This window comes from Peromyscus leucopus, chromosome 22, assembly GCF_004664715.2.
Source record: "Peromyscus leucopus breed LL Stock chromosome 22, UCI_PerLeu_2.1, whole genome shotgun sequence".
In the NCBI taxonomy this organism is placed as follows: domain Eukaryota; kingdom Metazoa; phylum Chordata; class Mammalia; order Rodentia; family Cricetidae; genus Peromyscus; species Peromyscus leucopus.
In genome coordinates, this window is record NC_051081.1 from 36,277,900 (window position 1) to 36,349,411 (window position 71,512).

Consider the following 71,512-nt stretch of genomic DNA (forward strand, 5'->3'; position numbering starts at 1 on the left):
CACAGTTATTCTGAGAGGAGCCGGCAAGGTCACAATGAGGGACCCCATCACAGTACCAAGGAGAGGCTCAGGGGTAAGGAGAAGCCCAGACATAGCCTGTCTATAAAGACTTCAAGACTTATAAACTCCTAGGGACTTATGCCTCCTAGGGACCACACCAAAAAATAATCCAGAAGCTGGACAAGTGTGGAGACACGAAGTTAGTAGATAAGGAGAGACCTGCCCGTTAATTACAGCCTGCACATCTTCACCTAGCCGCCCTTTCTGCTCAGCCACTGCCTGCACCCTCAGCAATGAAAGAGCTTTCTGGAGGGGACTGAGAATGGGTCTGTAATTTAAGATCAATAAAGGGGCAATAATCGAACTCTTTGCATCCCTAAGATCACTTGTGGGGTGGGTGGGAGTAGGTGTGCAAACTGCCGGAACTCAAGGGTTGGGGTTCAGGAGGACCCCTTACTTAAACCTTCAGACTCCGCCCACTTGCTCCAACCCTGCGGCCCGATGGCCTCCCTAAACCTCCTGTCGCCATGGGGCGGGGTCTCAAAAGCATCAGAAGAGGCGTGGTCACGTGACTTTCCCCGCTGCAGCCCCCTCTGAATCTGCTAGGCGGAAGTAGATGTTCAGAACAGGGCTAGTCGCCGCCGAGACCACATCCGGGAGAGGCGAGGAGAGCGGAAGTGGCGTTGGTCTGGCCGGAGCCCTTGGGTGAAATTGTTAGGCGTGGAGGGGGAGTGATGTCTTCCAGACTCGGTGCAGTCACCGCCGTGAGTTTCTTGGTGTGACCATTATACTTTAGAGATAGAACTGTCGAGCCGCGAACACCAGGGCCCTTGCTTTTGTCCCGAACTCGGAGTTGGTTTTATCAGAGCCCATCGTAGGCCCCACCCTTTTATATCAGAGCCACTTGCCCACCGTTTCTCCCCCATTTTTAGTTCTGCCTGTTCCCCGTGTCCTCGGACTCACTTCCTCGGCAGATCGTAATTAGTTATCTTCCTTCAGCATCCCCAGTGCCTCCCGTTTCCTTTTCTTATTTTTTTCCCGTCTCCGTTTTCGATCCCTCCTCTAGGATAGGGCTTTGAGAATGGGCAAAAATGAAAGCCCCGATATTGTCAGCCCGCCTTCACACTGTGGAAATATAGCATGGCACATGTTTCCTAGGAAGTGTCACCCACCTTCCTTCCATTTGAAGTAGTTGCCCGCGAGAGCTTCCCGTCTAGGCACAAGGGGGAGTCATCTCTCGGTGGATGAGGTTCAGAGGTCCCTGGCACTCACTCGTGTGCTTGTGATTTGCTAGACCCCGGGACCCACAGCCTTTAAGCCACAGAGGAGCACCAGGATCGTGGGAGCTAAGAAGTAAGTGAGGTTTTCTGGGGACATTTTTGAAATTGTGTAGACAGTGCTGAGAAAGATGTTTTGTGTCTGCACTTTGGAGCATCACAGCCGCCAGCCAGGTATGGTTTTGGGGCACTTGAGATGTGGCTAGTGCAACTGAAAAACTGAATTATAAATTTTATTTAATTTTAATTGACTTAAATTTCAGTAGCCATCTGTAGCTAGTGGCTCCTGGATTGGACAGTGCAGGTATAAACCTAGTGTGGGGGAGGAAAACCTGGCTTGCAGTAAAAATGCACATTATAGTAAAAATGGAATATGTGATTCATTCAGTTAGTGGTAGTCCTGCAACCCCCCTCCTCCACATCAGATGTGTGCTCATAATTAATTTGATGAACTTGGGAGGGAAAATAAAAACAGCTGTAAGGAACCTTTATATTTTCAAGCTACTTAATTGTGGCACTGATTTATTATTTTGTGTAGTGAATGTGCTAAGTTTTTCTATGGCTAATACAAAAGGAAAGATCCCTGTTCGCCTTGGACCTCCCTGATGAATTCCTTCATTTAGACAACATTTCTTAAATGTCCGCTCTGTGGCAGCTGTGTAGTAGTTTGGGCATACAAGCATGGGAAACGGCATACAAGCTAGGTAAGCATAGCAACACAGTCTAGTGTAATAGGAAAAAATCAGTTCTGAGGTAGGGTCTCACTATCTGGAAACTCACTGTGAAGCCTAGGCTGGCCTCTAACTTGCAACAGTCCTGCATCTGCCTCCTGAGTGAGTACATGCCCGTGACACAACACACGTGTTTTTTGTTTGAGACAGGGTTTCACTCTGTGGCTCATGCTGATTAGAACTGACTATGTAGCCCAGAATAGGCCACTGGTAGACTGAGGTTTGAAAGTCAAAGAATAATGTTATTAGCTAGCTAGGAGACTCAACCCTTCTGTCCCAAGAGAAGAGCGTTTGAACAGGTAAAAGAAGTTGATACTAACTAGTTCTGTATCATTGGCGTGGAGGATGGCAGGGGGTGGAGGGTATTTTAGGGACATCCTTTAGAGAAGTTAGCAGGAGCCAGGTCATGGGGCATTATGGCATGCTAAGGTGTTGGAATTGTAATTATCATGAGGGGAAAGGTCACTTTTGAAGAGATGGATTGAAAGGTGAGTGGAGACTGGTACCAAGACAATTATAATAACCTAAGAAAGAAAATAAAGCATGGTGCATGATGGTAACCATATTAGGGATGTGTATGATGATTGGAGGGGAGAGGTAAGGGTGCGGAACATAGGGTGTCTCCAGGTTTCTGTCTTTGGCGACGGTTGGCTTTGGATTCATAAACCAGACCATTTTTGAACAAGTAACATTAGCAAAATGAATGGATTTGGACTTCATTTGAAGAGTTGATCTAAAGTACAGACTTGAGAATTATCTACTGTAAAAGAAATTGGAAACTTATTTTCCTCCACGAGATGAGTGTATTCATAAGCTCGTCTAGGGATTATGGTAAAAGCAGTGTTTCTTAGTGTGTACCTTGGATTGCCTGGAGAAACTTAACTAATATGAAGGTAAATGGGCCGCCCGCCCATCTCTTAACCGGGATTGGACTCATCAGGAGCACTTAAAAACCTTTTCCGAGTTATGCATTTATTTGATGTGTTTATTGTTTTGCTCACATGGATGTCACCTGTGGAGGTCAGGTCATAGGATCTCCTGGAGCTGGAGTCATGGATGATTGTGAATCACCATGTCGGTACTGGGAATCAAATCTGGGTCCTCTGCACAAAAGTGTTCTTAACCACTGAGCCCTGTCTCCAGCCCCGGCCATACTCAATCTGACTTAATTATCTTCTTAGAGATTGCAGAGTTTGGGGGCTGACGGTCTGCAGTGAGACCTGAAGAGAGGGTGAAAGCATGGGGATACCAGTCTTTAAGATGAATAGACTAGGAAGGATTGCAGACGATGCTGAGGTGAACCAGAATGCTTTTAAAAAATGAAAGCTAAATATTTGCACCTAAAAGAATAGGCTAGAGGCTCTTAAAAATGCTTACTCTAAAAAGAGTTGAAAATAGGCTAACTTGATCATTTGTGTGATTAGGAGCTGAGACTTGTTACACCAGTGATAAATTCTAAAGTTGCTAATCATGATAGGCGTTGCATCATGACAAAGCATTTTCTTGTTTAGGGTTGTCATTTGTGAAAGTTTGAGATTAGTATTGTTTTTAATAAATAAAACTGTCTTGGGTTGGTAGACGGCACAAAATACTTTAGACATGTTTCTACTAAGTATTTTAAAAAATAAGACAGTAACCTAGGAGAGAGAGTTTCTTAGCCATCTTGACTTAATCCACCATATATTAATCATGCTGATCCTGTGAACTACTGATTTTTCCATGCTTATGCTTATTCATGAGATAGAAGTCGGAGCTTTCTTGTCCTCTGTTGATAGTAAAACAATTCTCCACAAGACTTTTCTAACAGGAATCACCTGGGACTTGTCTCTTAATGGTCTGTTGGTGATGTGAAGTCTTTATTGAATAGAGATTGCTCCTGTTGTTTGGAATGCTGTTTTACTCCTAGAGGTCTGTCAGTTCCCATTATTAAGATATAATTGACATACAGTAGATGCATTTGCTTCATGTGTACACTATGAACAATTTTGATAAGAATTGATAAGAACAAATCTATAAAACAGCAATCACAAGGACAGACATTTCTGTCTATCCCCCAGTTTTTCTATGTTTATGTTTAATTTTATGTGTGTGTTTTGCTTGCTCATATGTCTGTACTATGTGTGTGTCTGGTGCCTGCCAAGGCCAGAAGAGGGCATCAGATTCCTGGAACTGGAGTTACAGAAGGTTGTGAGCTGCCATGTGGGTGCAGGAATTGAACCTGGGTCCTCTGCAAGAGCAGCCATTGCTCTTAACTGCTAAGACACCTCCCCAATCCCTCCAAAGTTTTTTTGTTTCCTTTTTGTTTTTTTTCTTTTTTGAGACAGGTTTTTTTTTTTTTCTATGTAGTCTTGGTTGTCCTGGAACTCACTCTGTAAACCAGGCTGGCCTCGAACTCACAGAGATCCACCTGCCTCTGCCTCCCAAGCTCTTGGTGTTAAAGGTGTGTGCCACCACTGCCCAGGTTTTTTTTTTTTCTTTTACAATACAATTCAGTTCTATATATCAGCCAAGGATTCCCTTGTTCTCCCCCTCCCGCTCCCCCCCTTTTTTAAGATTTATTTTTATTATTTTAAATTATGTTTATGCATTTGTATCTGTGTAGTGTTAGGCATGTGAGTGTTGTGTCCACAGAGGCCAGAGGGGTTGGATCACCTGGAGCTGGAGTTACAGGCAGTTGTGAGCCTCCCAGTTTGTGTGCTGGGAACTGAACTTGGGGCCTCTAGAAGAGCAACAAATGCTTTTAACTGCTGAGCCATCTTTCCAGCCCCTCCCCAAAGTTTCCTGTGTTCTTTTACAGTCTGTTCCTCCCTTCACTCCTGTCCCTAGGCCAGTGGTTCGCAACCTGTGGGTCATGGCCCTTTTGGGGGTCACATATCAGTTGTCCTACATATAAGATATTTATTTATTTTAAAGATTTATTTATTCATATATTTCATGTATATGAGTGCTCTGTCTACATGCACACCAGAAGGAATCTGATCCCATTACAGATGGTTGTGAACCACTATGTGGTTGCTGGGAATTGAACTCAGGACCTCTGGAAGAGCAGCCAGTGCTCTTCACCGCTGAGCCATCTCTCCAGCCCCATATCAGATATTTATATTGCGATTCGTAACAGTAGCAAAATTACAGTGATGAAATAGCAATGAAAATAATGTTATGGTTGGGGTCAGCACAACGTGAGGAGCTCTAGTTAAGGATCGCAGCCTTAGGAAGGTTGAGAACCCCTGCTCTAGACACTAATAACTAACTGTACAGTGGTTTCCATGTTCTGCAATCACATAAGTCACGTCTCACTCCCCTTGTCTTTGAAAAATGCTATTTCTTAACAGAACACTAATTTTGATGTGTGAATAGTTATTCATTGCCAAGTAGAATTCCACTACAGGTACATCACCATTTGTGTAGCCATCTACCTTTATGGAAATTTGGGTTGTTGGGTTATTTTTCATGTGAGGAATTACAGTCAAGTTGTATGAGATTCATGTGTCAACCTTGTGTAGACAAGTGTTTTCATTTCACTTGGTAAATATCTAAAATAGCATTTACCATCCTGTGTTGATTGGGTCATATGACAGCATTGTGTTTCACTTTTGTTATTTAAAAATTGTTTCCATACCACATATTTTGACCATACTTCCCTCCCTGACTCCTACCAGACCCTTCCCACTTCCGTCCCACCCGACTTCATGTTCTCTCTTTCTCTTCCCCTCTCTAAACGAAATAAGAAAATAGGAAAAACAACAAAAAGAATATGATCTGGCTTCCAAAGTAGTGTGTGTGTGTGTGTGTGTGTGTGTGTGTGTGTGTGTGTGTATGTGTGTGTACGTGTGTGTGAGTGTGTGTGTGTGTGTGTGTGTGTGTGTGTGTGTGTGTGTACATATTTGCTAATAGTTGCATGGGGTGCTCCTGTGGTTAACTTTTATTATAAGTAACACCGAGCATCTTGCTCAGTATCTTTACTGACCACTTTATCTTTTTCTGTAAAGAATCCATTTATGTTCTTCATTGTTAGTTTTTTTTTTTTTTTTTTCCCCTTTTGGTATCCCTCCCATTTTGGGTGCTAGAGATCAAACTCAGACCTGAAGCATGCTAGGTAAGTGTTCCATCCACTGTACTACATCCTAGGCCTAATTAAAAAAAAAAATCAAGATGTCTTATTTCTGATTTGTAGTGTATTTCTTCTCGGTTGTGGTTTGTTCTTTTCTTTTTTTTTTTTTAAGACAGGGTCTCACTATGTAGCCCTTGCTATCTTAGAACTCAAGATATAGACCAGGCTGGCTTCAAATTCACAGAGATCTGTCTGCCTCTGCCTCCCAAGTGCTATGATTAAAGGCGTGTGCCACCCACTATGCCTGGCTTTTTCATATTCCCAGTGGTGTTTTTTGAAGAACAAAAGTTTAAAATTCATCATTAAAAATTATTCCGTGTTTTGGGGTGGTAAGAAGGCTCAGCAGGTGTCTTACCTGTCAGCACCAAGCCTGACAACCTGAGTTCCAACCCCAGGACCTACGTGGAAGAAAGAGAATGGGCTCCTGAAAGGTGACCTCTGACCTTCAAAACACACAAGCCTCCCCCCAAATAAATACAAAATATAATTTTTAAAAATTGGAGAAAGACTTAAAAATTAATTTTTGGACTACAAAATTTACTTTTAAAATAAAATAAAATAATAAAAGATAAAAACTAAAACATTAGAATGGGACAAAAAAAAAGAGCCCAAGAGAAGGCACAAGAAACAGACCCACTCGTTTACACACTCAGGAATCCCATAAAAACACTAAACAGGAAGCCGTAATGTATACACAGAGGACCTGGGGTGGACTCCTGCAGACCTTGCGCATGCTGCTTCTGTCTGTGTGAGTTCGTATGAACTTTGCTCCTGTTATTCAGAGGGTCTTGTTTTCTTAGTGTCCATCATCCCCTCTGGTTCTTAGATTCTTTCTGCCTCCTCTTCAAGGTTCCCTGAGCCCTGAGAGGAGGGATTCATGGAGCCATCTCCTTTAGGGCTGAGTGTTCCAAGGTCTCTCACTCTGCATAAGGTCTGGCTGTGGATCTCTGCATCTGTTCCCGTCTGTGCAGGAGGAAGCTTCTCTGGTGATGGCTGAGCAAGGCACTGATCTATGAGTCTAGCTGAATGTCATTAGGAGTCATCATTTTATTCTTTCTCCTTTTTTTTTAGAACAGCAGTATTTGGTTTTCCCCTAGGTCCCTGGGCTCCGGTCTCAGGTCCTTGGTCACCTAAGCAGTGTCGGGTATGGGTTCCATCTTGTGGAATAGGCCTTAGGTCAGATCAGCCACTGGATGGTCACTCCCACAGCTTTGTGCCCCCTTTGTAGTACTGGCATACCTTACAGACAGGACCCATCGTCAGTCGGAGAAAGGTTTGTGGCTGGGTTAGTGTTTATGTTTCTCTTTGGACAGTGTGCAGAGAACCGTCCTGTACCACAGATGCTAGAACAGAGGGGTGAGGCTCTAGGTAGGCACCAGCTCAACTTCTCCATGTTCAATACATTGTGGAGGTCTTGTCTTCAGCGATGGGGCCTTGCCTTCAGCTTGTAGAGAGTAATCGATAGTCGTGGCAACAGCCTGGATTTTTGGGGGATTCCCATGGGATCTCTTTGGCCAACAACTCAATTATATGTAACTCAGTCACGTGACTAGAAGCTTCATTTGGTGACATGGCCAGTTGGGACTGTGTCTCTCCTATTATTTGGCAATTTCGGTTATATGGCCTTCATATATGAATATATTTTAGGAAGCTTTTACTGTATTGGGTTTCCAGACTATCCCTCAAATGGTTCTTAAAATTAGTTGTCTCTCCCTGTATTCCCTCCCTGGTCCCCCTCCTCCCCATTTGATCCCCCCATTCAAGCTTCTTGATTCCACCCATCATAACTAACTTTACTTTCCTAGCAAGATCTGTCTGTCCTCTCTAGTCCCTTACTCAATACCTAACCTCTGTGGTTCTACAGTTTGTAACTTGCTTATCATTGACTTAACGGCTAATGTCCACATATAAATGAATACTTACCATATTTCTCATTCTGGGTCTGGGATACCTCACTGAGGATGACATTTTTCTAGTTCCATTCATTTACCTGTGAATTTCATTACTTCATTTTTTTTTTTTTTTTTTTTTTTTTTTAGTGGCTGAGTAATACTCCATTGTGTAAATGTACCATTCTTTATCCATTCTTCTGTTGAGGGAAGTCTAGATTGTTTCCAATTTCTGGCAGTTGTGAATAGAGCAGCAATGAGCATGGTTGAGCAAGTATCTCTGGGGTAGGATGAAGCATCCTTTGGGTATATGCCCAAGAGTGGTATTCCTGGATCTTGAGGTAGATTGATTCCCATCTTCCTGAGGTACTGCCACACTGATTTCCACAGTGGCTGTACAAGTTTGCATTCCCACCAGCAATGGATGAGTGTTCCTCTTAGCCCACATCCTCGCCAGCATGGCCTGTCAGTTGTTTTATTCACCAGACATTCTGACAGGTGTAAGATGGAGTCAGAGTCATTTTGATTTGATTTTCTCTGATGGCTCAGGATGTGGAACCTTTCTTTAAATGTTTCTCAGCTATTTGAGGTCCTCTTTGGAGAGTTCTCTGTTTAGATATGTACCCCATTTTTAAATTGGATTACTTGGTTTTTGATGTCTAGTTTCTTGAATTCTTTATATATTTTGGTTAATAGCCTCTATCAGAGGTGTTGTTGTAAAAATCTTTCCCATTCTTTAGGCTGCTGCTTTGTCCAAATGACAGTGATCTTTGCTGTTCCAAATGACAGTGTCCTTTGCTGTGGCAAATGACAGTGTCCTTTGCTGTTCCAAATGACAGTGTCCTTTGCTGTGGCAGACCTTTTCAGATTCATGAGGTCCCAGTTACTAACTGTTGTTCTTAGTGCCTGCACTATCGATGTTCTGTTCAGGAAGTTGTCTCTTGTGTCAGTGAGTTCAAGGCTATTCTCCACTTTCTCTTCTGTTAGGTTCAGTGTACCTGGTTTTATGTTGGGGTCTTTGCTCCATTTGGAGTTGAGTTTTGTGCAGGGTGATAAATATGGAATCTAGTTGGACTGTTCTACATGCAGCCATCCAGTTTGACCAGCACCATTTGTTGAAGATGCCGTCTGTTTTCCCAGTGTGTATTTCTTGCATCTTCATCAAAAATCAGGTGTCCAAAGGTGTGTGGATTTGTGTTTGGGTCTTCAGTTAGATTCCATTAATCAACATGTCTGTTTTTTTGTTATCATGCTGTTTTTCTTACTATAGTTCTATAGACTTGAAATTGGGGATGCTGATACCTCCAGCAGTTCTTTTATTATTCAGGATTGTTTTACTATTCTAGTTCGTGTGTGTGTGTGTGTGTGTGTGTGTGTGTGTGTGTGTGTGTGTGTGTGTTTCCATATGAAGCTGAAAATTGTGCTTTCAAAATTTTTGAAGAATTGTATTAGAATTTTGAATCTGTAGATTGCTTTTGGTAGGGTGGCCATTTTTTCTCTGTTAATCCTGCTGATCCATGAGCATGGGAGATCTTTCCATCTGCTGATACCTTCTTTAATATCTTAAAAGTTTTTATCATGCAAGTCTTTCACTTGTGTGGTTAGAGTTACCCCAAGATATTTTATATTATTTGAGGCTATTGTGAAAGGTGTTGTTTCAGTCTGTTCGACATTTGTATATAGGATGACTACTGATTTTTGTGATTTAATTTGTATCTAGCTACTGTGCTGAAAGTGTTTATCAGCTGGAGGAGCTTCCTGGTAGAAGACTTAGGTTCACTGATGTATACTATCATATCATCTGCAAATAAAAGTAGTTTGACTTCTTCCTTTCCAGTTTGTATCTTCTTGCTCTCCTTCAGTTGTCTTATTGCTCTAGCTGAGACTTCAAGTACTATATTGAATAAGTATGGAGAGAGTGGACAGCCTTGTCTTGTTGCTGATTTTAGTGAAATTACTTTGAGTTTCTGTCCATTTAAGTTGATGTTGGCTCTAGAGTTGCTGTAAACTGCCTTATTGTGCTGAGGTATGTCTCTTGTATCCCTCATCTCTCCAGGACTTTTATCACGAAGGGTGTTGTATTTTGTGAAAGGCCTTTCCTGCATTTCATGAGATGATCATGTGGTTTTTGTCTTTCAGTTTGTTTATATGGTGGATTACATTTATTAATTTATGTATGTCGAATGTCCTTTGGATTTTTTCCTTTGATGAGTATGTGGTATCCTTCTTTATCTCTTCTGAGTAGTTTTAGTTTGAAGTCTGTTTGTCAGATATTAAAATAGCTACCTCAGCTTGCTTCTTAGGTCCATTTGCTTGTAATATCCTTTTCTATCATTTGATTCTGAGGTGATGTCTGTCCTTGATCTTAAGGTGTGTTTCTTGGATGCAGCAGAAAGATGGATCCTGTTTTCTTATCCATTCTGTTAGTCTGTGTCTTTTTATTGGGGAATTGAGACCATTGATGTTGACAGATATCAATGAGCAGTGTTTTTGATTCCTGTTGTTTTGTTGTGGGGTGTGTGTGTGTGTGTGTGTGTGTGTGTGTGTGTGTGTGAGAGAGAGAGAGAGAGAGAGAGAGAGAGAGAGAGAGAGAGAGAGAGAGAGAGAGAGAGAGAGTGTGTGTTTTCCTTCTTTTGATTTGCTTGTTTGGGATTATTCCTTAAGGTTGGAGTTTTCCTTCTAGCACCTACTGTAAGGCTTGATTTGTAGACAGATATTGCTTAAATTTGGTTTTATCATGGAATGTCTTATTTCCTCCATCTATTGTGTTTGAAAGTTGCTGGATATAATAGTCTAGACTGATATCTGTGGTCTCTTAGAGTCTGTAGAACATCTGCCTATGCCCTTCTGGCTTTTAGAGTCTCCACTGAGAAGTCAGTTGTTATTCTAATAGGTCTGCTTTTATATGTCTTTTTTCTCTTGCAGATTTTGATATTCTTTCTTTATATGTTTAGTGTTTTGATTGTTATGTGCCGGGGAGACTTACTTTTCTGGTCCAGTCTGCTTGGTGTTCTGTATGCTTTTTTTATTTTTTATTTATTTTTTTGGTTTTTCGAGACAGGGTTTCTCTGTGTAGCTTTGCGCCTTTCCTGGATCTCACTCTGTAGACCAGGCTGGCCTCGAACTCACAGAGATCTGCCTGCCTCTTGCCTCCTGAGTGCTGGGATTAAAGGCGTGTGCCACCACCGCCCAGCTCTGTATGCTTCTTATACCTTGATAGGGAAATTTTCTTTTATGATTTTGTTGAAAATATTTTCTGTGCCTTTGACTTAGGTTTCTTCTCCTCCTTCTGTTCCTGTTATTCTTCAATTTAGTGTTTTGATAGTGTCCTGGATTTCCTGGATGTTTTGTGGCAGCATGTCTTTAAATTTAACATTTTCTTTGACTGAGGTATCCATTTATACTGTCATATCTTCAGTGCCTGAGATTCTCTCTTCCACATCTTGTGTTCTGTTGGTGAAGCTTGCCTCCGAGTTTCCTGTTTGAGTTCCTGAATTTTTAATTTCCAGATTTTCCACAGTCTAGATTTTGTTATTGATTCTGTTTCCACTTTCAGGTCTTGAACTGGCTTTCACAGGCACATTGCATTCTCAAGTATATCCTACACAGAGGAACACACCCATACATACAAAATTGAAAATAAATAAAATTATAAGAATCTTTACATTTCCTATGGTATTAGGAGTTTGGCTAAGGCTCTACATTAAAAGTTGAATTCAGCCGGGCGGTGGTGGCGCACGCCTTTAATTCCAGCACTCGGGAGGCAGAGTCAGGTGGATCTCTGTGAGTTCGAGGCCAGCCTGGGCTACCAAGTGAGTTCCAGGAAAGGCGCAAAGCTACACAGAGAAACCCTGTCTCGAAAAAACAAAAAAAAAAAAAATGTTGAATTCATTGTTTCCTCTAGGTATTATAACTCATGTACATCCTTTCCCAGTCTATTTAGATCTGCTCCTTTGCTTAAACGTAGAAACCTCCCAAACACGTAGATTCCTTCCATCACCTGCCATGTTGTAGCCTTTGGATGTATTGTCTATGTATAGTCTTCAGAAAACTTACCAAACAATGTTAACATTTTGCTTTAAATGATTTTTTTAAATGTTACCCAAGCTATTTGTACAAGCACACATTCTCTCCCTCTCTGAGATGGTTTTGCTTATTAGTCTACCCGGCCTTGAACTTTGCATCCTCCTGCTTCAGTCTTCCTAGTGATGGGAACACAAGATGTGAACCATCATGCCTGTCTGTTGCAGTCTTCGTTCTTTTTTTCCCCAGACAGGGTCTCACTCTGTAGCCCACGGTGGACTTGAACTTGAGGCAATTCTCCTGTCACCCATAAGTACTGGGGTTATAGGTGTGAGATACCACGTCTGGCTGTCTGCTGCCTCTTCCTTCTCCCTTACCAACTCTTCTTCACTTCATTGGCGTCTGTCACCTCTCCTGACAGGAGAGTGGACTTCATTGGCAGCCTTCCCCCATTCCAAAGCACCAAACTCAGCTCTTTATTTTTTGTCCCACCTTGAGGCAGCCGATACAGTAAACAACATCCCCCAAAGTTTCGTGTGCAGCATTGCTGACTCCCACTGGTCCAGGACCACTCTCCTTTGATGTCTGTTCATGTTTCTGTGAATTGATGAACTGACAACATGGCAGATGTTGTCCTTCCTCTTTTACTGCTGGGATAAAAATGAAGCTCCGGGAGCAAGGACTAGGACTGGGCATGGCCCCTGCAGCCTGACGCCTGAAGTGGGAAGTGCCATTCCAGACCCAGGAGGCAGCTCAGGCCAGCAGTTAACCACAAGATAGCCTTGGAAGAAATAACCACTGTGTGTGTGTGTGTGTGTGTGTGTGTGTGTGTGTGTGTGTGTAGGGGGGGGGGTCGTGGTGGTGGTATTGGGGAATGTCAGGAGGAATTTAATGCTTCTTTTTAATTAATTAACTGGCTCTAATTTTTTAATGATATGTAATTTGTGCCTCACCCCCTTCTCAGAACCCAGAGTTCTCCAGACTGCTGAATGAAGCAGGCAAGCATAGGTGGTAGTTTGGCAACCTGGGACTCCACTTGGTTTGGACTATGCACACACCCCTCTGCTAACAATGTGCTTGAAATCTGAGACATTTACCCACACGTACAACACAGTGTCAGCTTCTCTCCAAATAATGCACCTATCCTGCACTGAGATGCATGCATACCCTCTCTGAACTATAGAATAAGTTCCTCCTCCCCTTAACAATCATCAAACATAGACAGAGTCTATTGAAAAGTATTCTCAGTACATATGCCTGAACTGGTTTAGGGTAGGTGCACAATAAGGTAAACTTTGTCTTCAAAGTGAACTTTTAGGGAAATCTATTTGCTATCTTACACATATTTATAATTTGGCTTGGATATGATTAAAATCAAATGTATTATGGGATGGGGCATGCAAACTAGAGAAATAGTTATATAACTTAATCTGTCAATCAAAGTAGAGGCATCCAAACTATCTCCCTTAGCAACCCAATTCCCCCTTCTCTTGAACCCCATAAAAGAAATCCCAAACAGTAACTGGAGCCTTTGAGGACCTCCATTCCTGTGGCTCATTGTCAGTCCTGATCTAATCTGTCCCATCAGTTTGCCTTGAATAAAGTTTGTGTTTCTTTGCAAATCCGTGTGAGCCCCTTATTTCAGTCTGGTGAATGAGAGGCCAAGAACCTGGAAACACCGGCCTAGACTGCAGCTGCCGCTAACAAAGCCAAGGTTACAAATGTATGGCAGCATTTCTAACTCCCTTCACGTTCATTAATAAATCTTGTGTTTAAGAATAATCATTATTGGGGTTGGGAATTTAGCTCAGTGGTAGAGCGCTTGCCTAGCAAGCACAAGGCCCTGGGTTCGGTCCTCAGCTCTGAAAAAAAAAAAAAAGAATAATCATTTTTAGGCTGGCCTGGTGGCACAGGCCTTTAATTCCAGCACATAGGAGGCAGAGGTGGGTAGATTTCTGTGAGTTCAAACTTGGCCTGGTCTTTATAATGAGTTCCAAGACAACCAGAACTATGTAGAGAAATTACCATCTCAAAAACCAACCAACTAAAAGTGAAAATAAAAGAATCATTTTTAAAAGTTTGCAAGCATGCAAGAACAGCCTGGGCTACAGAATGAATATGAGGTCAGCCTGTGCTACATGAGGCTCTGACAAAAAAAAAAAAAAGAAAAGAAAAGTTTGCAAATACTTGTGACAGTGCTTTCATAGCTCCCAAACTGAAAACAATCCACATGTCCCTCCATGGCTGAATAAATAAGCTGTGAGAGTGGATCCCCCCAGTGGAATAGTGAAATGTCGTTGAGTTATTATTTTTAACCATTGAACACACATAGCCCAGGACAACTTCCAGGAGTCAGTTCTCGCCTCCTGCCATGTGGGTCCCAGAGACTGAACTCAGGTTTTCAGGCTTGGCCAGCAGGTGCCTTTACCTGCTGGAGCCATCTTGCTGGTCCTTGATAATACTTTATGGGGAAAAAATGATCTATGTACACACGTGTGTGAGTGTCTGCTGTATATGTACCGGTGCCTGTGGAGACTCAAAGAGGGCATTGGCTCTCCTGAAGCTGGAGTCACAGGAGGTTGTCAGCTGCCCTTTGTAGGATCTGAACTCAAGTCCTCTGGAAGAGCAGTAAATGCTTTTGACCACTGGGCCATCTCTCCTACACCTTAATAATGTGTTTTCAGCTGCTTCAAAGATAGCACATTTTAGAGGTGGGGGGTGAAGGCATTAAACTGGACATCACCTCTCTTGCCTTAATGTTACATTTCATGCTGGACTGCATAAATGACCTGGTAGGCTTGTCAGCTGTGTATGAAAAAAAAAATCAATAAATGAAAATAAGGTGATGATGGCTGCTGTATCCCCTCATGTTCCTATGGTGAAGGAATCAACACTTCTCTAAATCCAGCCTTCCCCACAGGAACTCATCACTACCATCTATAATTAAGTCCTTCAGGCCATTGCTAATACAATTGAGGAGGGATTATATAACAAAAAAAAATCTTTTTGCAATACTGAGAATTGAACTCAGGGCCTTCCACACACTAGGCAAGTGCTCTGCCACTGAGCTATATCCCCAGCCCTAAAAATGATAATCGGCAAATAATAATAGGGGCTCAGAGTCTGGCCTAGTAGTAGAGTGTATGCTTAGCATAAGCAAAGTTCTGGGTTTAATCCCCAGGGCCACCCCCCACAAAGTATTTTTAAAAGCCCTTGTGGTATGGCAGAAATGGGAATCTAATCATATTTAACATCTAACTCTTTGCCACATCGTTGAGTGGAAACATCCCCACAGCTGCACTGGGACTGACCACACCTCCTGTGTTGTTCCCAGAGTGCTTCTAGGTGAACATAACACTCTTAATGCCAACCCCAAGCCCAAACGAACTGTTATGTAGGACAATTAGGCCATTCCAAGACTGTGACAGCCCAATGGCCTGTATCCGCTTACGAAGATTACAAACCCTGTAACCATGAAAAGACTCTAAGGAAAATGTCCCTACCATATAAGCTAAATAACCAGAGTGGTCATCAAAAAAGAATTTCTTCACAGTTGGCTGATGAAGTGAATAGGAGAGACTAGCCCTGGGGACATTCAAAAAGTTTAAATTTCCTAACACAGGATTTATGGGTAACAGACTAATGAGTAGCATATGGATAATAAATACCCTTCCTTCTCCTTTGGGCCAGAAGGAAGGGATCTGGGACATTGCTAACATTTCATGCTGTTTCTGAATTTATACCACATAGAAAATTGGCTGTGTAAAGTAGACATGGGGAGTCACCACGTTTTGTTTTCTTGATTAAACCTAGATGTTTGCAGTGTGTCTTCCTCCTGGGCCCTCGAGATTCTTGTAGATGTATTTGTTGGCTTCACATTCATTTGATGTCTGCTGTCCAGACCGGCAGTGCTTCCACACAGTTGTCCTGACAGATGATTCAACAAATTAATTGGGCTAATCAACACTACATTGAAAACCAGCTCTCATAGGCAAAAACATATCTAAGGTAGAATCAACCACACGTTTATAGAACCCTGTCTTTACAGCTTTTAGTGATTTTGGTGATTAATGTTAGGGGGCTGGAAAGATGGCTCAGCAGTTAAGAACACTGCTCCTGCAGAGGACCTGAGTTCTATTCCCAGCACCCACACCAAGTCACTCATAGCTGCCTATAACTCCAGTTCTGTGGCATCTGACACCCTCTTCCAGCCTCTGTGGGCTTCTACACATATGTGTTGCACATATACACATTCAGATGCACATACACATAATTAAAAATACAAAAACAAAATCTTGTCTTGTTGGTTGCCAGCCTTAGCCTTCAATGGCTGAGCCATCTCTCCAGCACAAAGAGAAAACTCTAAAAGCCAAAATAAATATTCAGATCAACTTGAAAGACCCACTGCTCTGTAATACAGTGATAAGTAGCCATCAAACAAGTTTTGGAGCTGTCCACTCGGTGAGTAATCACCAGAAGTGAGTATGTTTTTCAAAGCTCATGCTTAAAATCCAGACTCTGTTAGCTACACGTGGCCCTAAATGCCAGCCAATCAACAATGGCCTCATCCAAGGAAAGCCCTTTTACAGATGATGATAAATGCTTATGCCTCTAAATCTAACAATACTTGAACTCCAAACCTTATGTATGATTAACAGTGTGTTGTGCAAGAAGAGATTGCAAGAGACCTGTGTAATTTTCCTTTCCCACAGATAGCAATAGTTCAGTTCTTCTTTCAGGTACTAAATAGGGGTCTTGTCATCCTTAGACCATATATCACCGAGTACCAGGCTGGGCAGTGTGATGAAGTGCTCTGCAGCACATCAGTGTTTTCTGCTTGTGCTCTGGGGGAGGGATTTGATATATTCAGGAGGCCTCACATGAGGACTGCGGTCTGTGCAAGACTTTGACCAGAGTGTTTCCAGGCTTTGTGCCTGGTTTCAGCCAAAGGGGAAATGTTTCCATTCCATGGCTGTGAACAGCAAACACGAACAGAAGAGGGAATTGTCGTTTGAAAGTGTACCAAACGGCTTCAACACAAAAGGTAAGAGGAAAAACCCAAGTAATAAAATCCAGCTGTGCTGGCCGATCTTGCTCCAAGGATACAAATCTTCGCAGCATGTTCCCATCTGATATGTCGTTTAATGCTATAATCCTGAAGCCTTCTAGAGGCAAAGCGAAGTATGATTTCCTGGTACATGACACAACTGGAAACCAAATGTGTCAGTAAGACATCAAGCCCTGGGTATCAATATTCCTCAAATCACAGAGATCATTAGCATCAGAATTACCATAAGTGGTGGAGGGGGATTGACCAATGGAATAGTCACTCAGAAAGCTGAGGCAGGAGGATTGCTCCAAATTCCTGAAATTCAAGAATAAATCGGGGAAGGAAGTCATGAGGTCTCACATTCCCTGAGGATCTGTAGGCAATGAATGATTGCTGGGGGAGGGAGCGGGGAGAGAGATGTCTTCGTGGTGTGGCCACAGGTGAGTTACTCGTGCTTTTATGATCAACCCCATTACACTCATTGGGACACACACACTAAAGATAAGAAAGAAGCTGGGTAGTAGTGGTGCACACCTTTAATCCCAGCACTCAGGAGACAGAGGCAGGTGGATCTCAGAGTTCAAGGCCAACCTGGTCTACAGAGTGGGTTTCAGGACTGCTGGGGCCAAAAAAACCAGTCAATCAATTAATCCATACAAACAAGAAAGAAAAGAGGAGGAGGAAGAGTAGTTGGCCAGAGGAAAAGGATCACCAGGAATGGGAGGGTAACAGGAATGAATATGGCCAAATACATTATATACAGCTATAAACTGTCATAATGAAGCCTATTATATATAATAAAAACATTAAAAAAGAATAGGAATTGCCTAAGCAACCACTAAAAATACATTTCTATGCCCTCCCTGCTTTTAAGAAATCTGCATGTTAATGAGTTCCTCAAACATTCATCAACATTCTAGAGATTGAGAGGGACAGATATCTACCACACACCCTGGTAAGTGGTAGAATCCAGTCCTCCTGAACAAGTTCCCTCTCCTTCCACATAACCTGTTGAACATGGGTAGATCCACTACAGGTTCCTGTTGGTGACTGCTCTGAGTGGTTTGTAAGGTAATCCATCAACATCGTATCAAGCTCTTTAATGTGGTTCATGATACAGGAAGATCAAATAGAGATGCTGTCTGTCTGGCTTGTGTGCAAAGCTAAGCAGGGTTTCAGAGTTGCTCAACAAAAACTTCTACTTTAAAATTTTTTGCTTCAAGATGACACTGTCTACTTTCCCATTAAACAGAACGCAATCATTTTCTAAAGTGTGTTGAAACATGCTGTCAAGAGCAATTTGGGCCACATGAAAACTACGAAGTTCACCTAACTTTCCTATATAGGATTGAATTGGTAAGTGTTAGACCAGGGGGCACTTTGAAACTTGACTATGGAGCTGAGATGGCTCAGCAGTTAAGAGCACTGACTGATCTTGCAAAGGAAACAGGTTCAGTTCCCAGCCCCCACATGTGCTATTGGATGTCTTGCTGTATGCTGTGAATATGTATGGCTCCCACTGGATAATAAATAAAGCTGTTTTGGCCTATGGCAAGAGAGCTTACAGCCAGGTGGGAAATCCAAGCGGAGATACAGAGAGAAGGGCCGAGTTGAGAGACGCTAGTCACCACCAAAGGAGCAACAAGATGCCAGCAGACAGGTAACACCATAGCCTTGGGGCAACATATAGACTAATAGAAATGGGTTGAGTTAAGTTATAAGAGCTAGCTAACAAGAAGCCTGACCCATAGGCCATACAGTTTGTAATTAATATAAGCCTCTGAGTGATTATTTTATTAGTGGATGTGGGACTGCGGGTGGGAGAGATTCAGTTGGACCTCAGGGCCGGACCTCAGGACAAGAGAAACATCTGGCTACACACATGGGCTCACAACTGTGTGTAACTCTAATTCCAGGGTATCCAACACCCTCTCCTGGATTCTATGAGCATTGTATGCACATATACATAGACATACATATATCCACATACAGGTGAAAGCTGACTATGCCTGGTCTGAATAAGCAAATTTGTAACTTCAGCCAATCTGTGCAAAGAAGGATAATCAGATACTCAGTATCTGTCCATTCTTTTTTGGTTGTTTGTTTCCAAGACAGTTTCTCTGTGTAGTCTCAGCTGTCCTGGAACTCAATACATAGACCAGTCTGGCCTCAAACTCAGATATCCACCTGCCTCTGCCTCCCAAATTCTGGGATTGGATTAAAGGCTTGTACTACCAATGCCCATCCAAGAAGTGCATCTTTAAGAATGTCTTACAGAAGGCCGGGCGTTGGTGGCGCACGCCTTTAATCCCAGCACTCGGGAGGCAGAGCCAGGCGGATTTCTGTGAGTTCGAGGCCAGCCTGGGCTACCAAGTGAGCTCCAGGAAAGGCGCAAAGCTACACAGAGAAACCCTGTCTCGAAAAACCAAAAAAAAAAAAAAAAAAAAAAAAGAATGTCTTACAGAGTCAGACAAAATTAGAAAAATTTTAAGGCTTAATATGTTGTATGCCCCCTCAACCCCACCACCATGGAAGCCTGAAATTCATTATTGTAAGGGTTCTAACTATGTTTAGTGTTTAATTAGGGGCAAGTGAGACAAAGCATGCTTTTTCCCCTGGGCTATTTCTATACATGGATGATGCAAAGATATTGGAGCTGCTGGGATTGGCCAACAAGCAAATTCATGGAAACTTTGATGTCAAGAGTTCCTGTCTTCCTATTATCCAGGACCTTCTCACCCATTCTCTGCTTTCCCAACCTCCCACAATGCCTTAGTTTTAATTCCTTGTTGCTGTGATAGAAATAGGCTTACAAAAGCAACTTAAGGGAGAAAGGGCTTGTTTGGTTCACAATTCCAGGCTATCACCATTGCTGTGAAACCAAGGGAAAAGGAACCCGAAGCACACAGTAACATCGCCTCCATCCTCTAGAGCGGAGAGCAGTGAACCACATGGGAACTTGATGTTGGTTGCTAAGTGGGCCTTGAGGGGCCATGCCACCCACAATAGGCAGGTCTTTTCATCTCCATCAACATAACCCAGATAACCCCTGCAGACATGACCATGGGTCAACCAGATCTAAATAATCCCTAGTGGAGACTCCCTTCCCAAGGACTGGAGATGGTGTGAAGTCGACAATTAAAACCGACCAAAACATATGGTTTCACCAATTCAGAATTAGGGAAAGTTTTGCTTGAACATAAAATTTCAGCTGCCTCAGTAGAGGTAGAATAAACATAGCTGATGAGGATCTCGGTGAGCAGGCAAAGACAAGAGCATGGTGTGTGGTAGTATTTGCTCTGCCCATGACCTTGGGCTATAGGGCCGGAAGGAGGCGGTGCTTCTTGCCATTCATGAGCCCCTTCTCCCTGCTGTTTTCTTCCTGGTCTGATCAAATTGCTGTCCAGTCAGAAGAGAGGACAACTTCAGTTGTTTACTCGGTTCTGTATTCGTGAGTGTATTTCCTCAATTTATATCTTAATAAATCCCCATTGCCCATTAAATAGACTCACATGGATTGATTTTTCCGAGACAGTGTTTCTCTGTGTAGTTTTGGTGCCTGTGCTGGATCTCGCTCTGTAGACCTGAGCTCGAACTCACAGAGATCCGCCTGGCTCTGTCTTCAGAGTGCTGGGATTAAAGGCGTGCGCCACCACCGCCCGACCACATGGATTGATCTTAACAGTAGTGTGGTTCATCCTAGCTGCCCAAAAGGGGTGGGTGAGGGAAGGGAACCCATGAAATTAAGGGAGACGGGCTGGAGATACAGACTAACAGCCTATTTCCCTATTTCCCTTTCTTCCTGGTAGCTGTCACACTGTCATGAGATCAAGTGGCCATGAGCCATGATCAAGGAGCAAGCACAAGGTCCAGGACATAGATACCAAGAACTGGTAACAGTTGCCAGTTAGGTGTTGGAGGTTCCTTTGGGGGCAGAAGAACCTATCTATGGCTTTCCACCGTAGGCAGAAGTCAGATTTCGAGAGTTGCGATTTCCCCTAGCTGCAGAAAGCATGTATGGGAAACTGTCTCCCTGCCTCACAACCTGAGGTGACCTTTCTGGCTTAGCACCTCAGCTAGGTCTCAGAGCGTCAGAGAGAACTTGCTGCTAAGTGGACGATTCTTGAGGACACAGCTCCCCCCAAACGATGGGTTTTAATGGCCCTTTCCCTTTCCTTAGTGTGGGAGCTTCTGGAAGAGGCATCCTTGTGACATCAACTTGTCCACACACTGTAGGGCTGGTTGAAAGAAGCAGGATGTCCAATGAAATTATCAGAGCAAATTAAGATGCCCTTTCCTTGGTGAAGATCGGAAGTGACCAGTTTTTCTTTCTAAGCTCCTCCTTTGCTAGATCAACAATGAAAGCCCTTGAGATAAAGGGAAAATGGTACCTCATTTACAGACTGTAGCCGTTGCTTCAAGGGGATGGAACCCACACCACGATTGGTGTTTTAGATCTAGGACTTGAAAAATACAGTATTAGTCGGGCGGCGGTGGTGCACACCTTTAATCCCAGCACTTTGGAGGCAGAGGCAGGTGAATCTCTGAGTTTGAGAACAGCCTGGTCTAAAAAGTGAGTTCCAGGATGGCCAGGACTGTTACATAGAGGAAACCCTGTCTCAAAAAAAAAAAAAAAAAAAAAAAAGCCTGGAGAGATGGCTTAGCGGTTAGGAGCACTGACTGCTCTTCCAGAGGTCCTGAGTTCAATTCCCAGCAACCACATGGGGGCTCATCTCTAGTGGGATCTGTTACTCTCTTCTGGCATAAAGGCATACATGCAGACAGAGCACTCATACATAAGATAAATAAAAATTTATCCACTTGTGAAGTTGTCTTTAAAACAAAACAAAAACAATAGGACACACACTTGCAAATTGTCCAGGCTTAGGAACTTTCATGCTTGAAGGGCTAGATGAGGTAAGGATAGCAGGAGTGGGCATAGGTGGGCTAAAGGAACAATAACTGCATCTTCTAAAAACTGCAGAAGGCTACACAGATGGTAGGCACTTGGTGGCTAGGTTTGTTGGCTTCGTAGATGGCAAGGTGAGATGAGGTGAAACTAAAGGGCACAACCTATAGAACAATGGCCAAGGAACGTGCGGGGGAAGGCTGAAGGTGAGGAGCATCCACAGCTAACCAGGCCCTCCAGAACAACTCCATTAATTCATACTCTAAGCTTTGCTCTTTGTTTATTTATGGAAGTCTGCCAAAATATTCATTTTATGGTGTTTTTAAGAACTTTTGATTCATCTCTCAGAGCAGTTCTATCATCCAGTGCAGTATCATTCTTTACATTAGACACTGGTTTCTTTAATTGTCTTGGACAGGAATTTCCTCCACAGTGGCTGGAAATGTTTGGACTATGTTCAGGTTGGGGCCTGCAAGAGGCTCCCCAAGGCATTTCCCACCAGTAAAGGTTTGCCTTATTGTTGATCTACATTCATTGGTCAGTGTTGGCTTTGCTATATCTTCTGCATAATCCAGAAGGTTGGGGTCTCTCATTTGGGTTATTTCTAGGAGTATTGCTTCTAGGAGCACCCGTGTACAATTTCTTCTCATATGAACTGGGGTACCACAGTTAAAACATTGGGTACCTTGAGGCCTCCTTCTACCTCTGGAAGTTGCCTCTTCTACAAGTCTCATTACAATAGTTAAAAGACTCAGCAATGTTTATATATTGAATCCATTCCTCCAAAGGTGCTGACCTGACCTTTAATGGTATAAGTATTCTTTTGCATTCTGCATTAGAGTTGTTAAACCCCAAGGTCAATTAATACTTGTCTTAGTTCTTTATCTGACACTACCTATTTTATAGCTGTGGTCAGCCTTTGTTAAAAAAAAAATCAGTAAACAGTTCTGTGGGCCTTGGAAAATTTTTGTGTATAGCTCAGTTGGTTTTCCTGATTCTGATATTTCCCCCCAAGCATTTAGAGCTACTGTGTGGCATAGGGATAATGTATGCTCATCAAAAGTAGCTTGTACATTTCTATCAATGAAATGTCCCTTGCCAATAATTTGATCTTGGGAGATCTCAAAACCTCTGGTCTTACCTTGCTGTTCTAGGATCCTAGCTTCCTCTCTCACCCAGCTGTTCCATTATAACTGCTGGCTATATTTTAGAACAGCTGAGATTAACTGATTCCAATCATCTGGTATGATTCTATTTGTGGAAGACCACATATTTAACATCGGTTTTACATATGTTGAGTGTGTACCATAAGTGACCACCACTTCCTTAACGTTTTCTAAATCTCTCATTGGAATAGGTTGTAACATATATTCCACATATGGCTCAGGATGTCTATATCTGCTGACCTCTCATGGATGGTGACAGGATAAGCCATTGTATGTTAGCTATCTGGCAGTGTTGTGACTTGCATGGCTTTGCCCTTCTGCCTATTGTCATTGGTCATTTTTACTGAGAGTTTCTTCCAGAACTTGCAACTGAGTAACTATGGTCTGTTGCAGCATTTGAACCTCCTCTGTTGTAAAGGATTCTAGAGATTTCATGGAATCACGCAACCTTTTATGTTCTTCTGAAACACGATTCCATAGACCTTAGTTTATCAGTTAGCGATAAACTTTCTTCTTTATAAATTATCAGAATAGGGTGGGTTGGGGGGGAAGCCTGGGGGTTGGAAGAGGGAGGAGGGGGGATCTGTAGTTGGTATGTAAAATGAATAGAAAATTTCTTAATAATAATAATGAATATTATCTGAGTAGCGGTAACATTGCTCTGGAGAGTCATTGTTTTATCCATTAAGTATTCATACTTATTATCAATAGAATCAAATCTGGTTGTACATTTATTATTAATGGACTGAAGTCCTTGTGGTAAATTGGCAGATTCCAAAGAAAGAATCCTTTTACTTAAGTCTTAATTACTATCTTCTAAAACTTATATCAGTCCCATTAATGCCTTATTTTTGTTATCATTATTAAGCCTATTTTCCAGTTATATGATATGAATTATTATGCTAAATACCATAATAGTGAATATTAGATACAACTCAGAAGTTTGTATATGTCCTGTAGAAATTCATTCATCATACAAGCAAAAAAAATTTAAATTCTTGTGATGTAATATTTTCCACCATTTTTTGAGAAATATTCAAAAATTGTAAAGAAAATTTTACTAATTTGTTTAGTTACTAGTCAGTTTTAAGGTGTAAAATTATCAAGTACTTTTACCTTGGACGAAATCCTTGATTGCTGGTGTTTCAGTTCTTGAGATTTTTTTTGGGTGTAAAGCTGGTCAGCCAGCAAGTGCTGCAGGTGTCACACTGAATCAGGTCCTGCTGAAGACCCTGACATTTTTGGCTTTGAAGACCCATCGAACAAGTTAGCAATGGCCAGTGGCAGCTGCAGGCAGGACCGGGGAAGCCAGGGGTGGGCAGGCAGCCACCTCTTCTCACGCCTGCACACACTAGGTGTACTCAGAGGCTATACAGGACCCGGCGTGGGGGGAGGAGTGTGTAAGGTGCAACTAGTAACTCAAAATAGGGAACTGATGCCCACGACTGGGCCAAATGGGCAAGCACTGAGTCCCCAGGAGGAATGGGTAGTTTAAAAGAGACAAGGAAGTGTGGAAAGTGTGCCACAGCAGCCATGGAGGCTGAGGGCAGAGGCCACCCGGGCATTTGGAGTTTGCCCCACATGAGCACCAGATAATGGGAGAAATCCACAGAGTCTATTTGATGGTCAAAGGAATTTATTTGGGGGTTAACTCACAACCAGAACTAAGGAGTTGGTCGTGGAATCCTGGAGGGGTGGGGCACGGTCCAATGGGGTTCTCAGGAGAGTTCTGCTTTGATCCGCACCAGCATCCAAGACCACGGGGTAGCGAAGAGAAGAGAGCATACATACATACATGCATCCCAGGTCTTAAGGGTCCCTGGTGGCCATGGCCCAGGGGCAGGTCCCCCGCAGCTACCTGCTGCCTCACTCGGGGCAGTGCTTCAGGGCAAGGCACAAACAGCCACCCACGACAGGCCGCAAACTCCCTGTGTTGCTGAGGCTGACCTTGAACTCCTAATTCTACTATTTCTACCTCTCAAACGCTGGTATTACCATCACACCTAGCTGCATGTGAGCATTTCAGATATTCAGGTAACATGTGAGAATGTCCAATCCATTGGTCATCAGGGAAATGAATGTTAAAACTATGGCAAGAAGGGAGGAAAATCTTCAAAAGTTTCACAGTGCACAGGCCTGTGCCCTTCCAGCTCTTAGGAAGCTGAGGTGGGAGATTGCTGTTACACCTGGCCATCCGGCTGGGCCACACAGTGAAACCTTGTCTCAACCAAGACATTTTTTTTTTTTAACTCAGAATGATAGGAATGGGGGACAACAGCCTGGGACACCCAGAGAAGCTTGTGGGCAGTTATCCATGGAAGGAAATACACTCACAAGCAACAACTCCACTTCTAGACTAGAAATCCACAGACAACATGATGAGTTGTGGGGACATTAACAATAGTTTTGGGTCAGCTCAGTGAAAGTGGCAGAGGCCTATCTCTAGCAATTTAGAGGGACAGAGCATATAAGACACAGAAATTGCTCAACAGGAAGATCTCCTTGGGATCTACAAGCTTCCCTAAAGAGTCAGAAACATCCTGGGCTGAGGAGGCTGGAGAGACGGCTCACTGGTTAAGAGTATGTAGTGTTCTTGCAGAAGACCTGAGTTCTGTTCCCAGCACCCACATCAGGCATCTCACAACTGCCTGTACTCCAGTTCTTGGGTGATCTGAATTATCCTAAGTGTGGTTTTTCCATGTCTGCAATGCCACCTCCCTCTGGTACTCTGATGTCAAGCGAGAGACCAGGAATCTCTGGAAGGCTGAGAAGAGCTCTGTGTAACCCGGGGAGGATACAGTATCTGCTGGAAGGTTGGGCATATAGGAGACCTAAGGCCAGGCTGCAGCTATGGCAACTGGGAAATCCTGGGTGCTGCAGCCCAGGACACAGTAAGAGAAGCTGGCCTCTGTGGGTCCAATTCTCAGGGTGGAGCACATCACCACTGGGGTCTTTCCTGCCGCAGAGAAGCATCTTGTAGGTTTTCAGCCTGACGGTGAGCTCCCATGGCTGCATTCAGACCATTTATTTGTTGCTGCTGCAGCAGAGTTTATGCAGGCTGCTGCATGTACTCAGTACATGCACACCTGGTGCTCCCTCAGGTTGCTTGGGAGCCAGGATCAGCAGTCCATCCTGAAATATTTCCCCACTTGATGCTGCTGATCCTTGCTATGAAGATGCAGGGACAAGGAGTTCAGCAGATCTCTGGCTTCCTCCATCTTGGCTGGCCTTCTGTTGTGATGTTTTGTGTGTCTCTTACTTAGTGAGTATAGACAGCTCAATGAAGCTGGATCTGGCCCTTGTACCTCATAAGAGAGGAGATAAGACTCTTCATTGCTGGAATTGCATAGGGTGAAATCTTTGCACTGGACCATAGGGTATTTGTTTAGGTTAATCCTCTACTGGGAGGTAGAGATGAGAACTTGTGTGTCCATTGTACTTACTTCATGCCATCTGGAAGTGGGGGTGCTGTTATGTTTTTGTTCCATAAATTATGTTTAATTTTTTTTCAGCCAATTTTGAAGGCAGGAGATGAAGTAGATGAGCCAAGCGAGAGGGAGCGGCTGTGAACAGTTCTAAAGAGAATGGGAAAGCTCAGGTGCATGCGTGAGGTAAGAGCCCAGGGCAGCAGATCCTTCTCCCTGGAGTCTCAGGTCTGTCTGTCTGTTGTTCTTTCCCATCCGTCCTCCTCTTCCCTTGCAGAATTCCTCCTCTGCCATCTGATGGCGTCGGATGGTACCTACGTTTTCAGATCTCTTGTAGTCATTGATAGTTCTTTATTTTTTTCTCTTCACAAGTATATTCTCCCTCTTCCCCCTTGCTTGAAAGGGCTGCTGCAGCTACTTCTTCTGCTGCTGCTTCCTCTTCTTCTTCTTCATTTACTTTTATTTTATGTGCATTGGTTTTTTGCCTGCAGGTATGTCTATGTGAGGGTGTCAGATCTGGGAGTTACAGTTTTCAGCTGCATGTGGGTGCTGGGAATGGAACTTGGGACCTCTGGAAGAGCAGTCATTAGCCTTAACCATTTAGCCATCTCTCCAGCCCCACAAAGGGTTTGTTGCTTTAGCGGGATGAAGGTGATTCCCATGAGCTCATACTATGATGAACTGGTTGTTGCTGGGTAGTTGATACTGGGGTGGGACTGGGTCACAATCCAAGAAGGAAGCTCTGACACAGAGTAGGTGTGTGGTTATACTTTCTCAGTGATCAGTGAACTGATTGACAATATGGCTCATAGACAGGGTTGCCTAGGAAAAGGAGGGTTGTGCCAATGGGAATTGCAGGTGAGCATCTTGCAGTCTCAATGTCTTTTTGTGGTTTGTGGTTCGTGATGATTTCTGAGAAATTTAGGGATCATGTGAAACATGTATAAATCTAACATAGGCTTCTTCCCTATGCTCAGAGTTGCTCCAGTACCTTCACCAGCATCATGGGATATCTGTACCATGTTAGAAAATGTGACAAAGAGGCAGCTGAGCTGGAGAAGTTGACCCTGAAATGTCACCACTGTGGAAAACCATACAGGTCAAAGGCTGGGCTTGCGTATCACATGAGGTCAGAGCACAGGCCTGTGAGTATTGATTCTTCTCAAGACATTGAGGATGTGTGCTGTGCCTGGCACTCCTCCTTGTATCTTCTGTGGATCCTGCTTCCTCATTTGTGTCCTGTTTACTCTTTGAAGGCTTTTGTTGTCTCTTCCGTGGAGGGGCGGGAAAGCGAGAGAGTATGATGCACATATGTCTTAGTTACCAAGGCAACTTACAAGCAAGTGTTTAATTGGGCTCATGGTTCCAGAGGGTCAAAGTTCATCGTGGCAAGGCAGCTGAGACCTCACATCTTGATCTACAAGTAGCAGACAGAGAGAGCACACTGGGAATGGCAAGAATCCTTTGAAATTTCAAAGCCCACCCCAGTGACACGTCTCCTCCAACAAGGCCACACCTCCTAATCCTTCCCAAACAGTTCCATCAACTGGAAACCAAGTATTCAAACATCAGAGCTCATGGGGGCCATTCTCATCCAAACCATCACAACATATATGTGTTTGCCTGTGTGTGTAGGTACACTTGTATTTGCAGGTGCACATGCATGTATGTGTGCTTGTTTGAAGGTCTGAAGTTGACCTTGACTGTCTTCCTTAATCACGTATTTATTTATTTATTTGTTTATTTATTTATTTATTTATTTATTTATTGAGGTAGGTTCTCTTGCTCAATGAACCCAGAGCTCAGCAGTTCTGATAGTTAGCTAGCCAGCTTGTCCTTGTCTCTGCCTCCTAAGTGCTGGGGTTCCCAGTGGCTGCTGTGCCTACCCAGCTTTTCTGTGGGTGCTGGGGTACAAACTCCAACCCTCATGCTTGCGTGACAAGAACTTCATCCGTCCACCATCTCCCCAAACCCTAGTTATTATATTAATTTTTCTAGATTTATTTTATATGCATGAATATCTTCCCTGCATGTGTGTACATGCACCCCATGAGTGCCTAGTGCCCATGGAAGTCAGAAGAGGGTGTCATATCCCCAGGAACTGGAGTTACGGATGGTTGTGAGCTACCATGTGGGTGCTGGAAACCAAATCCAGGTCCTCTGCAAGAAAGAAATGATTTTAACTGCTGAGCAGTCTCTCCAACCCCCATTACTATATTTTTTAAAACTAAAACATTCCCTCCTTGTTAGATTTTTTTTTTGTAGGAATGTCTCTGTTCGTCATTTTTTCTTTGGTCTTGACTCCGTTTTTATATTATATTTTCATACTTGTCTGTGTGCTCGTGCATGTGTGTGTATGTACATATTTGTGTGCAGGTGCATGTGGGTGTGCGGATGTGGAAGCCAGAGGACAACCTCAGGTGTCATCCCTCAGTAGCTGTCCCCGTTTTATTGAGACATTGGCCTAGGTCTGCCAGGCTGCCCCCCTGTTTTATTGAGACATTGGCCTAGGTCTGCCAGGCTGCCCCCCTGTTTTATTGAGACATTGGCCTAGGTCTGCCAGGCTGCCCCCCTGTTTTATTGAGACATTGGACTAGGTCTGCCAGGCTGCCCCCCTGTTTTATTGAGACGTTGGCCTAGGTCTGCCAGGCTGCCCCCCTGTTTTAATGAGACGTTGGCCTAGGTCTGCCAGGCTGCTAGGCTTGTCAGCCAGCCAGACAGCCCCAGAGGTCCTCCTGCCTCGGCTCCTGCAGTGGTGTGGTGACGAGTGTGATGACGAGTGTGCACCACCACACCTGTCTTTTCAATGTGGGCTTTGGGGATCAACCTTAACGGACTGAGCTATCTCCTCCTTCTGCCTTACCCTTTGTGTGTGGTGGGGGAATATGTGTGTGGATGTGTTTGTGTGTGTGTACACATACATGTGTGAACATGAATGTTGAAGTCAGAGATCTGCACTGTGTGTCTTTTCTCCGTTTCACTCCACCTTATTTTTAAAGATGGAGTCTCGCGATGACTCTGGGATTTGCCTTCATTAGCGAGACTGGCTGGCCAGTGAACTCTGAGATGACTCTGGGACTTGCCCTGTTAGCTAGACTGGCTGGCCAGTGAACTCCGAGGCTCTGCCTCTCTTTACCCCTGTGTACTAGTGTCATAGACTTTATCCTGCTAAGAAGGACATCATGTGTAATCACTGACTGTGACTAAAGCCACTTTGTTTTCACGGCTCACTCTTGCAGGTCTTCTTCCCAGAATCAGGACAGACAGACTGTTTGAAGGAGATGAGTCTGGAAGCAAAGGGCGGAGGCCGAGTTCAGCGGCGTTCTGCCAAGATAGCTGTGTACCATCTGCAGGAGCTGGCCTCTGCTGAGCTGACCAAGGAATGGCCAAAGAGGAAGGTGCTCCAGAACCTGGTACCTGATGATCGGAAGGTAAGGTCACGTGTTGCTGCTACTCGATATTTTATAGATGTTTCCCTGTATGGATTTGTGTGGCATTCTCTTGAGCTTAGGTTGAAGGCCATATGGTTTCCATGGAAACACCATCCAGGCAATGTTGGACCTTCTTGATGCATTGAGTCAGAAGGTACATGGTACTGATGTGATCAGCAAAAAGTTTCTGTGGTGCTAACTGATCAGTTGGCAAGCATGTGTCTTCTGGGTAACTCAGTGATAAAATTACACTGGTCCCTTAATTAGTGCATAGTTGGAGTAGAGGCCAAGCCTGCACAAAGGTCTCTGTCTTATACTCTACCCGCTTTGGTCAGCATTCATTGATGAACCTTTCCTGCGGTAAGTGTAACTGTGGTGCTACTTAATGACCGACTTTCACTTATTTCATAGCTTTTGTAGTCATTCATTGAAACTGTACCGTGAGAAAAATGTATTCCTATCAGCAAAGCCTTCCTTCATAACTCATGAGGAATTAGTTGTAGAAAAACCTCACAAAGGATGGCATTCTATGGACGATCAAACATCTTATGGATGCTCAAACACCTTATACCAAATGGTATGGTATTTGCCTAGAATCTGTGCACACCTCCTGTATACTTTAAATGGTTTCTAGATTAACTAGCTGATACTAAGTAACTGTTTTACAAGTGTTTCTGAACCATGTGTGGTGGTGGACAGAGCACTGGGGAGACCAAGCGGGAGAGCATGCATGTTAAAGACCAGCCTTGGCTATATCATGAGAACCTACACCGGAAAGACAAAATAATTATTATACTGTATTAGTTAGGAAACATTGACGAGAATAGTGTCTGGAAATAACATTACACACACACACACACACACACACACACACACACACACACACAGAGAGAGAGAGAGAGAGAGAGGGAGAGGGAGAGAGGGAGAGAGAGACAGAGAGAGAGAGAGAGAGAGACAGAGACAGAGAAAGTGAGAAAGAGGTTGAGATTATGGGTTACTTTTCTGTTGCTGTAATATAACACCATGACTGAGGTAACTTAGAGAAGAAGTGGTTTCTTTAGGGCTTACAGTTCCAAAGGGTAAGAGTCCATCACTATCACAGCATGGATCAGGGAGGCGTGGCATCAGGATCAGCTGGAGTGATGTCTAGGGATCATTCTCATGCAAATCACCACTATGTATGTGTGTGTGATGTTGCCATGGCTCTGAGGCAAACTTATATGAACAGAACAGTAGAGAAGGGCAATGCCACTTCCCGAATTATTCTATTTGCATTTTCCTTTTTAATTTATTTATTTTTATTTTATGTACATCGGTGTTTTCCCTGCAGGTATGAGGGCATCGGATCCCCTGGAACAGGAGTTATAGACAGTTGTGAGCTGCCACGTGGATACTGGGAATTGAACCCTGGTCCTATGGATGAGCAGTCAGAAATGATAGCTCTGTAGCTAAGAGCACTTGCTGCTCCTGAAGAAGACCCCCACTTTGTTCCTGGCACCCACATTTGGCACCTCACAGCAGCCTGTAACTGTAGCTCCAGCAGATCCAAAGCCTCTCTCTGTCCTCTGCAGACACCGCATTCGCGTTCACATACGTGGTGGAAATAACTATCTGTTTCTTACAGTAGGCATGAAGTTTGGGGGTGTTACCACTGGGAGTTGCATTCTCGCAATGTTTCTTGTCTTCTCGTTAAAATATACTCACCCTGGGTTACCTACATTCAGCCAGGAGGTACTGCAAAAGTGGAAGACAGATATCAAGAAGTATCATCGCATCCAGTGTCCTAACCAGGTGACTCTTCCTCTTTCATTATATTAGCAAATGCTTCTGGAGAATCTGCTGTTTTAGTTACTGGTTGATTCATGACAAAGTCCTTGAACTGTAGTGGATACGTGCAACAGTTATTGAGTCTGTTCAGAATTGGGGACCTCCATAATTCTGTTGAGATCGTCGGGACAGCCCTGCTGCTATACGCAGTGTTATTTGAGATCACTCATGGGGGCCATGAACTGGAATGTCCCATGCAGCTGCATTCAGCTGAACAGATGGCACTCCATATGGCGTCTCTATCTGCAGGACAGCAGGATTACCAGTAGGGAATTTAAGTGACTAACTTCAGACACAGAAGTAAAAGATGCAGGTCTCTTAAGGTCCCACTGCACAATTTGTACAGCCTCACTTCCATAACAGCCTTAGTCAAAGGCATCACAGTATATTAGTTCCCTTTCTGTTGCTGTGACACCATGGCCAGGAGCAGCTTATAGGAGGAAGTCTATCTGGGCTCACGGTTTAGAGGGACAAGAGTCCATCACGGTGGGGATGCATAGTGGTGGGTGCCAGATGTGACGGCGGGTGGCAGGTGTGGCGGCAGGAACGGAAAGCTAAAGGTCCATATCCTCAAAAGCAAGCTTGAAGCAGAGCGCAGACAGGAAATTGAGTGGGACTAATGCTTAAATCCCACCCCCAGTGATGCACTTCCTCCAGCAAGGCTCCACTTCCTGGAAGTTCAACCACTTCCCAAACAGTATCACCAAGTGGGACCAAGGTCGTATGGGTGCTGTGCTGATTTGAATGAGAATGCCCCCTACAGGTTCATATATTGAATGCTTAGTTCCTAGTTGGCAGAACTACTTGGGAAGGATTAGGAGCAGTGGCCTTGTTGGAGGAGGTGTGTCTCTGGGGACAGGCAGGCTTGGAGGTTTCCAAAGTCCAGGCCATTCCCAGCTAGCTTTGACTCTGCTTCCAACTTGTGGGTAATGTAAGCTCTCAGCTACCGCTCCAGCACCATGCTTGCCTGCCTGCTGCCGTCCTTCCCACCATGATGGTCATGGACCGACTCTCTGAAACTGTAAGCAATTCCTCGATTAAATGCTTTCGTTTATAAGTTGCCTTAGTCAATGGTGTCTCTTTACGGCAATCAAGTAACTAAGACAGGAGTCTGTGGGGCAATATTTCTTAATTCAGACCATCACAGTAGGGCGAACCTAGACTCAGAGAAAATGTGAATGGACTCCACTTCCAATGATAGAGTGGCAGAGATTTTGCTGCTATCTTTAAAATTGGTACCATAGCTGATAGTGCCGTCCTTTTGGAGGGAATAAATACAAATGTAGTTGATATATTTACACCAAATAAAATAGAGTAAAAAAAAATAACTGAAACTTTGGGTATTCTGTTAAATGTCAGAGAGAGGACCAGGGAAAGGAACGGCTTAAGCCACTCTCCAAATGAGCTTTGCTCATAGCCGCGATATCTTTCTGCAAAGCTTCCATGTCATGAGTGGTATCTGAATCTTTCCAGACTCCTTGCAGATGATTCTTCACCTTTTCCCAACTTTGACTAGCGTTATAAGGCAGAGGAGTGACACAAATACATTGATGTGCTGCATGACACCTAGTCCCTAATTTTGTAATTGGAACGACTTCCAAAGATAAGTCCCACTGTACCTTGTGGTAATTTACCCAACACTTTATTGGGATCTGTAGTCACTCCATCCCATGAGGAGAGGATGACGTCCTGTGAACTTGTAAGATCTAGTCCTGCACTTCCAGGTGTTGCTCTAGGTAAGTCATGGATAGTAAATTCTGGAGCCTCAGGGCCGAGGTCTGTATTAGCCTCTCTTGAATTACCGGGGCTGAGAGGATGCCCCTTTTGTAGTTTTTTGAGTTAGTGCTCTTATCACCTTTTTCTCCTGTTAAGGAGTTCCATCTTTGTGGAACTTGGATTTGCATACATTCCTCCAGTGTCTTCCTTTCTGACACTGTGGACATAATCCAGGAGCTGTATTTTTATGGTCCTTGTTGCCTTGCTCTGTACGTGCCTTTTGCATGTGGCCTGCTTGCCCACACTTGAAACAGGTGGGTTCTGGGGATTGATTATTGCTGCCCCCATATTTTTTTTTTTTTTTTTACATAGGCGCTAAATCTCTGTCCTTTCATAGCTGCAGCATATGCCATACCTTGGACAACTGCTGGTGAGGCATCCATGCAAGCCTTGATATAGTCCTGTAGAGTACCTGTCTTTCTCACACATCTGATAAGATCCTGACACAGGGGGTTGGCATTTTCCCATGCCAACTGTTTAAGGAGCATGCTAGTCCCCTCTGAGGGGGGGATCATTCTATTAACTGCCTCTTCTAGTTTAGAGACAAAGTCTTGATAGAGCTCCTCATTGGATTGCCTTATACCTGAGAGAGCAGTTCCTTTGGTTCCAAGAGGAGGCAATTTTTTCCATGCATTGACTGCATTGAGGGTAATAGCCTCCAGGACATCTTTAGGAATGGAGGTCTGAGACTGAAGGGTGGCATAAGCTCCTGTCCCCAAAAGCATATCCATATCTGGTTTGGCTCTTCTTTTCTTTAAAAAGGAAGCCACAGTCTCTTTAGACCTCTCTTCATAATCCGTCCTCTAGAGGATATAATCTCCTGGGCTCAAGGTTGCCTTTGTTGTCTGATGCCAGTCATAAGGTGTAAGTCATAAACTGGCAACCATGTCCAATACCTGGATGGTATAGGGTGCTGATGGGCCAGCTGTTTTAACAGCTGCCCGTAGTTCTTTAAGAGTCTTAAGGGGAATAGGTTCCCAAGCAAGTTCTTCCCCACCTAAGGCTTCCACCACTGGGAAGGGGAATGTAGTATCCCCAGTTCGCCTTGCTTCTTCCATAGCTCCTCTAAAGCCAGAGGGGATCAGAGGGCATCTTTTAGGTTATTGCTTCACAACCTTAATGGGATAGAAATGACCGTGATGGTGGTCCCTATCCTCAGAGGGGCCATAATTAGCTGCCTCCTCATCTAGGTCCCAATCAACATCGTCATCATCATTCTTGGCTTTCACATTACAGGTAACTTCTAATAACAGCTCCTTACTACTTGAGGAGGGCTTACTTGAGCTGGTACCATATGATTTAGGCTTTGATGATATTGGCTCAGCCTCATGTACAGAACCTGTCTCCTGCGCTAGACCTTCAAAATCAGTAGAGTCAGTTAGTAACTCCCTCATCTGCAACCACAATGGATATGCATGAGGAGGGAGTTCCCCTTCACCATTTTTCTCAACATATTTTCTCATTTCCTTCCCCACACATTTCCAGTCTGGCAGGATAAGGGTGCCTTCCTCAGGGAACCAAGGACTCACCTTTTTTAATAAAGGCAAAGAACTCTCCCAGTGATTGCTCCAATACTTTTAATCCCCTGCTTGCCATCATATGCTTAAACACTGACATAAACAGCCTTTCCTGTTTTGACTCATGTTGCCCCATGTTACCTCAAGATTACTTGCCCTTAACCGATGATCCTTTATCGGTGGAACTGCAGCTTCCTGGCAAGAGCTGATCCTAGACCTTGAAAGAAAGAAAAAAAAGGGGGAGAGAATTACCTGTCCCAAGGGTCCCTGTTCAGGTGCCACCTGCCATGGACTGGCCCACCGGGGGTACTATGACCTTAGGAGAACCAGGGCTTGGGTAGTCAGGAAGGCAAGGATTCGGCGACTGACAGACAGACAACACACTCAGAAGGGGTTTGAATCTGCTGCAATTTTACTTCTGCAAATCAGTAGTTTATATACAGAAAAGAAAACTATCAAGTCATACAGGGAACAAGAACTTGGCAATAATTCAATTACATCATCTTTTTTTAAAAAAAGCAAGCACACAATTATTAATAGGCGCTAGACATATCCCTTCACCCACAAGAACTTTATGACCCACAGAGCAGTCTGTGGTTTCTAAACGGAGTACAGTCCCTAGACTTGTGCAGACTTCTTGTGGTTGCAGCTGTGTCCTTCATCTTATCTCAGCAGTTTTCTAGTTTGTTATACGCTTCCACTTTTCTGGTTCCCATGGCCCACTTAGCCAATTTGGATACGGCAGACCCTCTCTAAGTCTTTCTTCAGTTCTCCACCATATATCTCTTCTAATAGAAAACTTTTTTACCTGCTGGAATATGGACTCTTGAACTTTTACGCCTGTAAGGGGAAGGGGTTCTGCTGTAGTCCTTATGTTTCCCATGCTGAACTTCCTCAACAAAGGGGCCCACCATCTGCCTCCTATGAGATAACATTTTCTACCATAAATCACTTTAGTTGGGATTCCTAAAGGATTTCTAGTGGGTGAGTGTTCATTCCCTAGAAGTGCCTGAACCTTTCTTTCTTTATTTTGGGGATTTTAAGAAATAGCTCATTCTGCTATATCTGATAAAGATCCATGTCCAGCTTCCCCTTTCCTCCATAGTTCACAACCCAAGCATTCATTAATTTTTGCTGTGATTCATAGATTAATTAGAACATTATCAGAAAAGCAGTTATACAGAACCCATAGCCCAAGGAGCTCATGATCTCTTTGAGAAGGAAGCATAACACGGGCACTCTGCCAGGGACCTCCAGGGAGCTTAGTCCCGTGGGACACGGATCTCCCGTCCATTATTATTGACATAATTGTTCATGTCATGCGGATGACACTGGAGTTGGTGTGGCAGATGTCCTCTGAGTTGGGCCTGGGAACAAGTCCTAAGTCTTTAGACTTCAACCCTGGGCCACATTTGCAAGAGATAAAACCTTCTGAGGGGCTCACAGAAACCAAGCTGCCAGATGAGCTGACTCTGGAATTCAAGCATAAGCCTAGACTGCAAGGTAGGGCATCCTGTGACCCGAGTACAGGGCCACAGATTCACTGTAAAAATGTTATGGCATCCAACACCAGAACACAAAATATAGAATTGTCTGAGTTGCACCCTGGTCCAGACCTTCAAGGTATAAAATCTAAGGAGTTCTGCCTGGGGCAGCACTTGGAAGATGTGAATTCTGCATGCATTCCCAATGCAAATTCTCAATATATAAATTCCAGTGGGTGTAAATGTGGGCCATATTTGCAAGATATTAATTCTTCTGTGTGCATTCCAGAGCCAGACCCTCAATGTATAAAGTCTGTGTGGGAGATCCCAGCTGGATCAAGAACAGAGAGGGAGAACAAGGAATAAGAGACCATAATAAATGAAGACCACATGAGAATAGGAAGAAGCAAAGTGCTAGAGAGGCCCACAGAAATCCACAAAGATACCTCCATGGTAGACTACTGGCAATGGTCGAGAGAAAGCCCGAACCGACCTACTCTGGTGATGGGATGGCCAAACACCCTAATTGTCGTGCTAGAAACCTCATCCAATGACTGAGGGAACCGGAGATCCACGGCCAGGCCCCAGGTGGAGTTCCAGGAGTCCAATTGGCGAGAAAGAGGAGGGTTTGTACAAGCAAGAATTGTTGAGACTAAGGTTGGAAAAAGCACAAGGACAAATAGCCAAACGAATGGAAACACATGAACTATGAACCAATAGCTGAGGAGACCTCAACTGGATCAGGGCCCCTGGATAAGTGAGACAGTTGATTAGCTTGAACTGTTTGGGAAGCATCCAGGCAGTGGGACCGGGACCTGTCCTCAGTGCATGAGCTGGCTGTTTGGAACCTGGGCCTTATGCAGGGACACCTGGCTCAGCCTAGGAGGAAGAGACTGAAACTGCCTGGATTGAATCTACCAGGTTGAACTCAATCCTCAGGGAAGTCTTTGCCATGGAGGAGATGGGAATGGGGGGTGGGCTGGGCGGAAAGCTGTTGGGGAGGGACGGGAGGGGGAGGACAAGGGAATCTGTGGCTGATATGTAAAATTAAATTAAATTATAAAATAAAAAAATAAAATAAATAAAGTCTGTGTGCAATCCTAGGCCACATTTAGATGGAATGAATTCTTCTGTATGCATTTTAGGACCAAAATTGCAAAGTGCAGATTATACTGGGTGCATCCATGAGCCAAACTGGCAAGATGTAAATTCTTCTGTATGCAGACCAGGGCCAAGTCCTCAGTGTGTGAATTCTTCTGTATGCACCCCAAGACCAAGTCCACAGTGTGTGACTTCTTTTGTATGCACCCCAGGGACAAGTCCTCAGTGTGAGAATTCTTCTGTATACACCCAAGGGCCAAGTTCTCAGTGTGTGAATTCTTCTGTATGCACCCCAGGGACAAGTCCTCAGTGTGTGAATTCTTCTGTATGTAACCCAGGGACAAGTCCTCAGTGTGTGAATTGTTCTATATGCACCCCAGAGCTAAGTCCTCACTGTGTGAATTCTTCTGCATGTTCCCCAGGGCCAAGTCCTCCATGTGTGAATTCCACTGAGTGCCTTCCTGAAGCACATTTGCAAGGTGTGAATCAATGGGCATCAATTCTAGGGCCACACATTCAGTGTATAGTTTCTACTGGACGCAATCCTAAATCACATTATCAAGGTGTGAATCCTTCCTCACACACTCCAGGGCAAAACCCTCAGTGTGAACATTCTAATAATAGGTGTAGTCTTGAGCCACTTCTTCTTGGTATGAATCCTGGTACAACATTTCCAGCACCACAGATTATGTGTGTAAGTTCTGTTCGCGGCAATACCAAAACACATTGGCAAGATGTGGATTCTTCTGCCTGTACTGGAAGACAAGAGTCACAGTCTGTAAATTCCACCAGATACAACCCTGGGCCACATTTACAAGCCCCAAAACTTCAAGGTATGAAGTTTTCTGAGTTGAACTCAGGGACATGAATTCAAAGAGAGATGCCTATAATAGTTAGCAAAGGTCAACACGTGCAAGACCTGAAGTTTGAATCAACTCCAGGGTCAAATATTATAGATGTAGCACCTGTAGAATACAACCCTGGGCCACAGGTACAGAGTGTGAATTTTTCTGAATTGAATTCAGGATTAAAATTGCAATGCAGAAATCCAGCGAAGCTTAGTCCAGGGCCACAGTGGCAAAACGTGAAGTCCTTTGAGTTGACCCCGGGTCAGAATCTCAATGTCAAAAATCTGTTCTGTTGAAATCTGGACCACCTTTTCAAGGTGTGATGTCATCTCACTTAACGATAGGGGCAGAGTTTCAAGAGATCCCTTTTTTTTTCCAAAATAATTAATCTTCTGTAATTGAATTTAATTATGTTGGCTGAAGATCATACCAATTCATATATATTCAGATTTCCTTTGGTATTAGTTTTTTTTTTCAGATCTTCAACATCTAATGTTATATTCAAAGGCTTTACCAATTAAAGACAAATTACACACTAAAAGCTTTACAATTATACGTTTGCTGTGTTTTCACTAGGCATTACCACATTGATAATATTCACAGGGTTTCTCTTCAGTATGAATTTTTATATACTTGATGATTACTGGGCTATGCAAAGGCTTTACCGCACTGTATAAATTCATGGGGTTTCTCTTAATTATGTCATCTTTCATGAAATTGAAGCGCATTGTGATGAGCAAAAGCTTTACCACGCTTATTACAAATGTATGGTTTCACCTCCAGTATGTGTTCTTTCATGCAACTGAAGAGCAACGTGATGAACAAAGGCTTTGCCACAATGGTTACATTCATAGGGTTTCTCTCCAGTATGTATTCTTTCATGCCTTTGAAGATTACTGTGATAAGCAAAAGCTTTACCACACCTATTACAATCAAAGGGTTTCTCTCCAGTATGTCTTCTTTCATGCCTTTGAAGAGTACTGTGATAAGCAAAAGCTTTATGACACTGATTACATTCATAGGGTTTCTCTCCAGTATGTGTTCTTTCATGCCCTTGAAGATGACAGTAATGAGCAAAAACTTTACCACACTGATCACATAAATATGGTTTCTCTCCAGTATGTGTTCTTTTATGCATTTGAAGATTACTGCGACGACTAAAGGTTTTACCACATTGATTACATTCATAGGGTTTCTCTCCAGTATGTGTTGTTTTATGTACTTGAAGATCACTGGACTGTGCAAAGGCTTTACCACATTGATTACATTCATAGGGTTTCTCTCCAGTATGTGTTCTTTTATGTCCTTGAAGATGACTGGGCTGCACAAAGGCTTTACCACACTCATTACATTGATAGGGTTTCTCTCCAGTATGTGTTCTTTCATGCCTTTGAAGAGTACCATTTTGAGCAAAGGCTTTACCACACTGATTACATTTATAAGGTTTCTCTCCAGTATGTATTCTTTCATGCAATTTAAGAGCACTGTGACGAGCAAAGACTTTACCACACTGATTACATTCATAAGGTTTCTCTCCAGTATGTGTTCTTTCATGCTCTTGAAGATGACTATGACGAACAAAGGCTTTACCACATTGATTACATTCATGGGACTTTTTTCCAGTATGTATTCTTTTATGAAATTGAAGAATATTTCGATGGGCAAAGGCTTTGCCACATTGATTACATCCATAAGGTTTTTTAGTAGTATGTGTTGTTTCATGCTTTTGAAGACGACTGTCTTGTGCAAAAGCTTTACCGTATTGATTGTATTCATAGGGTCGCTCTCCAGTATGTGATTTTTCATACCTTGGAGGATGACTGTGATTTACAAAGGCTTCACCACACTGAGCATGTTCATATGACTTCTCTGTAGTATGACTCCTTTCGTGCCTTCCATGTTTTTGAGAACTTTGACAATGTTCTTCTACTTCAAGATCTTCCCAATTGTAGCCTATATCATTGAGGTTCATATAGGTCTCCAGCATCACATCTTTGTAGAGATTCCTCTGTGCCAGATCCAACAATGCCCATTCATCATGAGTGATGTCAACATGTACATCATTATATGTCACTGTATTCATGTTGTGGGTTCCCAGCTTGTCCATGCTCTCTGCTCAGCTTCCTGCAGCAGCATTCACAACACAGCACACAGGATCAATGGCACCTTCTCCTCTTCGGAGTCAAGCCTGAAGCTGGCTGCTACAAGGACCATGCACCACTTCTGACTGACAGGTCGCCTGGAGGGCCTGATTGGCTAGTGAGGCCTGAGTGAAAAGAGCACCTCCCATAGGGTTACACTATGCTTAAAAACACAGTACAATAATTCCTAAGCCTGCCTTTCCCCGCAGACAGAGATATTTTCTAAATCAGCATATATATGCATTTTAATAGCACTTACCCCCGGCTTCAATACAAACCCTGCTATCTTATTGCACTCCATAGGCACTTTCCCTTCCTCCCCCTGGACACAATGGTACTAGCTAGTGTGCGCAGCCCACTGTACTGTGTGGTGTGGGGTGATTCCCTGTCACACAGGTGGAAGGGTTTCCACAATATTAACACATGTTTGTTCTGCGACTTCCCATTGAGATCAACTGAACTGAATATACTTTTATCCAGTGGTCACAGAGAATTCAGGCAACCAGGAAAGGAAGCAGGAACCATATCACAAACAATATAGTAGGTCTTTCTTCCATCAGAAAGCTGGTTGATGGCTCCATTGCTTTAGGAATTTTATCCCTTGTCAGGGTTTCCTAGGTCAGCCATGCTCTCTTCTCAACTTCCTGCAGCCAAGAGATCCCATTTTTGAAGAACCAACTTGGGTCGTGGCTGCAAACTGCACAACCAGTGTTCACTTTGAGGCCTCTGTCAAATGGTGTGAAATCTGTGGGAGTTTCACTAACCCCACTGCCTGAAGATAGAATGTCTCCAGAGATGAGCAAACAGCCATTGCTTTGTTTGACAAATTCTGTAAAAGTGACACCTGGCTGCAGTCTACAGGACTTGAGAAGTAAGGAATTTTCACCAGAACCTTGTTTTCAAAAAGTTAAATCTGTGAAGTTGAAGCCAGGCTCACCGACTCCAAGTGTGAACCCTTTAGAGTTCGATCCATGCCACTGTTCTCAACGTACTAAGACTTCCTTTGCACTGAAGCCATGTGTTCATGAAAGAAAGCCTATGCAGCTGAGACTAGGCTCCCAACAGCAAAGCATAGATTGCCAACAGTTTCCTTTAAATGAGAAACCAGTAGTATCAACACCAGAGTCCACGGGGAACATCTTAGCAGGACCAGCACTGTCTAGTATCAAATTTTCAAATTTGATTCCAGAATCAGTAATTGAACCAATAAAAGTAACCCATCATCAGCATCAAACCATGGAATTGAAGAGCATGGCCTCAAGATAGAGTCAAGTCACAGATACCTGGAGGTAACTCCTGAGGCATTGCTTTAAGTCATGGATTCCATGGGGATGATTGACAAATTAAGTCCACATGGCATAGAACCAGTAGGAATAGCCCCAAAGCCACAATACCAAGTCATGGAATCAGTGAAGATGGATACACTGCATAACTATCAAGCCATAAGACCAGGATGTATGAGTCGAGGGCCACAGCAGACGGTTGTGAAAGCTGTGGAAATGATTCCCTAGCCTCAGCATAAAGACATGGGAACACTGACCATGACCTTGGGGTCACAGAATCAAGCCACAAAACACATCAGGATTACTCCCAGTCCAGTACATCAAAATGCAATGGAAATTAGCTCAAGTGCACTGCCTGAAGCCACTGAAGATACAAAAGTGTCTCCAGTGGCAAAACAAGCCATGGATGTCATGCAGATAATTCCACTAGGACAGCCACACATTACTAAATCTAGGGCTTTGATCCGAGGCTCCCAGCCTCCAGCTGAAAATTTGACCCCAGTGTCAGCTCAACCTGTAGCTAGAGTTTTCCTGCCTTGGCCACAGTCAGGACAAATCTTTGTCACCCGCCAGTCCCACAGCCGCTCAGACCCAACCAAGTAAACACAGAGACTTATATTGCATACAAACTGTATGGCCGTGGCAGGCTTCTTGCTAACTGTTCTTATATCTTAAATTAACCCATTTTTATAAATCTATACCTTGCCACATGGCTGGTGGCTTACCAGCGTCTTTACATGCTGCTTTTCCTGGCAGTGGCTGCAGTGTCTCTCTCTCCTTCTTCCTGTTTCCCCAATTCTCCTCTCTCCTTGTCCCACCTACACTTCCTGTCTGGTCACTGGCCATCAGTGTTTTATTTATATAGAACGATATCCACAGCACTAGCTCAACCAGATGTTTCGACTACTGCTGTCCCAGTAGGAACTGTAGAATCTAGAAGCGTACCTCCACAGTCACCATCTAAAGTCCTGGAACCACCAGGAATGACTGATGACCTACTACTGTCAGGTCAGTCCCTGCATGCTTTAAAGGTGACCCTGCTAGTCCAGGCATCTCTGACAGGAATGATCACACCACTACAAATTGTAGAACCTCAATTCAAAGAGTCTCTGGAATTGCCTTCTGGGTTACAGGGTCAAGTTGGAGTCTCCGTGGGGACTATGCCACAATCTCGAGGCACAGAGTGTGTGTCACTGACTCCAGGACTGTCTCATCAGGTCACAGACCCTTCGGAGATCACCCCATGGCACCAAGACTTAAACTGTTCAGAGGTGAGCCCAAGGCAAAGTCATAACATGACAGAAACTATGGGGTTGAACTGGCCACAAGTGAAGGATCCTATGGAGACACCACAGTCACATCATCAAAGAATGGAATCCACGAGAACAATCCCAGCACCACCAGATCAAGGTGCAGTACCTATAGGAAGGAGCCAAAAGCATCAAGTTCCAGAAGCTGAAGTAGGGCCAGTCATACCACTGCTTCAGGAAATGGAATATTTCGGGGGGGGGGTGTACAATCCCACAGCCTAAGGTTAGGGATTCAATGGACTTACCCCCAGAACTACAGAATGTAAAATCTGAGCACCTAATCCTAGATCCAAGATTGCAAAGTATGAAATCTGTGGACATAACCACAGATTTAGTCCCAGAAATGGAAAAATATGGACCACCAACTTCAACAGTGGTATGTATAGATTTGGCTCCAGAACTGAATCAGCAGAATATGCAATATGAGGAATTAACCCCCCATACCACAACTGAAAAGTGAGACATCTGTGCCATCAGCCCGAGTCTCAGTTTCAAGATGTGAAATCTGGCCAACTGACAACTGAACCATGACTCCAAAATAAAAAGTCTGATGAGCTGACTCCTTGTCCACAGTTGCACAGTAATGTATCAGTACATTTGATTTCCGATTCTCAGTCTCAAGGTATGGAAGAAGCTCTTTCAGCCCTATCACAAGAGTTACAAGGAGATATAAAAATGGTGGAGTTGACTCCAAGACCATCACTGGAAGATATAAAATCTGTGAACTTGGCCCCAGAACCATGTTCACAAAGCACTGGCTCTGATAAGATAGCCTCTGTACCACTGCTTGAGGATACAAAGACTCCATTTGTAGAAGGTAGGAGTCTAATTCCTGAGGCACTGATGGAGAGTATGGAAGTAGATGAACTGATCCCAAGCACACACTTTTATGCAACAAAATCTTTAGAAGCAACCCCCAAACCAAGTTATCATTTCCTAGAACCTGAAGGACTGACCCTACAGCATCCAATCTCAGAAACAAGGGTGACCTCTGAACCTTGCCGGCAGGTGGAAGAATCTGCTCCGTTGCCACAATCATCATTAGGGATGAGTCCAGCACCATTGAGCCAGACCTCAGAATCTGTGGAGGTGAGCTCACCACCACTCCAAGAGACTCTTGAACCTGGGACCCAAGTTGTAAAAGAGATGGAAGAGACTCCAGAATCAGGAAGTGCAACTAAAGATACTCTGGATTTGCTACTAGATTCAGAAGTGCAAACAATGACCTCAGGAGTGATGGCCCCAGAGCCACAGCCCCCAGATGTGAAGTTTGTTCAGGTGACTCTAGAACGGGGTTCAGAAGTTACTAACCCATCAGAAAGAACTCTGAAACCAGAAGATGAAGACACAGAGACCCTCAGGTTGACATTCTCTAAAGCTGATGATACCCAGGGAACTATCATAGACCTATATTCAGAAGTGAGATCTCTGGAGTTTAGTCTAGAACCAGGAGTGCAAGGTGAGAAATCAGAGTCCTTTGCCCAGAATATGAAGTCTGCAGAAGTAATCACCGAACCACCTGTACAAGTTGTAGAACCTGCAGGACTAACTACAGGACCCAAAAAACATATTAAAGATGTGATCCCAAGGCCACAGGTCCAGAAAGTAAAGTCTAGGCAAATGGATAGAGAATCACAGTTGCAAAATGAGAATTCTGTAAATGTAATACAGCCGTCATCTGTAGGAGAGGTAGAACCTGAAAAGACAAAACCAGAGCCACGTCTAAAAGTTTATCACTGAAGGAACGGATTGAGGGGACACAGTCCCCAAATGTGAAATCTGTGGATTTAAATCTAGGCCCACAGCAGCTAAGTGTCAATTCGAAGTTGATTCCAGGGCCCAAATTGCTAAGTGTCCAGTTTCCAATGATATATCAAGGGCTACTTCTTCAAGGGGAAAACTGGGTTTTCTACCTGCAGGTTTGGATTCTTGTTCTGACCCCAGAGACAATATATCTTCCGACTCCATCTGTTTGTTCAGTTGGTCGAACATCCCACCTTTCCACTCTGCTGAGCTTATGTGGTCATCCTGTCCAGGCTCAAGGGTTAAATCCATGGGTGCCCTCCCTTGATACTGTTGTGTGGAGACTAAATCCATGAATTTTATTCCTTGGATCCCTTGTGTTTTGGCTTAGTTCACAGGTTTTAGACTTTGCTGCTTCAGACATGAGACAATCACATGTTTGCTATCTTGTGTTTGTGTCCTGTTTGAGTTCCTGTCCTGACTTCATTCAGTGGTCAATAGCAATGATGAAGTGAAAGCCTAATAAGCCCTTTCCCTACCAACTTGCTTTTTGGTCATGGTGTTTCGTCGCAGCAATAGAAACCCTAAGACAGATTTGTACTCTTACTTTGCTGATTTAAATTAGTTCTAACAGCTTTTGTGTAATCTTTATGAGATTTTGTATATAAGATCTTATAATCGGCAAATACATGCTTTGGCTTCTTCTTTTTCTATGGCTCCCATAGGCTAATAGGGAGTGGCACTATTAGGAGATGTGGCCTTATTGGAGTAGGTGTGGCCTTGTTGAAAGAAGTGTGTCACTGGGGGCGGGCTTTGACGTTTCAGAAGCCCAAGCCAGTCCCAGTGTCTCTCTCTTCCTGATGTCTATGGATCAGGATGTAGACCTCTCAACTACCTCTCCAGCACCATGTCTGCCTGCATGCTGCCATTCCTGCCATGGTGATAATGGACTAAACCTCTGAACTAACTGTAAGCCAGTCCCAACTGAATGTTTCCCTTTAGCCAGGAGTGGTGTTACACACCTTTAATTCCCAGCCCTCAGGAGGCAGAGGCAGGTAGATCTCTATGAGTTCAAGGCTAGCCTGGTTTACAGAGTGAGTTCCATGACAACTAGAGCTACACAGAGAAACCCTGTCTGGAAAAACAAAAAACAAAAAGGAAAACAACAACAACAACAACAAAACCATCAAGTAGTAGTTGAAACTATCCTAATATAGTACAATTTATATCTGCAATGTCCAATAAATCCATTAGCCACATGTGGCTTTTAAATTGAATTTATTCTAGAGCTGTAGAGATGGCTCAGCACTGGCTGCCCTTCCAGAGAACCCAGGTTTTATTCCCAGCACCCACATGGCTGCTAACAACTGTCTGTAACTCATTTCCAGGTGATCTGCTGCCCTCTTCTGGCTTCCACATGCACTGCATGCTCATGGAGCACACTGGTATAGGCGAAATACACCCATACATATAAAATAAAAATAGATAAATCTTTTTAAAAATGTTAACACAGATGTAAATCTAATTTAACTTAAACTTAAAACATAGTCTCCAGTCTCAATTTCCATATTTCAAGTACTCAATAGCCAAGTATGAAAAGTGGCTACCATACTGACTACAAAAAGACACAGAATCTCCCCATCATCAAAACATTCTCTTCCAGAGTGTACCCTGAAAGAGGTCATACCAAGTGCCTCTTTTCAAACTACAATTCGGGTGCACCTATGAATAATGCATTTGTGCACGCCATGTGGCGCTGGGGAAAGGAAGAGGAGGGATGTGAATCCACGAGGCGAACTTTACTACAGTAGAAACACATCAGCCAGCAAAGAAGAGTCAGAAACAAAGCCAGGCTGTGTGCTGAAGCTTGCAGTCCCAGCTACTCAGGAGGCAAGAGGATCACACACTCAAAGCTGCCCTGGCCAGCTTAGTAAGACCCTGCCTCACAATGAAAAGTAGAGAAAAGGGTTAGGGATACAGCTTAATGGTAGAATGTGAGAAGTCTGAAGTTCAATCCCCAGTGGCAAAAGAGGGGAAAAAAAAAAAAAAAAAAAAAAAAACAGAATCAAAAATGAGCTGGAGCTGGGCATGGTGGTGTATCCCTGTAATCCCCAAATTTGAGGAGCTAAGGCAAAAGGATTATGTGTTTGAGGCCAGCCTGGAGTTTATTGCAAACCCCTGGCCAAATGTGTAATACACAACACGATCACAAAGAACAACAACAAAATCAAGAATGACACTATTGGAAATTAGAAAAAATGAAACAGAATTATGAACTATTTATTAATCTGTGTTAGGTCTTATTTATCTTTACAACCTAAGGAGTTAGCTGGCTTATTCCTCGGACTGTCTGAAATTGTTCTGTAAACATCAGGGTAGAATGATATTATAGGCATTTTGGAGATGGTTAACAATACTAGACAGACGTCACGGGTGGATTAGAAGAAGAAGTAAGTTAACAACATATGACAATAAAACAGAAGCCTCTAGAAGGCTTATATTTAATCAGTGTGCAGGCATCCTAACTGAAGAAAGATAAACTGAGGGTTCCATGATAAACACATGGAGTTCTCTGATCGCTTCAGAGATAACAATCTGAGACACAGCAAATGGAAATGTAAGCATCTTTCAGTAACCCAGAAATAGCAGGATTCAAGGTACATTTACACGTTAAAAAAATGAGCTGCCCCCTTTAAAGCACATGCCTTTCATCCCAGCCCTTGAAAGGCAGAGAAGCAGGTGGATCTCTGTGAGTCTGAGGCCAGCCTGGTCTCCATAGTGAGTTCCAGGACAAGGCTACATAGTGAGACTCTGCCCCAAAACAAAACAAAATGAGGAACAACAAGAAGCAAAAGGACACAAGCTGATAGCTAGCACTTACCAAACCTAAGCTCTGGGGAGATTAGCAGTGACTACCACGCATGCGTCATTCTCATATACAAAACTCATTTTGATCCCACACCACTTCCATTACTCATTCTGGAAGATCTGGACCAGAGACCTCACGGAGATTACTTGACACATCGTGAGCTCAGGTTTATCAACAGTTGCTAAATAGCAAGGCCTGTATGGTGCCAAGCTGCCATAAAAGTATCCAAAATTTATTTATTCATTTGATGTATATGAGTGGTTTGCCTGGGCATACATATGTGCTTGGTACCCATGGGTGTCAGAAGAGGATGTTGGATTCCCTGGAATTGGAGTTTCACAGTTGTGAGCCACCATGCGGGTGCTGGGAATTGGACCTGAGTCCTCTGAAACAGCAGTAAGTGCTCTTAATCACTGAACCATCTCTCCAGCCCTCTGCACATGTGTGTTTCTCTGTGGAAATTTCAAATAAAATTCTACCTTTCAATTTCCTCCAAATCCGTAGCAATCCAGGAAATTTACTATCTGCTTCTCCAGGTAGCTGTCAATCTTCAGCCAACATTGTGGAGTTGAAATATATTTCGTGTCACTGAATGTAAGAACATGGCCTCATAGCTCCCTTCCAACAGCAAGTCTAAGAAAACTCCAATATCTGTTATATATATATATATATATATATATATATATATATATATATATATATATATATATCAGGTCCGCAAGCCAACAGAATGTAAGTGTAAATGATAATCCATTACACAGATATTTTAATATACAAAACGGTATAAACAGAATGCTGGCTATACAGGAATCACTAAGTCTTGAGCAAATCCTTCTCACTCTACCAACATCAACCCTCCTAGAATTACAGGATACCTACAATGACTATGAGCAGCAGAGTGGAGGTCACACACAAATAATAGTAGTAGTAGTAGTAATAGTAATAATAATAGGCGTAGTGCCCTTCTTTGGGAAATTCAGAGATTCCAACCGACACAGAAAAGTTTCCTTTGCTGAGGTCCGACCTTCAATATTCTCCCCCAGGAGGCCAATCCAAACACACAGGATCTCTCGTGACTCCCTCACATTCCCCAGCTCACACCTGCCTCAATACTTTCACAACCCCGATTTTTTTCTTTTTCCTGACGAACTCTCTTACCTGTCAGTCCTAAAGGAAGAAAATCAGCTCAAGTCTGTCTCTCGGGAACTTTCCCAGACCACCAGATCTCAGACCACCGAACAACACTGCCCCCTCCTGCCCCCTCTCCGTACCCAGGGCCGGCATTCCCGTCCTCACAGCCCCCACCTGAGCCACAGCGCCCCTCCTGCGTGCACAGCAGCCGCTCCGCCTCCGTGGAGAAGCCCCTCAGCAGCGCCCGCTCCGGAGTCCACGTCACCCCCGGCATCACTGGACCCAACTCGGGGTCCCGCGAGGGTCCCTCGGGGGAGGAGGAAGCAGAAGGAGGAGGGGCCAAGGTCGCCGGCGTCTGGTGGCCATGGGCACCGTCAAGACACCCACAGGACTAGCGTCCCATGTGAGGATACAGACACACGGTGGCAGCCATGACAGCAGCGCAGAGCATCCTGGGAAAACATCCCACGCTCCTAGGCGACCAACCGGAGACTCGGGTGTGAGCATGCGCAGAGGATAGGATCCCGGCGGGCTTTGTGGGGGCTGTGGGGATGGATGGAGACGGGTCGCCCTCGGTCCTGGTGACTTGGGGGCGTCTCCAGGGGAGACAGAGGTTGGAAGCAGGTTCTGCGTGCAAACACTCCACGTCAGAGGCAAAAGCAAGTCCTTGGAGCCACCACTGCCCACCTTGTCTTTCTCTTAATTCACTTCAAAAAGCCTTAGGATGGGCATGGTGCAGGAGTATTTCTCTGAGTTCCAGGTCAGCCTGGTCTACATAGTGTGTTCCAAGACAGCCAGGACTACACAGGTAGAATCTGTCTCAAAAAACCAAGAAGAGGAGGAAGAGGTAAGAAGGAAGAAGGAGGAGGAGGAAGAGGAGGAGGAAGAAGAAGAGGAGGAGGAGAAGGAGAAGGAGAAGGAGAAGAAGGAATAGGAAGAGGAGAAGGAAGAGGAGGAGAAGAAAAAAAGAAGGAAATAGTAGTAATGGTAGCTTTAGGATCTATTATCAAATAGACACTGAGGCAGAATGTTCTAGATACTGAGAAAGTGCTGTCTAGGAGCTCGAGCTGAAGTGAGACATTCAGATGACATAACTTTGGGGAAAAGAATGTGGTAAGGGTGCTGTGGGTATTGTCCATCACGGCATGGGAGGCAGACGGGAGAGTGAGTTTGTTTTATAAAGAAAGATTTATAATCATATGACGAGACAAAGAAAATCAAGTGGTACTTTGCTATGGGATTTTTATTTCCAGCAGGAGAAGAATTGTTTGAGTTCGTGGTACACGTGTTTAACGTGTTTAACGTTAGTTGGTCATGCCTCTTCTGAGTTTTTGATCATGTGAGCAGACCATGAGTGACTGGCTCCCCCACAGTCCTGCCATCTTGCCCAGACTTGGCACATCCACCTCTTATTTCAGTGATTCCAGTGAGTGGTTGTTATCGCATTGTGATTTCCTGTGCAACCCCCATAACTAAACACTGAGCAATGTCAGGTTTATTAGCCATTTGGAAATTCTCTCTTGTAAACTGCCTATTCAAGTCATTTGTGCAGTGTGTGTGTGTGTGTGTGTGTGTGTGTGTGTGTGTGTGTGTGTTAGGCAGATGTTAGGTGTGTGTTAGTAAGGATCAAATTCAGATCACTGCTCATGCTAGGCAAAGCACTCTACCACTGAGCTACATCTCGGGTCCATTTTTTCCCTTGTTTTTTGTTTTTTGAGATGGGGTTTCTCTGTGTAGTTTTTGTGCTTTTCCTGGAACTCACTCTGTAGCCCAGGCTGGCCTCAAACACACAGAGACCTGCCTGCCTCTGTCTCCCGAGTCCTGAGATTAAAAGGCATGCGCCACCATGACCCGGCTTTCCTTGATTTTTATTAAGGATAATTTCAGGCAAATCAAAGGCACACAGAATTGGTAAGCGAGCCTAGTCTGAACAAGGCACTACATTTAATCCTTAGTATAAGAAAAAAAAATTAAAGGTGGTCTGATGAATCTTCATAGACCAGTTACTCAATCATTTTGAAGCAAATCAGAAATAATTTCATGGTAAATGTTTTATTTATTTTTTAAATTCATTTTTAAATTTCATTTTACATATCAGCCACGGATTCCCTTGTTCTCCCCCCTTCCCTCCCACCTTCCTTCCAGCCCCCCCCCCATTCCCATCTCCTCCAGGGCAAAGACTCCCCTGAGGATTGAGTTCAACCTGGTAGATCCAGGTAGGTCCAGTCCTCTCCTCCCAGGCTAAGCCAAGTGTCCTTGTATAAGCCCCAGCTTATACAAACAGCCAGCTCATGCACTGAGGACAGGACCCGGTCCCACTGTCTGGATGCCTCCCAAGCAGATCAAGCTAATCAACTGTCTCACTTATTCAGAGGGGCTTATCCACTTGGGGGCTCCTCGGCTATGTGTTTCCTTTCGTTTGTATATTTGTCCCTGTGCTTTATCCAACCTTGGTCTCAACAATTCTCACTCATACAAACCCTCCTCTTCTCGCCAATTGGACTCCTGGAACTCCACCTGGGGCCTGGCCGTGGATCTCTGCATCCGGTTCCCTCAGTCATTGAATGAGATTTCTAGCACGACAATTAGGGTGTTTGGCCATCCTATCGTCAGAGTAGATCAGCTCGGGCTGTCTCTCGACCACTGCCAGTAGTCTATTGTGGGGGTATCTTTGTGGATTTCTGTGGACCTCTCTAGCACTTTGTTTCTTCCTATTCTCATGTGGTCTTCATTTACCATGGTCTCCTATTCCTTGTTCTCCCTCTCTGTTCTTGATCCAGCTGGGATCTCCCGCTCTCCTAAGCTCTTTCCCTCGATCCTGGCCCTTCATTACTCCCACTCACGTCCATGTTGTTCGTGTAGATCTCATCCATTGCTCTGTCATTGGATGATCCCTGTGTCTGAGATACATCACCCTTTACAATAGCCACAAATGACATAAAATAACCTTGGATAACACTAACCAAGCAAGTGAAGGACCTATATGACAAGAACTTTAAGTCTCTGAAAAAAGAAATTGAAGAAGATGTCAGAAAATGGAAAGATCTCCCATGCTCATGGATAGGCAGGATTAACATAGTAAAAATGGCAATCTTACCAAAAGCAATCTACAGATTCAATGCAATCCCCATGAAAATACCAACACAATTTTTCACAGACCTGGAAAGAATAATACTCAACTTCATATGGAAAAACAAAAAACCAGGATAGCCAAAAGAATCCTGTACAATAAAACAACCTCTGGAGGCATCACAACCCCTGACCTCAAGCTCTACTATAGAGCTACAGTAATAAAAACAGCTTGGTACTGGCATAAAAACCGACGTGTGGACCAATGGAATCGAATTGAAGACCCTGACATTAATCCGCACACCTATGAACATATAATTTTTGACAAAGAAGCCAAAACTGTACAATGGAAAAAAGAAAGCATCTTCAACAAATGGTGCTGGCATAACTGGATATCAATGTGTAGAAGGCTGCAAATAGAGCCATATCTGTCACCATACACAAAACTTAAGTTCAAGTGGATCAAAGGCCTCGACATAAATCCAGCTACTCTGAACCTGCTAGAAGAGAAAGTACGAAGTAGTCTTGAACACATTGGCATAGGACATCACTTCCTAAATATAACACCGGTAAATGTTTTAGTATGTATATTTTGAGATAATGCCCCACTCCACAAAGAAAAAAACAAACAAACAAAAGAAAAACAGGTTAATCACAATATCATTATTACACCTAAAAATGTAACAATAAAATCTGAATAATTCCTTAATACCTCACATACCCACCAGCATTTAAATTCCAATAGTCACGCAGTCACTTAATAGCATAAATTAATATTTAGCCAAACTCAATATTGAATATTGAGATTGAAAAATATGTTTCTTTATTCTAATCTACAGGGTCTCTCTTTTCTTTTATTAGTTTCATTCATGTATTGGATAAAAGGGTCATTTCTCTAGATTTCACAATCAACATTTTGTTGATCAAATACCCATGCTGTGCAGCCATACACATATAGGCGACAGTAATTGCACTTAGTGGGTTATAAAAGAGAAAAGCATAAAGTTGGGACGTATATATATTGTGGGGTATGTATGGGGGAAGTTGGAGTGGGGAGGGTAGGTATGATTATATTTGATTGTACACATGTATAAAATATTCTGAAATTAGGAAAAATTATAATGCCCCCCTCCATGTTGTCAGTTGGCACACTGCTGCCTCTGGGACTTCATGTGAGTTGAGGTTTATCCAGAACTCCTGCAGAAATGCATTTGCTAGGGGAGCAGGGTTGGAAAGTGCGACCTTCAAGTGGGTTTAATGCCATTCTTTCTAGACTGAGTAAGGTCTCACAGGCATGGCTCCTCACTCTCTGAGGACTGGGTTCACTGTCACAGGACTCAGGACCCCTTTTGTCTTCCACACACATCCACTTGCTCCTCTGGCTCTGTCTGCTGTGAGTTGAAGCTACGCAAAGACCTCAAGTGAAGCTAAGGACATACTAGCTCTAGGCTCTTAGACATCCTCATGTGAAGGGAAGGACATGCTAGCACTAGGCTCTTAGCCATCCTCATGTGAATGGAAGGACATGCTAGCACTAGGCTCTTAGCCATCCTCATGTGAATGGAAGGACATGCTAGCACTAGGATCTTAGACATCCTCATGTGAATGGAAGGACATGCTAGCACTAGGCTCTTAGCCATCCTCACGTGAAGCTAAGGACATGCTAGCACTAGGCTCTTAGACATCCTCATGTGAAGGGAAGGACATGCTAGCACTAGGACCTTAGACATCCAGAACCATGAAGCCAACTAAACCTCTCTCCCCCATAAATGAGCTGATCACAAGTATTCTATTTCAGTAACTCAACATGAACCAGAACCATGAGGAAGTTGGTTCTAAGATTTATCAGAATTTGTTTTCTGGTAGGGAGAGATGACATAGTTCATAAGTAATGATAATCATCAGGAGGCACAAAATGTGTGATTTGGCATGGCATTTTATTATCTATCATCATCTATATTTATCTTTCTATGTTATCTATATTGTCTATCTATCTATCTACCCATCTATCTATCTATCTATCTATCTATCTATCTATCTATCTATCATCTATATCTATTTACTTATTTTATTGCTAAGGATCAAATCCAGAGTCTCGTGCTCTCTGCAAGCAGTCCACCACTGAACTACATCCACAGACCTGGTATAATATTGTAAATACTGTTTTCTTTCTTCCTTCCTTCCTTTTTCTTTCTCTTCCTTCCTTCCTTCCTTTCTTTTTTTTGGTTTTTCGAGACAGGGTTTCCTGTATAGCCCTGGCTACTCAGGAATCCATTTTGTAGACGAGGCTGGCCTTGAACTCACAGAGACCCACTTGCCTCTGCCTCCCAAGTGCTGGGATAAAAGATGTGCACTACCACCACCCCTTGTAAATACCATTTTATACAAATGATGCCGAAACCTAAGAATACAACAGATCTTTTCATATTGAGCCACTTAGAGAACCCTGCTAAGTGTATCACTTTGACTTTATTCTCCTGTAGGAATATTCTCTAAATTATGTTATGTGTAAATAACAACAGTTTTGTTACCTCTTTTCCAATCTTATGTCTTGGTTCACCTTGCCTTCATATGATTATGACTTATGGGTACAATATTCAGTAGCAATGTGTTGTGGGCATCTGTCTCTTTATTAAGTCAAGAAAATTTTTCAATAATTCACCAGTTATGTATGTTTTTCAAATATTCTTTCCCAAGTTAAGGAAGTTTTAGCAAGAACTAGTATTAATTTAGAAAAATCTTCTAAAATTTTAAATTAAATCTCTTTATACTGGGTGCTAAATATTAAGTATATTTCCTGCCTCTGTTTAGATGGTCATATATTTTTTCTTGTTTGTTCAATGTACTGAGTTACATGAGAATGTAAGATAATAAACCAGCTGTGAATTCCTAGGATATGTATAACACATTTGTGATGTTGGTCCCAATACTGTAATTAGATTCATTAGATTCAGTTTGCTGATATTTTGTTTGGGATTTATACATCTATGCATAAATATATTGATTGGTCAGGTCTGAATTAGATTTTAGAATGATGATTGTTCCAGATTCCTCAATTAAAAATAGAAGCAAATCCGAATTTCCATCTCATTAATGTAAGACACCCTCAATACTCATGGAATTGCAAGGGTTTTTGGAGTTCGGTACCAAGAATCTGGAACAAAGACCAGGTTGTTCTTTATCACACACACCACACATATACATACCACACACACACAACACACACACACACACACACACACACACACACACACACACAGGAGATACTAAGGTTAAGAAATAGGCTCTCATAGCTCCTCTGAAATTCATAGACAAACTTGGGTAAGAGTTAATGTCATTGTCCCAAGCCCAAACTCTGCAGGACAGGACAGGATAGAAAAATGGGTACACTTTTGTGTGCTTCAGCCTGTGGAAGGATTCTTTCCTCTTCAGGGAGTTCTGGCCTCTGCTCTTTAAAGCCTTCAGCTGATTGGGTGATGCCCACTCACAGTATGGAAGGCAATCTGCTTTAAAGTGTACTGATTTTAAATGTTAATCATATGTAAAATTACTGTCAAAGAAATGTTCTAGACTAATATATGGCTAAACAACTGGGCTCCATAGCCTAGCCAAGTCGGCATAAATTAACCATTACACTCCTTTCTCTTGCTTAGATTTATTATTATTTTTTTTTAAAGGTGTGTGTGTGTGTGTGTGTGTGTGTGTGTGTGTGTGTGTGTAAAATCGTGTGCTTGTGTATTGTGAGTGTGAGCATGAGCACAGGTGCCAGCAGAAGCCAGAGGTGCTGGATCCTCCTGGAGCTGGAGTTACAGGGGATTGTGAGCCGTGTGATATGGATGCTAGGAATCAAACTTGGATCCTCTGCAAGAGCAGTATGTGCTGTTGTTAACCGCTGAACCATCTCCCCAAGCCTAATTCTTCGCCTCTTTTTAATCTGGAGAGTTTCATAACTTAAATTGTTCTTACATTTAGGTTTTTTTTTTTTATCTTTTTTTTTATGTTTTTTCGAAACAGGGTTTCTCTGTGTAGCTTTGCGCCTTTCCTGGAACTCACTTGGTAGCCCAGGCTGGCCTCGAACTCACAGAGATCCTCCTGGCTCTGCCTCCCAAGTGCTGGGATTAAAGGCGTGCGCCACCACCGCCCGGCACATTTAGGTTTTTATTCCATCTCCAGTTCGTTTTTATATATGATATGAAGTAAAAGGCCCAACTTCATTTCTTTACATGTGGTTATCCAGTTGCCTCAGCACCACTGGTTGAAGCTTATTCTTTTTGCATTGAATGATCATAGTGCCTATGTAGAGAATCAGCTGACTTTTAATATTAGATTCCTTAGATCCTATAGGTCTATTTTTTAAATAATTTTTTTGTTGTTTTTAGAGACAGGGTTTCTCTATGTAACAGTCCTGGCTGTCCTGGAACTCACTTTGTAGACCAGACTGGCCTCGAACACACAGAGATCTGCCTGCCTCTGCCTTCCAGGTGCCAGGATTAAAGGCATTCACCACCACCACCACCCTACTCTATAGGTCTATTCTTAAACCAGTACCACAACTATTTTTGAGTATTGCATTTTTGTACACCATTTTTTTTCTTTTTCTTTTCTTTTTTTGGTTTTTCAAAACAGGGTTTCTCTGTGTAGCCTGGCTGTCCTGGAATTCATTTGTAGACCAGGCTGATCTCAAACTCACAGAGATCCCACCTGTCTCTGCCTCCCGATGCTGGGATTAAAGGTGTGTACCACCACTACCTGGCTCTGTACAAAGTTTTAAAATCAGAAAGTATGGGTCCTCTGACTGTTCTTCTTTTTTTAAGCTAGTTAGTTAGTTAGTTAGCTAGCTAGTTAGTTTATTTATTTACTAAGCATACAATGTTCTGTCTACATGTATCCCTTCAAGCCATAAGAGGGAACCAGATCTCATTATAGATGGTTGTCAGCCACAATGTGGTTGCTGAGAACTGAACTCAGGACCTCTCTAAGAGCAGCCAGTGCTCTTAACCACTGAGCCATCCCTCCAGCCCTGACTGTTCTTTTTCAAGGTTGTTTTCGCTCCTGAGGGATCTCTGTAATTCCATAGGGATTTTTAGGACAGGGTTTTCATTTATGCAAAAAAGGTCACTTGGGTAGGGATTACACAGCATCCCTAAAGAATCTATAGATTGTGTTGGTAATGTCATTTTACGATCAAACCTTCCGATCATGAACAAAGGATGTGTTATTTACTATTTACTCTCTACAACAATGTTTTGTAGTTTTTCTCACGATATAGCCACCTCCCAAACACCCCATCTACTAATACCATTACCTTGGGGGTTAGGATTTCAACATATCAAGTTGGTGGATAACATTGGACCCAATGTATGCTTGGGGAATTTCCCAGGTATTTCTATTTTGTTGAGTGTCTTAAAAACAAACAAACCGCATGAGTACATGTTTGGTTTTTCTGCACCACTGCTATGACCATGGCAACCCCCACTTTGTGTTATTAGTATGGAATAGTGTGTTGACCACTGTGCTATGCTAACAGTTTCTTTGCTCCTGTTACAGTTTCACAGTTGGAAGAAACAGAGATGAACGTCAGTGCAGCTGATCTGACAAGGTAAGCAGAGTCTGTCTACAGACTGTCCTGTGACAGATACCCGTGCTGACTAGTTTCCTGTCAACTTGATATAAGTTGCCATCATTTTGGAAGAGGGAACCTTAATCTCCCTCCCCAAGATTGTCCTGTGGGCAAGCCTATGGTACATATTCATTCTTTTTTTTTCTTTTTTTTTTTTTTTTTGGTTTTCAAGAGAGGGTTTCTCTATATATAACCCTGGCTGTCCTGAAACTCACTCTGTAGACTAGTCTGGCCTTGAACTCAGAGATCCATCTGTCTCTACCTCCCGAGTGCTGGGATCAAAGACATGTGCCAACATGCCTGGCTGGATTTTCTTAATTGATGATTGATGTGGGTAGGTCCAGCTCACTGTGGGTAACTACGCATGAGCTAGTGGTCTCAGGGGGTATAAGAAGGCATGGTGAGCAAACCATGTAAAACCCAAGGAACTGACTTCACGGCCACAAACACAAGATAGCAAACGTGTGATTGTCTCATGTCTGAAGCAGCAAAGTCTAAAACCTGTGAAGAAAACCAAGAAACAAGGGATCCAAGGAGTAAAATTCATGGATTTAGTCTCCACACAACAGTATCAAGGGAGGGCACCCATGGATTTAACTCTTGAGCCCAGACAGGATGACCACATAAGCTCAGCAGAGTGGAAAGGTGGGATGTTCGACCAACTGAACAAACAGTTGGAGTCAGAAGAATATTGTCTCTGGGGTCAGATCAAGAACCCAAACCTGCAGGTAGAAAACCCATAGAGCTCACCTCTAAACCACAATGTAAAGATACACCCTCATTTGAATTGGCTCCTGAACCAGTTGTTCATAATGTAAAAGCTCAAGAGGTCCAATATGGGCCACAGGCACTAAGTATGAAACCTTGTCCATTGACTCCAGAATCACAGGTGTACCAAGTGAAAGCCAATGTTAGAGCCACCACTTCAGGATGCGAGTACTATGACACTAAATATAGAACCACAAAGTGCAAGTACAAAATCTGTTCAGTGGATACCAGTATCTGAGTTTCAAAGGGAGAAATGTATAGGGTCAAACTTTAGGTTACAGTCTCAAAGTTCCAGCCCTACAGAATTGAAGCCGTCTACACAAAGGAGAGGTGTGAGGTCATCTGATATGACTGTCAGGTCAATAATTCAAGGAGAAAAATCCGGAGAGTCTCATCTTGAGTCACAGTTACAGCAAGTAAAAACCTCTCCGTTAGCACTAGGGCTGCAGAACCAAAACTTTTAACTTAACTTCCAAGCCACAGCCTCAAGGGATCAAAACTGATCAGCTAAACAAAAAGACACAGGTAGAAAGTGTAAGATCCATCTAGTGGATACCAAGATCTGAATTCCATGGTGTGACATTTTTATGATTAAATAGTGGATCACCATCTCCAGGTGTCAAATCTACAGAATGGAAACCATCCATACAACTGGAAGGTGGGAAGACATCAGAGATGGCTCTAGGGCCAAAACCTCAAGGAAAAAAATCCATGGATTTTAACCTTGGGCCACAAGTACAGTGTGTGAAGACCCCTGAGTTGTCCCCAGGACCAGAGCTACAAGAAGGGGAAAACATCACATCAACCTCAGAGCTACAGTCTCAGTGTGGGAAAAGTGTGGCCTTGCATCAGGGACCACCGCTTGAAAATACAAATTTCGTTCTTTGGATACCACTGTCTGATTATCAAGTTAATAAATCTACACTGAATCTTAGGTTACCACCTCAAGATGTCACAGCTAAAGAGTTAAAACCCTCAGTACAACTAGATGTGAAGACATCCGATGAGTTGACTAAGAGGCCGAAGTCACAAGGTAAACAACCTTCAGGGTCAACCCAGGAACATCAGTCTCAGAGGTCCAAAACTATTGATTTTATTTCTGAGCAACAGTTTAGAAATACAAAAGCATGTGACCCAACCTTAAGGTCAATGATCAATAATATAAAATTGACATTCAAACCCAGGTTTTGCTTAGAAGACAGGAGCTCTCTTGGATTGAACCCTAGAATACAGCCTCAAGAAGTGAATCCCTTAGGGTCATCCTCAAGAACAAAGCCTCAAACTGAGACACCTTCAGTGTTTAAACAAGAGTCACAGTCCTCAGAAGTGAAATATGGAGCAATAAGCCAAAGGCCACAATCACAAAACAATGTAGAGTTGAAATGTGGAAAGTCTTCTGAGTTGGCACTTCAGACAAAGCCTCGAGGTATGAAATCTGAGAACAGCTATGGGCCCCAATGGCAATGTGCAAACTGTTCTGACTTGACACCTGAAGCAGAGTCCCCAAATATGAAATGTCCTAAGTTAAGTCGCAGCTCACAGTTGAAAGATAAACCATGTATTGAGTTAGCTATGGGTACCAAAACTCGACCTGTCAAACTAGGCTGTAAACCTGGGCCACAGTGGCAAGGTATAAAATCTAACTCATTTCTGAGGACAAAGCCTCAAGAAATGGAAATGGAAGACTGGGAATCAGGCCCGCAGTTACAAGATCTGAAATCTTCAAGGACAATCATGGGTATAAAGGCCCATGATGTCATGTCTGTGGACTTTGGGGCTGGACCACACTTACAAGGTATGACATCTGAAGTCATTACAGGGAAGAGGGCTCATGGTATGAAATCCGTAGAAATCAAACCAAGTTCAAAGTTACAAGGTAAGAAACATGATTTCACCCTGAGGAAGATGTTCTTAGGTACAAAATCTGTAGAGCTGGACTCAGGCCCCCCTCTGAAAGATTTGAAATATCCTGAGCTGATCATGGGTATGAAACTTCAAGGTGTGAACTCTATGGGACAACATGTTACAAGTATAAAATCTTCTGAGGTGGTAACACAGATAAAACCCCAAGGTGTGACAGTGGTGGACCTCAATTCTGGACCAAGGACATAAAATAAAAAGCCGTCTGAGTTGGCTCAAGGGCAAAGGCTCCTAGCTAAGGAGTCTGTAGAGTTTCATCAAGGCCCAAAGTTACAAGGTGTGACAGTGGAGTCCAAGCCCCCAAATGGGGAATCTGGGAAGTTAAACTCAGGCCCTCAGTTACAAGATGAGAAATATTCTCAGTCAGTTCTGGGGACAAAGCATCAATATGGAAGATCTATGGAGGTCAGTCCTGGCCTATGCTCACAGGGTATGAAGTCTTCCAAAGTGATTTCAGAGGACAAACTTCAAAAAGAGAAACCCATAGGCTTTGTGTATCAGCCACTGTGGCAAGATGTAAAATCTTTAAAATGGATATTCAGTAAGGCACTTGACAGGGAACCTTTGCAGTTGGAAACCGCTCATTTACAGGACAGGAAATTAACTATGTTAACACCAGAATTACATCTTCAAGGTATGAAACCTGAGTTGGTCAACTGTGGATCAAAGTTGAAAGGTGTGAAGTCTGAGCCCACATATGTCCAGACAGTAAAGGATACAGGGATCAATCATGGTGCTGAATCACAGTTTGTGGGATTCTCTAAGCAGGCCTCAGACTCGAAGGTTTATAGAGTGGTGCCTTCTGAACTCAATGCCAGAAGCCAGAAGCGAGATCGGAAGTCTCACAAATTAAGTCAAAAGCAACAACTTCAAAAAATAAAACAAAAAGCGTTCAGGGATGAGCCACACTTGCAACATATCAAGTCATCAGAATTATGTACAAAGCTTCAAGACCTGAAATCTATGGAATTCAATTCAGAGCAACAGTTGCAAGATGTGATGTCCTCTGTGTTGGGTCTGGGAATAAGTCCTCAGTCTTTAGATGTCAACCTTGGGCCACATTTGCAAGAGACAAAATCTTTTGAGGTGTGTACAGAAACCAAGCTGCCAGATGAGCCGTCTCAGGAATTCAAGCATAAGCCTACATTGCAAGGTAGGGCATCCTGTGACCTGAGTACAGGGCCACAGATTCACTGTAAAAATGTTATGGCATCCAACACCAGAACACAAAATGTAGAATTGTCTGAATTGCACCCTGGTCCAGACTTTCAAGGTATAAAATCTAAGGTGTTCTGCCTGGGGCAGCACTTGGAAGATGTGAATTCTGCATGCACTCCCAATGCAAATTCTCAATATATAAACTCCAGTGGGAGCCGGGCGGTGGTGGCGCACACCTTTAATCCCAGCACTTGGGAGGCAGAGGCAGGCGGATCTCTGTGAGTTCGAGGCCAGCCTGGGCTACCAAGTGAGTTCCAAGAAAGGCGCAAAGCTACATAGAGAAACCCTGTCTCGAAAAAACAAACAAACAAACAAACAAACAAGCAAACAAAAAAACTCCAGTGGGTGTAAATGTGGGCCATATTTACAAGATAAAAATTCCTCTGCATGCATTCCAGAGCCAGACCCTCAATGTACAAAGTCTGTGTGCAATCCTGGGCCAAATTTGCATGGAATGAGTTTTTCTGCATGCATTTTAGGACCAAAATTTCAATGTGTAGATACTACTGGGTGCATCCATGAGCCAAACTGGCAAGATGTAAATTCTTCTGTATGCACCCCAGGGCCAAGTCCTCAGTATGTGAATTCTTCTGTATGCACCCCAGGGCCAAGTCCTCATTGTGTGAATTCTGCATGTACCCCAGGGCCAAGTCCTCCATGTGTGAATTCCACTGAGTGCCATCCTGAAACATATATGCAAGGTGTGAATCAATGGGCATCAATTCTAGGGCCACACATTCAGTGTGTAGGTTCTACTGGACGAAATCCTAAATCACATTATCAAGGTGTGAATCCTTCCTCACACACTCCAGGGCCAAACCCTCAGTGTGGACATTCTAATAGGTGTAGTCTTGAGCCACTTCTTCTTGGTATGAATCTTGGTACAACATTTCCAGCACCACAGATTATGTGTGTAAGTTCTGTTTGGGGCAATACCAAAACACATTGGCAAGATGTGGATTCTTCTGCCTGTACTGGAAGACAAGAGTCACAGTCTGTAAATTCCACCAGATACAACCCTGGGCCACATTTACAAGCCCCAAAACTTCAAGGTATGAAGTTTTCTGAGTTGAACTCAGGGACAGGAATTCAAAGAGAGATGTCTATAATAGTTAACAAAGGACAACCTGTGCAAGACCTGAAGTTTGAATCAACTCCAGGGTCAAATATTATAGATGTAGCACCTGTAGAATACAACCTTGGGCCACAGGTACAGAGTGTGATTTTTTCTGAATTGAATCCAGGATTAAAATTACAATGTATAAATCCAGCAAAGCTTAGTTCAGGGCCACAGTGGCAAAACGTGAAGTCCTTTGAGTTGAACCCTGGACCAGAATCTCAATGTCCAAAGTCTGTTCTGTTGAAATTTGGACCACCTTTCCAAGATGTGATGTCATCTCACTTAATGGTAGGGGCAGAGTTTCAAGAGATCCCGTTTTTGAAGAACCAACTTGGGTCGTGGCTGCAAACTGCACATCCTGTGTTCACTTTGAGGCCTCCGTCAAATGGTGTGAAATCTGTGGGAGTTTCACCAACCCCACTGCCTGAAGATAGAATGTCTCCAGAGATGAGCAAACAGCCATTGCTTTGTTTGACAAATTCTGTAAAAGTGACACCTGGCTGCAGTCGGCAGGACTTGAGAAGTAAGGAATTTTCACCAGAACCTTGTTTTCAAAAAGTTAAATCTGTGAAGTTGAAGCCAGGCTCACCAACTCCAAGTGTGAACCCTTTAGAGTTTGCTCCATGCCACTGTTCTCAACGTACTAAGACTTCCTTTGCACTGAAGCCATGTGTTCATGAAAGAGAGTCTATGCAGCTGAGACTAGGCTCCCGACAGCAAAGCATGGATTGCCAACAGTTTCCTTTAAATGAGAAACCAGTGGTATCAACACCAGAGTCCACTGGGAACTTCTTAGCAGGACCAGCACTGTCTAGTGTCAAATTTTCAAATTTGATTCCAGAATCACAGCAACAATGTATGAAATTGACGGAATTTACTTCAGAGCCAAAGTGGCAAAGTGTAAACCATGTGAAATTGTCATCGGTGTCTCTGCCACAAACTGGAACCTCTGTGGGGTCATCACGAAGACCATTCCTTCAAAATGTGACACCTGGGAACCAAAATCCCCAAACACGTGATCAAATCATAGAATCCTCTCAAGTGATATATAAACCAGGGCACCAGTTAGAGGACTGTGCTGAGAAGATGAGTCGCCAAGTCTCTAAATTGGTGGATTTTATTTCCCTACCAGTTTCTCAAGATGCAGAGTTTTCAGAAATGAAAAAGAGTTGGAACATAAAAGCCCAGAAACAACAGAGAAATCTATGAGTTTGACCCCCAAACCAACAGATCAAGTCATAGAATCATTATGGATGCCTCAGCAGCTAGATCTTCAAGGACCAGAATCTGTTGATCTGATTCCAACACTAAGTGATCCAGATTCAAAGTCCTTACAACTAACCCCACAGAAAAGCTACTGGAGCCCAGAAACTGCAGTTGCTGCCTTGTTTGTGGCCCCAATTTAAAGATTACAAGGAGTTACCAACAGAACAAGCCACAGGATCTGATAGAATGACCCAGGACCTCAAGAATCACGTTGCAGAAGTAAGGATGCTAACTTGTGAGGTAAGACCAGGGAAAGAATTTCTTAGTGTGACTTCAAAGCCAGTAAATAGAGAGACTGGACATGTAGAAAAATCTCCAGAGCTGTGTCCTCAAGACTTAGGACCTGTGGTGTTGAGCTCTGGGAAAAGAGCCCAAAGGGAACAATCTGTAGCATCGCCACCAAGGCCATTCTATCTCGTTCCAGATTCTGTTTCAGGGATAACACCAGGGCATGGACCTCAGATTCCTGAATCTGTAAGTTTGACCTCTAAGCCATGGCTGCAAATAGAAGAATCATTAGAGTTGTCAACCCAGCAAACCAGTCAAGTTGTGGGAGATACAGACTGTGAGGAGCTCACTTTTGAGTCATGGCAACCAGGGGAGCTAGCAAGTAGGCTAACAAAGGCCCAGGGTGCAAGCACGGGAACTTTAAACATAACTCCAATAAAATCACTGGATCAAATGATAAACTTTATAACGATCAGTCCAAAGCCACTAAATCAAGTAACAGAATCCGAAAAGACTCGGCTTCATGTTTCTCAGTCAGCTGCTCTCCCCAAAGTTTCCGAATCTGTGGAAGTTATCTCTGTAACACCATTTCAAGTTATAGAATCTGTGATGATACCGGAGCCAGCCTCCCAAGGATCAAAACATGCTGATTTGACTCCCAAACTGCACGATGTGATAATGTCAGAATTTGCTTCAAGCCTTTGGCTACAAAATGTACAATCTAAGAAATTAATCTCAGCACCAACACATCAAATTTTAGAAACAATACAGTTGTCAGGCTTTCAGGTTATAAAGACTATATTGGTCCCCAAACCACTGCTTCTGATTGTAAAATCTGAAGAGCTGGCTCCAGGACCAAATCCTCAGGCTACAGAACCAATAAGAGTTGCTACAAAATCTAGCATTAAAGTAATGGATGGTTTGAATTTACTCCCAAGACCACATCTTCAAGACATAGTAAAACCTATGGAACAAACTCCAAGGGCAAATATTCAAGAGAATTTTGCAGAATTAATCTTACAACAAACATCTTCACTTGAGGAACCTCCAGTATTTACTCACGAGGAAAGGCTTCAGGCTGAAAAATCTCTAAATGTCAGAACAGAATCTCCTAAAGTAATGAAAATTGAGGATTTGAATCAAAGATGGGTGTGTGAGGATAGAGACTCAGAAATGACAACATCAGAAAAGTTACAAGCACAGAATTACTTCTCTAGGTTCATACCCAGCCCTTCAATCCCACTTATTTCAAGTTCTGTCAAAACAACTGAGTTATGGCCCCTTCAGGGTTCTGTAATGCTGGAGGTATCAAGAGCCTTGGCTATGAAGAACTTGGCTGTTGGTATTTTGCCGTCTCCAGAGTCCTATGCAGACACTATTATGTTCCGTTCATCAGCCCTTCCCTTGGTTCTTCCCTCCGATATTGGGAACACTGTGGGAACCCTATATCCTGACATCTGGGAAGTGGATGTCCTATCTAAGGAAGCAACTGAAAAGAAGCAAATGGAGGAATTTGAGAATTCATTCCAGAGATATTCTCCATATCCACTGAGATTACTACCCTCGGAGTTTCAGGCAGGATTAGGGGCTCGAAGAAATTCTATCCGTTCTTTCCTGGGCAGACAACAGAATGTCTGGGAAAGTCATGTCTGTAGGCAGCGACTCCCTAGGAAATATCTCTCCAATATGCTGATGCTGGGAAATGTCCTGGGAACCACTATGGAAAGGAAGCTTTGTTCTCAGCCGTTTTTAACAGAAGAAGCCACAATGGATATCTGTCAGTTTATTCAGAGTTTATTTGGGGTTCCAGCTGAACTGATGGCATTTTCCCAGAGCCCACTAGAGAGGGGTCCTAGGACGATTTCACAGACTTCAGTGGTCAGAAACTATATTCAGAAACATATTTTATGCCATGGTCACGAAAAAAGAATTCCCTTAAAGATGTGGACACGTGGATCCACATCTTCCATAATACAGCAATACTCCGGTACTAGATTGGGAATAAAGAAAACAAACTCAAAACTCAGTGATATATTCCAGGAAGTCACTCAGAACGTGTCTGTCTCGTGTACAAGGGCCCAGTTTCCTGCCTTAATGAAGCCGGAGTCTTCTCTCAAGATACTTTACAATAGGGAAGACCCTGTTTCCAGTGATCAGAGTCAAGACTCACAGAGTGAGTCACAGACAAGGACTTCTGACTCTCACCACTTCCTCAAAGCAAGTTGTCTTTCCCAGGCCAAGAGGGATATCTCAGAACAGCTCCATCTGCTAAAAGATCTACAGCTAAAAATAGCAGCAAAACTCTTAGAGAGTCAAGTACCCCACAATGTCCCTCCTCCTTTCTCATCAGGTCTTGTCCTGAAATATCCCATCTGCTTGCAGTGTGGCCGATGTTCAGGAATTACTTGCTGTCATAAGTTACAGTCTGCTTTTGGTCCATATCTTCTCATCTACCCACAGATCCACCTTTTAAGCACCCCTGAAGGCCATGGTGAGATTCAGCTGCATCTTGCTTTTAGACTGAGAACTGGGAAAAGACCTAAAGTCTCAAAGCATGGTGGAAGAAAAAGAGCAGATACATGGAAGAGCACTACATCACCATCATGAAGGAAAGCTAAAATCTATCCTCCAGCTTCCAAGAGTCCAACCACTCCAAGAGATTTCCAGGCCCGATCTTCCCAGGCTACAGCTTCTGTACAAGTGCTCATTAGAAAAAAGCAGTGGGGAAGCCACGGTGTAGTCGGCAAGACAGACGCCAAAGACTCTGAGCACCGTGAGTTCTCTCAGGTTCACTCTGTATCTGAGAGTGGCTTTGAAAGTAATCAGGAAGAAAAATGGTCGAAATCAAGTCTCAAAAAGACCTTTGGCTTCAAATATCCAATGAAGGAAACCATCAAGGGACTTAAAACACAAAACACAAAGCTCTACAAGAATAGTGGAACCCCAGAAGTGAGTACTTTTAGAATTATGTGTCCATCAAGAAGCTAGAGTGTTGAAACTGTTCAAACAAGCACTGCTTCTTCGAAGACACAACCTAAGAAATCCTCTCAGCCCAAGTTCTACCATCTGCTTTTCCAGGGCCTAAGGCAAATAGCTTTTAAGCCTCGATGCAGGGAGGAGGGTCTTGGACCTGACTCAACTGAATATACCAGGGTCTGCTGACTCCCTATGAGAGACCTTACCTTGGAAGAGGTGGGAATGGGGCGTGGATTGGGGAGAAGGCTGGGGGCGGGAGGAGAGAGGGATCTGTAATTGGTATATATAATGAATAGAAAACCTTTTAATAAAAAAAAAAAATTGTGGCTTTTACTGGACAGAAGCCTGAGGACAGAACAAGGCCAGACAATTTGTGGTCAACCAAATACTTGCACCCCAAACAAAAAGCCAAGGATTATTGCTTAGCAAGAGATAGCAAAGGAGCCAGCACACCAGTTGCCCAGCAAAGGTCAGCAGGTGTGACCCCTAAGCAAGAAGACAGATTGCAGGGAACAGGTTGTTGGAATTCCTGGCCACTCCCCAGCTAAGTGACCGCACACATGCATATCAGTAGCCGAGTAAGGGGCCTTGCACCCTACGAAGTCCCAATGCAGTGTGAGCATGAATGCCCAGGTGAATCCTTAAGAACCAGTACAGGCTCCTCCTCTTCCTCTTCTTCATCTTCTCCCCCATCTCTCTCGCTGGACATCTTCCACAGGCCTGGTCACATTGTTTCCTGTCTCCCCCTTTTAATAAAACTCTTACTGGGTTTTGTCATGCCTTGTGGCTGTTCTTGTATGGTAACAGTGTGCTGACTCCACTGCATTAGAACCAACATTGGCTGCGTGATAAAGCAAGCCCTCCAGGCGCTCTGTGCCCGGGAACTTGTGCCGAGGTTTTGCTCCATCTACGACTGCTCATTTTTTCCTTTGCCTGGCCACAGGACTGCTCTGCACAAACCTGCCTCTCCAATCGGTGAGTGTGTCCTTGCACTCACTCCCTGGCCATTGTCCCAGGTACATCCTGAGATATAGTTCTAGCTGCCGAACCCCTGGGGGTCCTCGGGCTGCATAAACTCCCAGCCCTTACCTCCATCTTGAAGGGTGAGGTAACTTGTGCTGATTCACAGATCCTTCTCCAAACTCAGGGATACCCGGGACTGGAGTCTAATCCTGTTTCTTTATTTCAATTTTTTTATTTTTTATTTCTCTCAGCTGCAGTCATAGGACATAAGGCTTCCTCCTCTTGGTCTCACTTCTCCTCTGAGAAATGCCTTAAATATACCAATAAATATGGCCACACAATGGCTGCTTGGACCCCGATATTTCGCGTGAATTATCCACCTTCTGCCAGCAAATGGGCAAATGAAAAGTTACCTTATCCCCAAGCTTTCTACCTATGCTCTGACCCCTCCTCCTTCCCCATTTCTGATTCTTTCTGTGCCACATGCAAACACTTCCGCTGTCTGACTTCTGCTCTGCTCTCGGGTATCGGGCGGGCTCTCCAGTGTTGGGGGGGGCACTTCTGCCCAACTCTGGCTCTCACCTTAACTCCTCCCACTCTCTTCCTCTCACACTCTCAAGCTGCCCTGAGAAGCACAGACAGGTCTGGAAGCAGGAGAGGACACATGCAAATGAGTTCACGATCACATTGGGAGTGTAAAGCCCAGATGGCTCTACAGCCAGAGATCAGTTTACAACCTGCCTCCTGGTGGGCGGGTCTTCCTTTGGCTTCCCTCAAACAAGTAATCCATCAACATCTAAAAAACAAAAAAAACCATAATTCAAGATACAGAATAAAACCTGTCTTGGCCGGTCGGTGGTGGCGCACGCCTTTAATCCCAGCACTCGGGAGGCAGAGGCAGGAGGATCTCTGTGAGTTCGAGGCCAGCCTGGGCTACCAAGTGAGTTCCAGGAAAAGGCGCAAAGCTACACAGAGAAACCCTGTCTCAAAAAAAAAAAAAAAAAAAAAAAAAAAAAAAAAAAAAAAGCAAAAAAACAAAAAACAAAAAACAAAAACCTGTCTCATGTCCCCCAGAGCTTCCTGGCATCAGGGCTAACTTAAGCATCTGGAGAGGAGGCCCCTGACCCCAAAGGCAGAGTCTCAGCTGTGGCATTTTAAGGTACCATGGGAGAGATGAGAAAGCCTGTGAACAGGATTGCCAAACGCTGGCACATACTATTCAAGCGGCTGCATAGAGGCTTCCTAGTCCCTGTTTTAAATCTGTGGTAAAAAAAAAAAAAAAAGGCCAGGAAGGCTAGTGCGTGCCCTGCGGGGGGCCATCAGTTGAGCCTCGTTCGAAGTGGCACCAAGAGGAACACTGGTGAGCTGACGGCCTTCGTGCGCCTCATGGCATGGGCGCATCAGACCAAAACCTCCTAGGTTTGGCCATGGGCTCACAGGGAACCTGAGATAGCCATTACAGCATGGGGCGATCCATTCCTTCCTCCTGGACACTGAGCCACTTACTCAGTCCTGAGGGAGTTTTTGGGGTCCCACCTCTCCTCCTCATTTCCCTAATGTTGGGCTAGGGAGACAACCTTACCCACCTCAGCAGACCCCACCACTTAACTGCATTTTCAAGGGTCTTCCTCTCACCCACAGATTTGCAGTTGTGCCAACCTGCCCCGTGCCCCTAATGGGAAGAGATTTTCTAGCTAAGAAAGGAGCTTTATTTCACTTGCTCCCCATTTGCCTCATTCCATACCTGTCAGCAGGGCCTCTTCTCCAGCTCATGCACAGTGACACAGACAGGGCCCTGCTCTCTCTCTCTCTCTCTCTCTCTCTCTCTCTCTCTCTCTCTCTCTCTCTCTCTCTCTCTCCTTTCTTTCTCAAGTTCTAGAGGACACCAGGATGCACTGCCTTGCCACCAGTTCCAGAACAATGAGGTCCAACCCACAAGCTTTTCCTTCCTGGTTCCCTCTCCTAATTAACTACTCAGCTAATTGTTACAGGGCCCCCAGAGAGCTGGAGGATGAGAACCACCAGATATATCCAGGCAGTAAGGAACAGTAACAAAGGGTATTTACACCCCAGATTCAAAAGGGTTTGGACTCTGCAAAGAAACAGATTTTTTTTTTTTTTTTGGTTTTTTTTGGTTTTTCAAGACAGGGTTTCTCTGTGTAGCTTTGCGCCTTTTCCTGGAACTCACTTGGTAGCCCAGGCTGGCCTGGAACTCACAGAGATCCTCCTGCCTCTGCCTCTCGAGTGCTGGGATTAAAGGTGTGCGCCACCACCGCCTGGCTCAGACTTTAATATAACAATCCATTACTGTTAAATGCCCTCAGCAATCGATCACCTGTGTCTCCTGGATGCTAAACTAATAAAGGAAATAGGTGCCTTAAAATCTGTCTCAGATAAGGCGTACCTCAGGTAAAAATTAAAAGCATGTTCCAAATATCTCTCTCCCTTTATCTCCCCCCCCCCCCCCCCCGCTCTCTCTCTCACTTACACCAACCAATATCCAATATAGCATAGTACTAAACATTGTAGCATCATGGCCACCAGCTTAAGATTTTAAATTTCCCATGGATGCTTCTTAATATGTTTAAAAATTCTTCTGAGCTCCAGAGAATCCACCTGGACAGGTCAGCGCACTCCGGAGCCAGCTTGAATCCACCTGGACAGCACCTTGCCAGACAATTCCAAAGCAGCAGAGGACAATCCATTACCCCCAGGACGGCTGGCTACTTCAGAAGCTCCCTACCCCCCAAGAGTTAACCGACGCCCACCAAGTCAGCTGGAAGCAGTTCTCGGGAGACACAGCACCCCTATTCCTGTTCACCCACCCTTTTTTATAACAAGCAAAGAGCGTGGAATGTTGGAATTCCTGGCTAAATGCACATGCAGTTCAGTAGCCAAGTAAGGGGCCTTACGTCCTACGTAACCTGTGTGCTGTGTGATCACGTAATTTGTGCACAGTGTGATCATGCAATCTATGTGCATGCATGGCTTAGCTCCGTAAGCCCATGCGCATGTGCAGGGGAGTCCTTAAGACACCGGTCACAGACTCCTCCTTCCTCCTCTCTCTCTGCATGTGTCTTCCACAGGCCTGAGCACCCCTATCTCCTTCCCTAATAAACTATTAAGAATGGGTTCTGTCATACCTCCTGACTTTTCTCGCATGGTAACAGCGCCGCTAACATTGCACTGCCACCACTTTTAAAACCAACAATCCCTGCTCCTTGTAAGTCACCACTCACCCACGCTCTTGTTGGTGACCCCAATACAAAACTCATTGGTTCATCAAATTGGACATTGGTTTCAAAATGAGGGGACTATTGAA

At 43.7% G+C, this 71,512-nt stretch overlaps 3 protein-coding genes across 5 annotated transcripts; 2 read left to right on the forward strand and 1 right to left on the reverse strand.

Annotated features, from left to right (window-relative positions):
* Window positions 1-581: 581 nt before the first annotated feature.
* LOC114696955 (zinc finger protein 512-like) lies at window positions 582-37,008 on the forward strand. Of its 3 annotated transcripts, XM_028874956.2 has the most exons (7): window positions 582-764; window positions 1,295-1,353; window positions 26,669-26,767; window positions 27,559-27,726; window positions 29,821-30,012; window positions 31,737-31,803; window positions 36,906-37,008. In XM_028874956.2, the coding sequence occupies exons 3-6, from the start codon at window positions 26,741-26,743 to the stop codon at window positions 31,797-31,799; spliced, it is 450 nt and encodes a 149-aa protein (XP_028730789.1). In that variant the 5' UTR covers window positions 582-764; window positions 1,295-1,353; window positions 26,669-26,740; the 3' UTR covers window positions 31,800-31,803; window positions 36,906-37,008. The 3 variants fall into 3 exon arrangements, with proteins under 3 accessions (XP_028730789.1, XP_037054002.1, XP_028730808.1); XM_037198107.1 differs by lacking the exon at window positions 1,295-1,353; XM_028874975.2 differs by lacking the exons at window positions 31,737-31,803; window positions 36,906-37,008 and adding an exon at window positions 31,637-31,730.
* Window positions 37,009-38,985: 1,977 nt separating this feature from the next.
* Window positions 38,986-45,793, reverse strand: LOC114696969 (zinc finger protein 431-like). Its single transcript, XM_028874989.2, has 2 exons — window positions 42,881-45,793; window positions 38,986-42,503 (listed from the first exon to the last, which is right to left on the reverse strand). Exon 2 carries the CDS (start codon window positions 40,670-40,672, stop codon window positions 39,323-39,325), a length of 1,350 nt encoding a protein of 449 aa, XP_028730822.1. The 5' UTR covers window positions 40,673-42,503; window positions 42,881-45,793; the 3' UTR covers window positions 38,986-39,322.
* A 15,232-nt stretch (window positions 45,794-61,025) lies between these two features.
* LOC119086454 lies at window positions 61,026-64,671 on the forward strand. The gene is made up of 2 exons (XM_037198011.1): window positions 61,026-61,572; window positions 62,690-64,671. Exons 1-2 carry the CDS (start codon window positions 61,026-61,028, stop codon window positions 63,964-63,966), a joined length of 1,824 nt encoding a protein of 607 aa, XP_037053906.1. The 3' UTR covers window positions 63,967-64,671.
* The last annotated feature ends 6,841 nt before the right edge of the window (window positions 64,672-71,512 follow it).

Bases quoted from the DNA above. Each gene is read 5' to 3' on its own strand.
- LOC119086454 (XM_037198011.1), top strand. From the start codon at position 61,026: ATGTTAACACCAGAATTACATCTTCAAGGTATGAAACCTGAGTTGGTC. The intron at 61,573-62,689 runs GTAGGGCATCCT...CAAAACTTCAAG, and splicing joins GCATAAGCCTACATTGCAAG to GTATGAAGTTTTCTGAGTTG.
- LOC114696955 (XM_028874956.2), top strand. From the start codon at position 26,741: ATGGGAAAGCTCAGGTGCATGCGTGAG. The intron at 27,727-29,820 runs GTGAGTATTGAT...TCACTCTTGCAG, and splicing joins TGAGGTCAGAGCACAGGCCT to GTCTTCTTCCCAGAATCAGG. The intron at 30,013-31,736 runs GTAAGGTCACGT...ACCTACATTCAG, and splicing joins TGGTACCTGATGATCGGAAG to CCAGGAGGTACTGCAAAAGT.
- LOC114696969 (XM_028874989.2), bottom strand. From the start codon at position 40,672: ATGGACAAGCTGGGAACCCACAACATGAATACAGTGACATATAATGAT.